Raw genomic sequence first — 72,089 nt, forward strand, 5'->3', positions numbered from 1 at the left:
TGAATTAATTTGTTTTAAGTCTGTCACAATGCTGAAAACGGCTAAAATAGGCCAAAAATGCTGAATCCACAATTAAAAATAATCCTATTTAAACAGCTTTAATATCTATTGAGTGCTAATACGCCATCCAGCAGTTAAGATAGGGCCAGTTAGTCAGGAAAATGCATATTATATAAATATAGTCCAGAAAAAAAGGACAAACAAGTCCAAAGTCTTGGATAAAAGAAGGACAACGCAGTGGCCACGCAGAGGACACCGAAGGCTGAAAAAGGATTTCACAATGTTGAGCAGTGTAGTTTTATGCAGATTAAACACAAAAGAAAAAAAACACACAAGGCAATTGCTTTGAATATGCTGTGAAGTTTATTGCACATTCTTGTTTGGTCTAGCAAACGAGCCTTTTCCCACTTTTTCGACCAAACAAGTCAGGAAAATGGAAATGTCCAGGTCAGCTGATCTCAGGTCAGATGCTCACATGCCCATATGATGAATGAGATGTGAAGCACTGAGAAGTCAACATTGATCTTTTAATCTGTGATATAATCCGTGTTTTCATGTCAATCGCATGAATCTAAATCACTGCAGGGCCAATGGGGAAGGCGTGACTTCATGAGAGGTGTTTGGAATTTGTTTTGGGGCCGTGACGGAATTTTGTTTTTCCCCAAGGGAACAGTCCCTTTAAGGTATTGAGGCTTTGTAACTATGTCTGTCCTTCAATCCTCTAAATGAAGACAAAAACCCTTCCAGGTAAGTTTTTTTTTCTTCCCCCTTCCCTTCTTCATTTTCTCGTGACAATACCTGCATCATGCGTCAAATCTTCATTTTTGGCAAATCACAAATAAATTAAAACACAAACATTCATAGAAGACAATATGACATTTGAGGACGGGTATGAAGAAAAGCACATACAGTACAGAAACACCTCGCCATCCTTGTTAAAAGAACAAGAGAAACATTTGCATTTTTGTTTATCTCCAGTTTTTCTGACTTTTCTTGAAAAAAAAAATACAGTAGGCAGCTACCAATCACAGTTGACATGCAAATATAATACAACATAACCAGCTCAGTTAGTGTCTGTTAACTACCATTCTAAATCTATCACAAAAATGATTGGCTTGAAACCAGCAAACACTCAGTTTGGAGATATTTTGTGGTATAATATGAAGTCAATTTACAGTAATTCCGCACTTGCGAGCCAAGAGAGGACTATACAATCAACCCTGAAATGGAACTAGTTTACATGACCCACACTTTTCCCACACATACACGCATGTACTCACATTCTCACCTCTCCGTCTGCCTCTCGTCTCCTAAAAACAACACAGCAGGGGTATGCAACATGGGCCGAAATGCCAGTGGTTGGAGGAGGGGGGCCGAGCGGGAGATTTGACATCCTCCATCCTTTTGCTCTCAACCGCCCGTCTCTCTAATGACGCTTGGCGGAAATGTCAGCCCAATTAGCAGCTTTGCCTGACATTTAACTGGCACGTAGCAGATGTAACGCACGCGGAAGCCGAGCTGACAGGACGGACACATTTCAAATAGCTGACTGGCATGAGCACTTCCACGTCACCGAAGCGGTTCTGCACAGATTGAGGTCTGGTGCATTCTTCAATAACTTTACGTTTCAAATATTGTTGACGTCGGAATACCGATCAGCTTGCTGAAAATTCTCTGTACATTCTCACTGTTGAGTGATTAAGACTCTTGAGCAGTGTTGGGCACGTTACTTTAAAAAAATAATTAGTTATAGTTACTCACTACTTCTTCCAAAAAGTGAGTTAGTAACTGAATTACTCTATAGTAAAAGTAAGTAGTTACCAGGGAAAGTAACTATTTCCGTTACTTTAAAAAGAAGTTGTTGTATGTCAAAGAATTTGAAATTTTCTGAGCAGTATTCGAGTTAGTTGAATAGAGAAGAACAGACTGGTAGTTTTGTTATAGAACCTTGTAATATTTATTGAACCTCGCCAGCAACAGATTTATCCTACATTTGAAGTGCAAAAAAATTTTTGCCCCGGAACATAAATTACACTTTACATGCACGTTCTTTCCTTTAGTTTCGACCAACTTGAAATAGTGTTTATTAGGGTTGTTCCGATCATGTTTTTTGCTCCCGATCCGATCCCGATCGTTTAAGTTTGAGTATCTGCCGATCCCGACATTTCCCGATCCGATTGCTTTTTTTGCTCCCGATTCAATTCCAATCATTCCCGATAATTTTTCCCGATCATATACATTTTGGCAATGCATTAAGAAAAAAAATGAATAAAACTCGGACGAATATATACATTCAACATACAGTACATAAGTACTGTATTTGTTTATTATGACAATAAATCCTCAAGATGGCATTTACATTATTAACATTCTTTCTGTGAGAGGGATCCACAGATAGAAAGACTTGTGACTTTGTATATTGTGACTAAATATTGCTATTGAGCTTTCAGTAAATGATACTGCAGCCATTCAACCCAAATGCACGATGGGAAGCGGAACCATGACTGTGCGTAGTGCTACCAATTGCTGTATCTTCTCTGCGTTGGGAAATAACATAAGGTGTTAAGAAAAAGATCAATTACTACCTTGCTTCCCCACATTACTTCCCATGATATTACCAATCGTAGGGAGAAGGATTGTAAGGCTTTAGCCTATTTAAAAAAAGGCTCCAAAGGCAGCCAAAATTCACTCTACTCATTTTACGCTGCCTTTTTGTCTCTCTAAATGGGTAAAGCGGCGCCATTACAGATTAAGCGCGACAATGCGTGAGTGGGTCCTACAACGCATGCATTAATTGCGTTAAATATTTAACGTGATACATTTTTAAAAATTAATTACCCCGTTATCGGGATAAATTTGATAACCCTACCTTAAGCCTAAATTAGAGACTCTGGATGAGTGTAACATATTATGTCTGTAACGTTAAATACAATTAGAAAACGATTTAATTAAAATATATATATATATTAAAAAAATGCATGGCCGATATTTTTTTGCCGATTCCGATACTTTGAAAATGACGTGATCGGATCGGGACATCTCTAGTGTTTATATCTCCACCTCGTAAAGGACAAATTTTCCTCTGAATGCTCTGCCATCATATCCCCCTGCATCTGTTTTGCGTGTGTGTGTTTGTCGCACGCGCTGTTCCGCTTTGTGTGTGAAAACACCGGCTCTGACTTACGTGCGCTCTTAGGCTCGAGCGTTTACATCACAGAATGGGGGATCACGTGAGATTTGACAACAACGCAGCCATATTGGAAGCAGGTCTGGCTCGCGGGACATTAAACTTTAACTTGCCAGTTCGATAAAGAGACAAACTCGTTACTAAGGCGAAGAACAGATATGTGATCAAACTTAAGGATGTGAACAATGTTGACCCTTACGAGCAAGCCGAAGACAAATGGAGTAAAGATGTCGACAGGCTTCCACAATTACGCGAAATGGACATTCTGCTGTATTTATTGTTTGGTGTATGTTACTAAACTCATCAGTGATTCCGAAATTACAAATCGCTACAAAGCTACGAAACAGTTTTGCTGCGGATGGGTGCAGGACCTGCACATTATGACCATATCAAACGGCAACTCCATCGTTCTTGCAAAGGTAGGCTATGTGTGTTTACTATTTTCATTGCCATGAACCTGAACGCACCCCAAGTCTTGGATGACAAATAAACAGAGCAGAGTAGACTCGCTACGGCTGGTAGTTTCTTCAATTTATTCAAAGTAAGTAACGCCACGCTTTTGACCGTCAGTAACGGTAACGTTGGAAAAAATAATTAGTTAGATTACCCCGTTACTGAAAAAATAACGCCGTTATAGAACGGCGTTATTCCCAACACTGCTCTTGAGTGCGTTTAACTCATTCACTGCCACTGGCAGCTAATGAGTTTAATTGCCACATTCCATCTGCCCTGTCATACCCCAGTCTTTCCTGTCCTCCATCTTTGACGACTATCTCCATCAATGTCAGCCATGTTGCTTGTTGATTAAACACAACTGGACTGGTCACCATTAATCTAAGTGAACGTTTGGAGGCCACCATTTACTCACTGTCACGGAGTAGGGGACTAAAGGGTGATTTATGCTTCTGCGTAGCTGTGACGAGACCTACGCGGTTAACGCAGACCCTATTAACGACCCTACACCATAGCCTGACGTGCACCTCCCAAAAATCCTGACTACGCGTCACGTCACCGCTCAGAACGTCGTTTCCGGTTTAGCAACAACACCGTTTCCAAACATTTGAAAACGTCTTCTGTGTCGCCTACGCGTCAACATTTGTATTAACAACTTTTGTTGTTCAATATTGATTAGCTGCAGCAGCAAATACACACGTTCAATCTCCGTTGCCATTGCTGTCAATGACCGGCGTATAAACTAAAGGAATTCGACAAGAATACCCCAAAACCGTACAAAGACAAAGCCACACCCCTCTAGTGGCATGGCGGTGAATGGCGTACCGCAAGCAACATGTCACTTCTGCTCATTAATATTCACGACGTTAGCTACTGTTCCTAATGGAGGACACGCCACCGCTTGTCCACAATGGGAAATGAATGAAATCGTGTACGAAGGAGATGTTTACAATGCTAAACCTACCAATTCTCTCCGAAAATGATGTCCCTGGTGCCAAGTTCACTTGCAAAGATGTGGAAGTACATAAAAATGTTCAGTTAAAGTGGTGGCTTGAGTGTCGAGGGCTGAAAAAGACGAAAAAAACGAGCCGTCCTTAGCATAGCCTTAGCTTTTTTATCGAAACCTTTTTCTTACGGGACTAACAATTACATTCTCCTGTTCAACAAGTTATCCTTTACCACCAGCCCTGTCTTTCCTATATATTATATCCTCTGGTTAGCCTACGTCTCTGACAGTTCTTGGGGGTAATTTATATTTTGTGTAGCGATCGCAAATGCTACTCAGTGACAGCCAACGAACACTTTTAATTTTTCATGGATAACAAATCTTAATTCTACAATTTATTGACACTTCCCCTTTACTAAAGTTGTTTTTTTCTTTTACAACAGAAAAGGCAACAGTGGCAGTCAGATAGCCCACGATTTTAATTCTTTTTAGGTCATTCATTCTCAGACAGAAGAAGCACGGCACAACGTCACGCTAAAAAATAAGTTAAAAATATAAACATGGTTTACCTCTTTGTCCTCTGAACCCAACCCAACAAAACGTTTACTGCATATGAAATGTGAATGGATTCACCGAGCTAGTGTTAAAAGTCTGCGCAAGTTGATTCATTCTTCACATTTTTTTCCTCCCGAGTTTTTGGTTTCAGAAAATGTATGAAGAAAACATCCTTCATATGTCGTAATGTCAAGAGTCGTTTTTTTACAAGTTCCAAAAAAAGCAATGTGTGATCGGGATGTTTGTTTTTGAACGATTACCGGAGAAAAGTAGCAGAATTAACATTGTTTTTTATGCGAGGGCGGGTCTATAATGTCCAACTTCTGCTTTACTTCCGCTTTACGATGTGACGTCACGGTCTAAAAATAGCATGGAGCAACCCGTTCCATTGACGCAGAAGCATAAATCAGCCTTAGTCCACACTGCCTACACTGAGGTCAGGCGAGTGCACCAATAGTGCTGTCCTTCACTTTTCACATCCTGCCCTTTCTAAAATTTTTATCTTACAGAAAATTAAGAAAAATCAAAGCTGCAAAGCAGATGCCAACTCCGTATTTTCCTCAATTTTCCCCTCCAGGGGTTCCAATGATGCTTGCAAGTCAATGTTTTTATTCCTGTGCATCCATTAGGTTGCCAAAACAGGCTTCTTCCATCTTGAAACCCGCTGACATTTCCAAGAAGTGACCCCGCTGCGCTCTCCCGTTCTTTCGGTTTGCCCTCTCCCCGAAAACCCCTTGATGTCTCTCTCCGGGCAATCATGTGGTACTCTGGAGCGTACATTCATCGAAATGGCGAGCGCCCATCAGCATTTTAAGCCATGCAGGTACAGTAGATGTGTGTGCAGGTGTGTTCATAGCACAGATTTCCTGCTGGACTTTGGTTGTTTTTACACAAATCACACACAAACACACATATATTCCCTTAAAATGTTACTCTTAGTGTTTCACAGTTCCTATTTTTGTTTTAAAGGGCTGTGCCCCTTCTAAATCATGAGGTTCTCAGTCCTCAAAAGCGCACATCCAGATGATTGACTATCATTCTATGTATCATACAAAGTCACAGCCTAATGCAACATGTGACTTTTTTTCCTCCATTGGAAATCAATATCATCTACGCAACAGTGAGCTCTAAATTTAGCCACGAGAGACAAGAGACATTGGGCGAACTAGCATGGAGAGAGAGAGAGAGCACATCTCCATGTACATTACAATCTTCACGTTGCATCCAAGTATGGGCAACCGCAGTCGACAAGAAAAAGGGAAGGAAATGAAAGGAGCATAGAAGGCTGCGCGCTGCCCATCTATTAAACATTTACAGCTTCATTTATATGCAAATGAGCCCACAGCCACACGCAGACGACGAAGAGTAATGCCGGAAGGAAGGGGAAGGGAGCGAGGAGGGCAAAGAGAGCGCGACAAGAGAGGATGAGTCCGCTTCATTCAATTGGAAAAGTCCACACTGTCTCCAACTGCGTGTGCATGAGAAAAAAAAAACAAAAGAAAAGCAAAAAATGTGTTCCCAAATGTACTATACACACACCTCCCTCTCAGGCCTTTCCCAAAAGGAAAGAAATTCCCTGGGTGAGAGTGAGGGCAAGTCACTTCTGAGAAAATTGATGACGATGATGATCACTTGTCTGCGTATTAAAAACTACGCCACCGCTCCAATTAACACGCATACACGCACACACGAAGAAAGCTACAGCAAAAGGTGAGTGTGACAGATTGTTGAGTTAGCGCGGTGTGTCATTTTGCGTGTCGAGGTCAGGGGTCAGCGCTCAGCCGTCCGACACGGGCGGGGACACCCAGCCGTATTTCTCGTGGGTCTTCACCAAAGACTTGAAGGTGGCCTCGGCTTCTTTACGGCTGAAGGCCTTCTTGGACTTGCCTGCTTTCCGACATATGCGGCCCTGCATGGGAGAAAGGGAAAGACAGGAAATTAAAAATTGTTTCTGAAAAGAAAAATGCAGTTATAAGAACTATTCACACAATCATTGGCAACAATTATTGAAACACTGTAGAGGGGAAACGAATCCTCGAGTAACTCCAGTTTAAAAACTGATCCGAGTAATTTTATTCACCTCGAGTAATCGTTTAATTTTGACAGCTCTAAGCATCACGTTTTGCCCGGAATACTTTTAATGCGGGGCAACGCGCTGATGTCACGTGCGTAGAGGAAGAAGCAATTAAAAAAAAAAAAAAAAAAAACACTGCAGCCGACAGCCGCTACAAACGACGCAGACGTTGCTAAAATCTAGCCCACATGATGCTATGGTGGTAGCAAGTAGCGTCTGATGTGTCTCATACAGATCACATGTATGTTGAACTAGATGCGAAATGACAGAGTCAGCGGCGTTAGTAAACAGCCGCCATCTTAAAACAGTAGACTTCTAATCGCTAATAAATAAGAATAACGTTACTATCACTCGCTCACGTAACGTTAACCCTGCGGAGGGCTAGGTTTCTATTAATTATGACCACTGTCAATGCGTGGCTAACGTGTCTTACATACAGGCTTTATTTAATCTGTGAAAACATGGCGCTGTAGAGTGATGAGGGTGTAAAATAAAAACTTAATAATGCTGTCAATTTTAGCTCAGTAGTCATTGCTGGATAAAACACCATGTAGCACTGGTCCCTAATGTGCTCCAATACAGCAGGTATCATACATTTATTTTAAAAACTGCAAAAACTCAAAATCCTATCAGGACTTACAGTTCAGACTAATTTAAAACTTAACTAGAACTTAAAATAGCTTGACACAAATAGAAATTCAATTGAAACACGTGGGAAAAACACCTAACTTTTAAGTGATGTGTGTTATCAAGTGTAATGACATTTTTAAGTATAAATATATACACTCACCCGCCACTTTATTAGGTACACCTGTCCAACTGCTCGTTAACACTTAATTTCTAATCAGCCAATCACATGGCGGCAACTCAGTGCATTTAGGCATGTAGACATGGTTTAAGACAATCTCCTGCAGTTCAAACCAAGCATCAGTATGGGGAAGAAAGGTGATTTGAGTGACTTTGAACGTGGCATGGTCTTTGGTGCCAGAAGGGCTGGTCTGAGTATTTCAGAAACTGCTGATCTACTGGAATTTTCACACGAAACCATCTCTAGGGTTTACACAGAATGGTCCGAAAAAGAAAAAATATCCAGTGAGCGGCAGTTCTGTGGGCGGAAATGCCTTGTTGTTGCCAGAGGTCAGAGGAGAATGGCCAGACTGGTTTGAGCTGATAGAAAGGCAACAGTGACTCAAATAACCACCCGTTACAACCAAGGTAGGCAGAAGAGCATCTCTGAATGCACAGTACGTTGAACTTTGAGGCAGATGGGCTACAGCAGCAGAAGACCACGCCGGGTGCCACTCCTTTCAGCTAAGAACAGGAAACTGAGGCTACAATTTGCACAAGCTCATCGAAATTGGACAATAGAAGATTAGAAAAACGTTGCCTTGTCTGATGAGTCTCGATTTTTGCTGCGACATTCGGATGGTAGGATCAGAATTTGGCGTCAACAACATGAAAGCATGGATCCATCCTGCCTTGTATCAACGGTTCAGGCTGGTGGTGGTGGTGTATTGGTGTGGGGAATATTTTCTTGGCAATCTTTGGGCCCCTTGGTACCAATTGAGCATCGGTGAAACGCCACAGCCCACCTGAGTATTGTTGCTGACCATGTCCATCCCTTTATGACCACAATGTACCCAACTTCTGATGGCTACTTTCAGCAGGATAATGCGCCATGTCATAAAGCTTGAATCATCTCAGACTGGTTTCTTGAACATGACAATGAGTTCACCGTACTCAAATGGCCTCCACAGTCACCAGATCTCAATCCAATAGAGCATCTTTGGGATATGGTGGAATGGGAGATTCGCATCATGGATGTGCAGCCGACAAATCTGCACCAACTGTGTGATGCCATCATGTCAATATGGACCAAACTCTCTGAGGAATACTTCCAGCACCTTGTTGAATCTATGCCACGAAATGAACTATGCTGTTCATTTTAGGGCATTTACAGGTCATTTCGTGTTGAGTTTGAGTCACTGCCTATTCATTTGGGTGATTCCCAGGTCACGTCCTGTTCTGTAACTCAAACAGGAAGTGACCCATAAAATACCCCCAAATCAACAGGAAGTAACTGAAAATCAACAGGTAAATGATCTTAAATGGCCCAAAATTACCTCATTGCCTGGCATTAGCTGCCACTGACGGCCATAGACGTTCAATCCGTTTGAAGTGGTTGTATCTCCATACCGTCAGATCATCGTTATCGTGAGCTTTGTATCGCAAATCGTATCGTATCGTGAGGTACCAAGAGGTTCCCACTCCTACTAAAATGACTGAAAAACAGACGTCTTTGAACAGATTTTTTAACGGGGAAAAGGGAACCTGACGAGCCAGAAAATGAGCCTACAACCTCGAAGAAAACAAAATATGCTACCTCTCAATCACTAAAGATCCACGAACTGCGAGTGGATTCGTGACCCGTATATGAATAAATCGAGTGATTCGAGCATGTCTGTGCAACAGGAATATCAGATCGCAAATCACGACGACCGTAAACGTACAGTACATTTGAGACAACAACTCTACTGAGGTTCTGGATTAAAGTCATTTCGGAACATCCTGACATCGTTAGGAGAGCACTCAATACTGTGCTACAATTTCCAACATCGTATCTTTGTGTAGTGGGATTCTCTCACTCTCCCATTTCGGGACCATCTCGTCTCAACGAAACAAGTTCAAGCCTCCCACTGATTCAACAGGTGAGTTGTATTTTCCCTGCACTTAACACGACGGGGCTAAAAACAAATGTTATTTTATGTTTGCTATATTTTTCTGCCGCACACTGCCGGTGTTCTGACAAATGTGCCATGCGCGTAACGTTAAAAATGACCGCGAATGCAGCGATTCCAAAGTGCACATTACAAACTTTCTTTAAAGAAAGGAATATTAACTTACGTTTGCCATGTTAGCTGCACACAACAACTGCACGCAGCTCTCTCACTTAACGACTTCGCCGTGTCGTTAAGCATTAATTTACGCCATTTTCGTGTTGCACATGTGTATGTTTATGATGTAAATAGTTTTTAGCACCGTTGCATAACATTGAGAGTCCAACTGAATTTATAAGAGGGCTTTGTTTACCGCCACAAAAGCTTTGGGAGCAAAATTTTATAAGGGTGCAAAATTTGACAGAACACCGGTCCGTGAAAAAAAGGTAGGGGACCCCTGCTCTCTCTGATGGAAGGAGAGAAACTGTTTGCTCAGTAGAAGGTTGACTCTCACTAGGTATGAGGAAGTACAACAGACCTACGGGTGGCGTGCACTGTGTTGACATAAAAAAAAAAAAACACTATTTGTGTCACATTTTACGCCATGAAAATAGTATGTAAGGCCAAGATGTGATAGAATGTGAATGAAACATGAAAACAAAAATAGAAACTGTGTCAAATGAATCGAGTTTCCCGTAATTTTCGGACTACAAGTCGCATTTTTTTCATAGTTTGGCTGGGGGTGCGACTTATCGTCCCAAAATAAGGTAATTTCATTTTCCAACATCAAAAGCCAAAATTATTTGTTGTAAATTACGACTGTTTATTGGACTTGTGAGAAGATTCATGTTTTTTTTTAACATAATGACTTTGTGTACAAATTTGGCAATCATTTTGTGCAAGGTGTTTGATTAAATTTGATATCATTTGAGATGTAAACATGACAGATACTGCACGGTCAAGGTTAATGCAACAAAGCAGGTTTAATGTTGAACAATGTAGGATATATTCTTTCACATTTGAATGAAAAATTCTAAGATATGCGCATTGGGCCAGTCTTGGTTTAGTTGTCTGATGATGCTTGAGGCATAAATATAAGAATATAAATTTTGACCTGTGTAAGCCATCGAAATGAGAAGAAATTTGAAAGGAAATTCACTTAGGTTTTAGCTTGTTAGCTTAGATACATCGATTCTGAAGGTGGAAAAAAGTCTGGGTTTGTTTTCATGCACGTGTGAAACTCATAGGGTTCGGTACCTTTAGCAAGGTTAAGAACCACTGCTTTAAAGGGAACCTCGGACTAAAAGACTTGTAGGCTCTAATAAGCCACAAGTGTTCTCATATACTAAAATGTATTAATAGAAACAACAATAAATATTGCCATTGATTTAAAAATCTATAATATTTAGCACATGTTTTGACCTAGGGAGGGCGCCATGTTTTAAGCGCACAATGGATGCTCAAGATGATGACGTAGTTTGTCGCTCACTAGACGAACACTACCAGTCTTCTGCAATTCCTTCTACATGGCGAGACGTCCAACACATGCACACATCGGTTAAAAGCAGCGAGTACTAACTATTTGTGTTTTTATTAAGTCTTTGATTACCTTTTCATTGCCTCAAAATGCATTTTGCACCCTTATTTGATATGGTAATTACTACGTTTAAGCATAAACAGAGATTAGGATGGCCGAAAATGTCATTGCATATAATTGACTTTCAATGTATGAATTTAAAATTAAGACTTTGCCAGTAAAATGTTGTCTATGAATGTTGCAAAGCAATAAAAAAAAACAAAAATGAATGAAATGAACAAAAAAATATTTTTATAATAGGTCAAAATTATTTGTCAAACAGATCCTGTGACTAGCACCTTAGAGACGGGTCATTTGGTTTGCTTAGCCCCCCCCAAAAACTGAGGCCAGAAGAGGCGACAACAACTACTGAGGGAGAACCAAGGATTGAAGATGAAGACCATGAAACGCTGGAGAGCACCGCCAAAATGGTGAGCGGGGTTTCAATTTGCTCCACTAAAGACGTTAACCCTCAAAAATGAAACAAAAAAAAGGCTAATTTTCAATGTAATATTATAAATTTCCTGGCTAGAATATTAAGACAAAAAGGATGCGGCGTGTACATCTCCACTAGGTAAGCCTGTATGAACGAGCATGGGCTAAGCTACTATCCATATATCTTGGACTAAGTTAATTTTATCGCTGACACTGCGTTTTGGGGTCATCAACATTTTTGCCCCTCCCTGTCACAAAAGTCAAACTCCCCCTATGCGTTTAAGTATTTTCTTAAGACATCTTTAGTATGTTCTTTCTGTATGCATCTAAACAAAACAAGCTGAAAGCGCACGATAGTAGTTTGGGTGTCTAATTCGCCTCTTGTAGGACGTTTCGCCGTTGTAGCACATTTTGGCAGAACACCGTTTTGTCATACTCTCGTCTCATCTCATCCAGTCTTTCCTGTTCATTTTGCCTTTGTTGCTCGTTTTGTGAAATATCGACAGTGCTGTCATGCTCATTAATGTTTGTCTCGGGTTCAAATTGAAAGGGTTGAACTGATGACATGTTTATGTCGCTAGAGTCATACTCTGGAAGGCAGGCAGCCCTGCGACGTCAACAACAATGGCGGCCTACAAGTTAAACTAATTTCACAAATTGTATAAAAACGAAAACATCAAGAAGGGTTTTAATATGAAATTATTTTACCTCAAATAACATTTATCTTTTAAGAATTCTTTCTGTCTGGATCTTTTTAAAATTAATCGGATCAATGGAGTAAAATAATCACACAGTAAATATCTGAACTATTCCTTTTTTCCATTCAGTGTGAGTCAACAAAGGCACTCAGGAAAGAGATACAAGTAGAGAAAGCAATACAATGCAATGATATAAAAGACAATAATGCTTTGGTAAATCAAATACAATAGCTAATCATTTTTGCTTGACCTTGTCTGCATGCTGTAGTCTTTATAGCCACTGAAAACATTTTCAATGACACAATGTTCTTTAAACGGTTAAGTTGCATTGAATAAAAATTTCATGCACACAAAACAGTTGTGATGGACAAAAGCGGTGCATTGACTTTTTGTGTGGGAGGACAAATGTATCATCGTATGTCGCAGATGGAGCGAGTCACTTGATTGTGTGTGGATTATTTTATTTAAAAAAAAAGCTATCATCATCATAATCACCACGGAGTGTTGGCTAGACTGCACGATCGCTGTAAATCTGCCCACTGGTCATTCGGCTCGCATGATCGATGGCTGTGTTGTGTGTTTTCTACCTCTCAGTTTGTTTTATAACACTGCACCATTTCCCGCAGTCGCTTTATTGGCTGGGGGCTTTCTGCTCCAACTAATGAAACTGAAAATGTTTCTATGGCCAGCCTTTCTGCATGCGGCACTGCAGTTCAGATAAATACTGAGATAATATTGCTGACATTATTTTTATACTTGTGCACTTTGTGCCTTAATCCTCCTCTAGTATTGTGATTTACATTAGAAATAAACAGCATGAATGAGCCTTTATGGCATTAGTTTATAGCATGAATGCTTATTGCATTTTCCTGGGAGCAGTTCGTAAAGAAATGCTGTGGTTTAGGTGCTGTGCATATTCGTGATGAGAGAAAATGATGTTATATATGCTTAATAAGAAATCAGGGTTGGAAAATTCCATTCTAGCATGGCAATGAACAAGAAATGCGTGAATGAGGAGAATTCTTTGTTAGTCCGTCACAGCAAAATTGAAACTGCTGTTTAACATACTTTTTTGCAATCATTTTGTAACAACACCAGGAAACTGGGAAATGTGATTGCAAGAAGTTGTTGATGTAGGGATGCAACTATCGATTATTTTTCAGTACCGATTAATCGATGAACTAGTTAGTTCGAATGATCAACTAGTCGGATAAGGAACATTAAAATACCTGAGCTGAGCCTCAAACGGTATAAAAAAGATAAATAAATGAGGATCTAAGAACAAAAGAACAACTGACTAGCTTGCAAAGCAAAAGACCACTAGCTTGAATGCTATAAAATGCTAACGTTTGTAAAAAAAAAAATTTTTTTTACAATGCTCTTAACAAATGGTTCAAACTAGGGCTGTCAAAATTATCGCGTTAGCGGGCGGCAATTAATTTTTTAAATAATCACGTTAAAATATTTGACGCAATTAACGCACATGCCCCGCTCAAACAGATTAAAATGACAGAACAGTGCAATGTCCACTTGTTACTTGTGTTTTTTGGAGTTTTGTCGCCCTCTTCTGGCGCTTGGGTGCGACTGATTTTATGGGCACCCATGAGCATTGGGTAATTATTGACATCCACAATGGCGGGCTACTAGTTTATTTTTTGATTGAAAATTTTACAAATTTTATTAAAACGAAAAGATTAAGAGGGGTTTTAATATAAAATTACTATAACTTGTACTAAAATTTATCTTTTAAGAACTACAAGGCTATCCATGGATCGCTTTAACAGAATGTTAATAATGTTAATGCCATCTTGTTGATTTGTTATAATAAACAAATACAGTACTTATGTACCGTATGTTGAATGTAAGTATCCATCTTGTGTCTTATCTTTCCATTCCAACAATAATTTACAGAAAAATATGGCATATTTTATAGATGGTTTGAATTGCGATTAATTCCGATTAATTTTTAAGCTGCAATTAACTCGATTAAAAATTTTAATCGTTTGACAGCCCTAGTTCAAACACATATTTCCACAAAAAACGGCTAAATATACCAATAAAAAAAATTACAAAATGGATTTAAAAAATTAGCTCAAACAAAAACTTAGCCTATGTTGGTCATAACAGGGAGCAGCTGGATTCAGCCATGTGAAATGAGTTATGTCAAATTCACTTTTGCCCGTAGAGGGCAGCGTATCCACCCAAATCAATAAAACTAAATGCAAACACTTTCAAAACAAACCATTACAACGCCACTTTAATTAAACGAATATTCGAATTTGAATATTTTCACTAATCGAATTTCTCAATTAATCGTTGCAGCACCAGTTTGATGCATTTTTTATGACAACAAATTTGCTCAAATGACCTTTATTTACATACTATTAGAGGTAATATTTGTTCTATTTGACAGTTGTAAGGTCAAGGCTCTCAGGTTCTCCCACTCCAAACCCATCCTGTCGTAGCGAAATAAATCTTGCTTGGGTAACATCTTCGTATGGGCAAATAATAAAGAATGAAAATTAAAATCCATAGATTCCAAATTTACACCATATACTGGACTGTCTCAGGAAATTAGAATACACAATATTCTAATTTCCTGAGACAGTCAGGAAATTAGAATATTGTGTATCCTGTATATATACACAGGACTGTCTCAAAAAATTAGAATATTGTGTATTCTAATTTCCTGAGACAGTCCAGTATAATAGAGGAGTTCCAAAAAATGCATCGCGATTCGACACGTGACGATTCGATTACGATTCATTAAGGCTCATAAATGATTTTCCCTCATAACTTTATGACAGCCGCTCGTAGCAGAACGAAATTCAAGACACGTCTGCCGCCCGGACACCTTTAACGGATGCACGCACGTTATAATGGATGATGTCTGTAACTGAGTGAGAGATTTACTCTTTTTCAAAAGACTGGAAAATAAATTTGTGTATGAGACAGTCAGGCACAAAAGCGCGCTGGGTCGCGTTTCTGTTACGCACGTTATTTTTTAGAGCAAGAGGGGGAGATAGTTCGTTGCTCCTCGTCTTTCAGATGTCCAGCTGTAGTTTCAAGTCATGTCAATCAAAAAATGTCCTGAGTGTGTTGCTAAGACCCGTGTGCGTCTACAAGAGGTGAGTACACGGACTCTCTTGTACTTTTTTTGTGTTTGAGGTGTTAATAGTTAGCTCCGAGCGCTAAGCTAATTAGATAATTCGCTAACGTACATTTCATATGCAGATCGTGTAAAACCATGATTAAGTACAGCGGTAACACTTCAAACAAGCGAAATAGTACAGAAATCTGTGAAAACAAAGTACATTTGTTAAAAGAAGGCTTATTTGTGAAGACACTTTGTTTCCAGAAAATGTGGAATTCATTCCACCTGCGTAAATGTTATTGTATTGTTGAGTGATATAAGTACTCCCTTTAAAACAGGTAATGTTTTTGCACTTTCTTGTAAAAATAAATAAATAAAAAAGCAGCTTAAGAGCAGGTTTTTGTTGTATGGGCATGTTTCCATCGTTCCTGTTGAATCATTAGGATATTTAAAATAAATAATGGACAAACATTTGTTTGTCTACTATATCAATTAGTAGGGGTGTAATGGTACACAAAATTCTCGGTTTGGTACGTACCTCGGTTTTGAGGTCACAGTTCGGTTCATTTTTGGTACAGTAAGAAAACAAAATGCAAAATATAACGTGCTAGTTGTTTATTACACACCTTTGTGCTTTCAACAATAGGAACATTAGCCTATACAAAGCTAGAATTCTGCTCAAAAAATAGCGGGTATTTAAAGATAATCCAACAACAATTTCCCTTTCAGACCCCACGTATTGGTCAGCTTTCTTTCTGAAAGAAAGAAGAAAAAATAAGTCCTGTGCTAAAGAGAAAAGCAATCCCAATAACAAAGATTTTAACATGTATTTTACTAATGAAATGCCTCAATGAATCATTTTTTCTCCTTATGAATGGTTTTCAAAAGCTTTATTGGTGGATTTTCTCAAGTTAAAGCGCCACACAGAAATGAATAAATTTGATTGTGTAAGCAGGATCTGTGTATTATTCTTATTATTTAATTACAGGGTTAATTACATTTCAATTTATTTTATTTAAATGGGCTATTATTTATTTTATTATGTGTTTATATTTTACAAATGTGATGTAGTATTCATTTATATTGTATATTTTATGTTGTATAACTTTAGTTCCTATGTGAATATTAGTTCCTACTTGTTTTGTTGTGGTAGGAGGGTTTTGTATTGAACACGGGGGCGTGTTGGTTATTATTATAGCAGAGAAGACGACAGTAAATCAACATAGACAGGTCAACTGTGCCCCGATCTACCACTCAAGAGATCTGATGGACTCAAAAGTAGGTTACGATTCCATATTAGTTTGAAAGTCGAATGGATCCACCATATTTTTACATGAGTGACTTCCGGTCTGCCCGATCCTAGCTACCGGTAGTAGTATTGACGCAGGAGGGTCGCGTCTCGCGTCAAATAATAAACTCTGCCGTTCTTTTCCCATGTGTTGTGTTGAGCCGCTTCTGGGACGCGTCTAACACCCGGCCGCACTGCGACTGGTGTGCATGGGCTGATTGACTTTAACGCCCGCGTTTCACCGCGTTCTCGCGGCGGCCACTTTGTCGCGCCGTTGATGTTTCTGGGTTATACTGTCCTACCGTGTTGGTCCTCATTATAGTAGAGAAGACGGAGTAAATATAATCTACACAAAGAAACTGTAACCCGACCGACTCAGAGATGTCAGAAACTCTTTCAGTACGCTTCTGTTCTGAACCGATTACCACGTACCGAAACAGTTCAATACAAATACATGTACCGTTACACCCTTATTAATTAGTAATGTACGATGCATCGATAATCGTGACAATCGTGATAATCGTTCAAGAATTGGATCGTAGCCCCCTGAATCGTAATCGAATCGAATCGTAGGGTGCCTAAGATGGCCAACCCCAAGTATATAAGGTGCAAGCCCAGTTACACTTTTAACCCCCCGTATAAAGACGACACACTGTGCCTTCCAATTTTTGTCCTCCTTCTTCAAATGATTGAGAAATCAATCCCTTTCAACCAATGCCCATTGTGAACTCCAACTGATATTCTTTGCACTCAACACTTTGTGAGAGGACAATGACGTGCACTAATGGGGCTGTTATGTCACAATGTTGCAGACGTGCTTGCTCGCTCGCCACCGGACACAGAGGACGGGTTCACGTCATCTGATTTGCCATGCATATCTTCCACACCACATACGGTTGCTCTCGCCACCTCAAAATGGCGCCCATCGCCTTACTGATGTACCTCATTATTGCCGACTATTGTTCAAGACTTTGCTGCCATGGCGATGCAATGGCAAGGAACATAACTCACTTTTATTGAAAGTTTTTTTTCTTCAAAACGAGGCACCCCCGTCTGTCATTGCTGCGTTTTCTTATTTGTGAGCATGTGGGAGGGCTAGTGAATCTGTCGACCTTACATAAAGTCTGTGACCCGAGCCTGAAACATGTAAATTGAGTATTCATTAGCCACATCATGCTCTCAAGCACCAACAAGGGGGAAGAAAAAAAGCTAGCTAGTATCGTTAGATGCAATGAAAGTGAAAATATCCGCTTGAGGGAGAAAATTAGAGTGAGAGCATGAGCGCCCGGGGCCGAGGCAGTCCCATGTCAGTGTCTATTTGCGCAAAGCGCTCCCTTGCAGAGGGGACACACTTGTGCAGAGTGACTGGAGGCTAATTGTATGAATGGGAATCAGTCAATGGACGGAACAGGACAGGCATGGCGAGGCCCTGTCGCATGTTGGGAATCGGCATTGGGGGACCGGAGGCGGCGTGTTGCATAACACAAACATGTGCTTCAAGAGGGCAGGGTAGACAAACAAGAGATCAATAATGGCCTTATCAGACCACTGATAGTTGGGGTCATTAGAGGATAAAATCATGTTGTGAAAAAACAAGTTTGCTCCTAACTTTCAGTGGTCTGTCATGACCAGGAATAAAAATTTGCATCCAGATAGTACTGAACGCACTTACCGTAATTTTTGCACAAAAGGCACCCCTGAATATAAGCCGCCACCTACCAAATTTGACACTAAAACGGCATTTGTTCATAGATAAGCCGCACTGGACTATAAGCCGCAGCTGCCCTTACTGTATCATGGCATATTCACGCAAGATATTAACTGGTAACACTTTATTTGACAGTGGCATCATACGACTAGCATAAGACCAAATGAAACAAATGAACCATCATGAACCAATCAAATGCTTTGAACCAGTTGGCTGCTAAGCTTCATTGCTTCCAGAAGCTTCATTTGGACATCACAGTCAACCTCTGCTGCCACCTGCTGTCAACACTGTTGTTGTTCAACATGCCTCCTAGCATTCACTGCGGCGCTACAGATGGAAATAACGATAAAATTCATGTTCTGTGCTTTTTATTTCTTCAGTAACTGTTACAGTTGTTTCATTAATTGCTAGTTATGGTATTTGGTAACACTGTATTTGACAGTGGAGCCATAAGACTGTCATTATACAATCATAATTATGACATGACACTGTTATGAGCATTAATGAATACTTAGAAAAGATGTCACTTAGTGTTATCTGGCAAATTATCTCACTTTTGAATGGATGTAAAAGAGCAGTTAGTGAGATAATTTGTCGGCTGAGGCTTAATGACATCTGTCATAAGCATTCAGTAATGCCCATGATAGTGCCATGTCAAAATTATGACAGACGTTTGACAGTTTTATGACCCCGCTGTCAAATAAAGTGTTACATGCAGTGAGACAAATAAGTATTTAGTCAACCACCAATTGTGCAAGTTCTCCTACTTGAAAAGATTAGAGAGGCCTGTAATTATCAACATGGTTAAACCTCAACCATGAGAGACAGAATGTGTGTGTGTGGGGGGGGGGGGCAGAAAATCACATTGTTTGATTTGTAAAGAACTTGTTTCCAAATTAGAGTGGAACATAAGTGTTTGGTCACCTACAAACAAGCAAGATTTCTGGCTGTCAAAGAGGTCTAACTTCTTCTAATGAGGTCTAACGAGGTTCCACTCGTTACCTGTATTAATGGCACCTGTTTTAACTCATTATCTGTATAAAAGACACCTGTCCATAACCTCAGTCAGTCACACTCCAAACTCCACTATGGCCAAGACCAAAGAGCTGTCGAGGGACACCAGAGACAAACTTGTAGACCTGCACCAGGCTGGGAAAACTGAATCTGCAATAGGTACAACACTTGGTGTAAAGAAATCAACTGTGGGAGCAATTATTAGAAAATGGAAGACATACAAGAGAACTGATAATCTCCCTCGATCTGGGGCTCCATGCAAGATCTCACGCCGTGGCGTCAAAATGATAACAAGAATGGTGAGCAAAAATCCCAGAACCACACGGGGGGACCTAGTAAATTACCTACAGAGAGCTGGGACCACAGTAACAAAGGCTACTATCAGTAACACAATGCGTCGCAGGGGGACTCAAATCCTGCACTGCCAGACGTGTCCCCCTGCTGAAGCCAGTACACGTCCAGGCCCGTCTGCGGTTCGCTAGAGAGCATTTGGATGATCCAGAAGAAGACTGGGAGAATGTCTAATAGTCAGATGAAACCAAATTAGAACTTTTTGTTAGAAACACAGGTTCTCGTGTTTGGAGGAAAAAGTATACTGAATTGCATCCGAAGAACACCATACCCACTGTGAAGCACGGGGGTGGAAACATCATGCTTTGGGGCTGTTTTTCTGCAAAGGGACCAGGACGACTGATCTGTGTAAAGAAAAGAATGAATGGGCCCATGTATCGAGAGATTTTGAGTGAACATCTCCTTCCATCAGCAAGGGCATTGAAGATGAGACATGGCTGGGTCTTTCAGCATGACAATGATCCTAAACACACAGCCAGGGCAACAAAGGAATGGCTTCGTAAGAAGCATTTCAAGGTCCTGGAGTGGCCTAGCCAGTCTCCAGATCTCAACCCCATAGAAAATCTGTGGAGGGAGTTGAAAGTCCGTGTTGCCCAACGACAGCCCCAAAACATCACTGCTCTAGTGGAGATCTGCATGGAGGAATGGGCCAAAATACCAGCAACAGTGTGTGAAAAGCTTGTGAAGAGTTACAGAAAACGTTTGGCCTGCGTTATTGCCAACAAAGGGTACAAAACAAAGTATTTAGATGAACTTTTGGTATCGACCAAATACTTATTTTCCACTATGATTTGCAAATAAATTATTTAAAAATCAAACAATGGGATTTTCAGTTTTTTTTTCCACATTTTGTCTCTCATGGTTGAGGTTTAACCATGTTGACAATTACATGCCTCTCAAATATTTCAAGTAGGAGAACTTGCACAACTGGTGGTTGACTAAATACTTATTTGCCCCACTGTATTAACCCAAATAAATCAACAAATAAGCTGCACTGGACTATAAAATGCAGGCTTCAAAATGAAGGAAAAAAAGGAGCGGTTTATAGTCTGAAAATTGTGGTATATGCCACTGTTATCATTAACTAGACGTTTCATCAAAGTACTGATGATGTCATAATGCCCGAGTGGGATGTCAAGGGTTAAAAAAAAAAAAAATAAATAAAAAAAGACAAGAAAATATTTGATCATGTTGCAATATGGAAAATGGCCACTAGATACGAGACGTTACAAGGCAGGCCTATCTCAAAAGGTCAAAGAATCTTCTTTGGGAGGAAAACTTTGCAGCGAAAATGTGTGATTTGAGATAAGCACTGACAGACTGGTCCAAATCAGGCCTGAGTTGCTGAGTGGAGTTTGCATGTCCACCCGTGCTTGCGTGGGTAGTTTGGATTCCCCACCACATTCCAAAAACATGCCTGTTAAGGTCATTGAAGACCAATTTGCCCACTGGTGTGAATATGAGTGTGAATGCTTGTCTCTCGCGATGTGCCTGGCGTAAAGTCAACCAGGATAGGCTTGATCTATAGAAAAGAGATGAATGGGCTGTTGTACAAAAATGATAGTTTTTTTCTTCTTACGACACCTTTCATGACACATTTCTCTTTGTGAAAAAAAAAAAGAATGTGTGAGCTGGTTATATGGATGGATAAATAGAATGCCTGTGTATTATTTCAATTTAAGTTTTGCTAAAATATTACAGCATGTTATGGATCTGAACTTTAGAAACAAACTTGTTTAGTCCAGGGTGCACATTGACTCAAAATGAGACTCAAATTTATGGCCTCAAGTACAGAAAACATCAAATCAGCAAATTGTTTTATTTGACTAACATAATTATCTCATTTTACTTGTGTTTATTTTGTAGGAGCTGGAAGGGATTCATGACATTTCACTAGGTAATTAGGAACATTTGAATAAAAAAACGTATTAGATATAAAAGTAATTTGAGTTAAGATCTAGGTCACGAATAACTCATTTCAAAGCAACACAAAAATTCACCCCTGCTGTTGTGTAGACATTGCACAACTTAATTCTGCTGCTGCCAACATTTTATAATAAACCATGTACGCTATTTGTCTGTCTTCCAAGAGCGGCATAACCAGAGAAAAGGATGAGAAAGAAAAGATTCAAACCTATGACCTACATACTGAATACGCTCGCCGTGTGTGTTGACTTTCATCTCGGCAGATATAACACCACCCACCCTAAAAATAGAGCTTCTTGATGAGAAACATCAACACACGAGTCAAAAAAGGCCATCCGCCAAGGATGCATAAATACATTCTGTGTATTTAGGATTTACATGGCTCCCAGCATGTGAGAAATGATCTGCTTGGGAAAATGCAGCACATGCAAACACTGTAAGTGAAGACACGAAGGTCCACGTTAATCAATACTGCTTCCATTAGATACAAGGAGACACTGCAGCACAAATTAGTGAGGGGTGCAGTCGTATATCTGCCACACGCACGAGCTATCTCATCTCAAATATAGATGGTTCATGAACTGAAAAAAAAAGCGCAACATTGTGGGGGTTATGTGGAGGACATTCTGGTGTCCATTAAGTGTAGTCTCATTGAGCAATATCAAACAGATTCTGACTGATTTTGAATTTCAACAATATCAGCCATCTCTAGATTATATCATGGAGTGCATTTGAGGTTGCAGCCATCTCCATCGGAAGCAAAGGGATGCCACACAACACAGAGTGGGCTGGGATTTGACGGGATTACATAATCTAGTTGATCTAAATCACACAGGTCTGGAATTGTGGCACCCCCGCTGCCTGCATTTCCATCCCCTGGTGGTCTCATTATTATTATTACTTCGTAAATGTGCAAGGGGGGAAAGGACACATATTGCGAGCCTGCGTGACTTTCATTGGGCGGCTCTGCGGGTCTTTGTTGCCACAGGATGCTGACTGATGAAAAGCAATCAAACAAGGACTGCAGAGAGGCATTGAAGAGGGAGGGAGCGTGAATTGAAATGGTTGCCATAAAGAAACATCCATCATTTACTGTATATATGGTGCTTCTCCTCATTAGAGTCGTGGGAGAGCTGAATCCCATCCCATCTGATTTAGGGGGAAAAACAATTGGTCCATATCTGCTATCAGACAGTGACTAAGAGTTACACTCACATTCAAATCCATGTTTTATTTTAACAATCCTATTTTTGAAAAGTGTGTGGAAAGCGCAGAGAAAACCCACACAGGCACATGTAGAATGTGCAAAGTCCACACAAATGATGGGTTAAGATTTGGACACAGAACCTCCTGCTACCCTTTCCCTCTCAGCTTCATCATTTTGTCAGATATTTATTCCATGCTGCCGTCCATTGTCCCAGTGTCTTGGAGCTGAAAATCAACTAATATGACTTTTAGACATACTAATAGAAAAAACAATTAGACTGTTGGGAAGAATCCTTGCGTCGCCTAAACCACTACAGTTCTTCTCAGGAAAAAAGACAACAACTACTGTTTGCGTTCCCAAACACGGCTTTGTTCGTGTAAATATACAATTTACTGAGATCATACAGAGTTGTAAACTCTTACATAAGACCAAAAGAACCCGAAAATCATATTCAACTGCCCGCGACTCTCCCATGTAACACTTATTTCCATGGCTCACAAATCTCCTCCAGCAACATTACAGAAACTAATTTGAAAAAAAGTAAGCCTAAACAAATGTATCCAAACCTCACTAATTTCTCTCGTTATTTTTTAAAAACTATCCACTCTGTATAAGAAGCAGTTTCAATATGAGGACTTTTACCACACAGACATTTTGACCATTTAAGACTGTTGAGTTATATTGACAATTCAAATTGACCCTGAAATTAAACATATTTGGACATACAGGGGTACTGCCCGACAAAGACGATAATGATAGTGGAGCTTTGAAATGCACCCTTCATTTGTTAACATTTCATCTGATCTCCACATGAAATGCAAAATAAAGAGTTCAAATATTGTAAACTGTTTAGATTAGCTGATATTGTCCTTCCACTGCAAGGAAATCATTGTGAATGATTGATAGTGGCAGTAGATTGCCATGTTTTTTGTTGCCATTTTACATACCTCAAATTTACCACTAAGGGGTTGCTCCTATAGTATAAAAAAAGGTTTATTAGAGTGTTGTTCATATAGAAACCCATGTAAGCCTGGGAAGTTCCACAGATTAAAACAATCGGTGAGGCATACTGATTGTGCTGCTCCCTGTTCTGCTCTATCCAACACTATTTCCCAGCAGAGCCGAGAACGAAAAGTGGTATTTGCCATGTGGCAAAATGGGATTTTTTTTGCCATGTGGCATTTTTTTGCTATGCGGCAAATTTGATTTTGCCATGTGGCAAAAAGGATTTGGCCATGTGTCTTTTTTGCCATGTGTCAAAATGGATTTTGTTTTGTGGCATTTTGTTTGACATGTGATGAAATAGATTTTGCCATGTGGCATTTTTTTTGCAATGTGGCAAAATGGGTTCTGCAATGTGGCATCTTCCTACTATGCGGTATTTTTTTTTTCCATGTACCAAAATTGATTTTGCTATGTGGCTTTTTTTTTGCCATGTGGCATTTTTTTGCCATGTGGCATTTTTCTGCCATGCGGTTTTTGGTATGTAGCAAAATGGATTTATGTTTGTGGCACATTTTTTTTGGGCATGTGGCCAAAATGGATTTTGGTTTGTGGCATTTTTTTGGCCAAATGGCAAAAAAAAAAAAAAAAAAAAAATGCCACAGGACAAAATCTATTTTTGACACATGGCCAAAAACATGCCACGTGGCAAAAAAAAAAAAAAAAAAAGACACATGGTAAAATTGATTTTGATTTGTGGCATTTGTTTTTTGGCCATGTGGCCAAAATGGATTTTGGTTTGTGGAATTTTTTTTTTGGCCATATGGCAAAAAAAATGCCACATGGCAAAATCTATTTTGCCACATGACAAAAAAATGCCATATGGCAAGTTTTGCCACATGGCAAAAACAAATTCCTCAAACCAAAATCCATTTTGCCATATACCAAAAAAAATGCCACGTGGCAAAATCCATTTTGTCACATGGTAAAAAATGCCACATGGGAAAATCAATTTTGGTACATGGCAAAAAAATGCCACATGGTAAAAAAAAAAAAAAAAAAAAAAAAGCCAGCTGCTCTCTCCTATTTCATCATAATGAAAAAATGCATGATGCAGTCACACCAATATGAAAACTAAGAATTAAATTCTAATACAGACGTGGGAACCCTGTAACAACTGCACCCAGTTTTCCCAGTTAACAGAGACATTTGACATCTATAGCCGTCATTGGCAATAAACCAAGTTTCATATAAGGTCAGCATGGAAATTGCTCAGATATACTGATATAGCGGTGAAATAATATTTGCGCCCTTATATTCCTTGTTTGCAGCGGTACAAACTGTCAGGACGGCGACGTCGTCTCACCTGTCCTTTTACGAGGCTGGCCGCAAACTGCCTCATGACCGCTTCCACCGTGTAGGCGCTGGACCATCCGCGGGGAGTCAGCAGCTCCATGCAAATTGCGCCTCCGTCCAACACGTAGCCGTTCTCCAAGCGGGGCGTCAGCACCCGCATGAAGGGCGGCGAGAAGGGAAAGTTGTCGGGGAAGGTGACGTTGAGCAGGATGAAGTCGGTGCTCGTCTCCTTCATGTCCTGCCACAGCGCCGAGTCCTTGTCCACCTGGTGCAGCTTGACGTTCCAGTCGAACAGGTTGTCCTCCACCAGCTCTACTGTGATGAAGTTGTCTCCTAACCTCCGTATCTCCTGAAGCTCCTTCATCAGCCTGCGCGTCCGCACTTGGGTGCAGTGATGCCGGTGAGGGGCGAGCGGAGGTAGGGAGGAGGCCCCGGTGCTTTTATTCCCGCCTCCTCCGCTTTGCTGCTGCTGTTTCTCCTTGGCATCCTTGCCTGGCTTCTCCTTGTCCTTGCCGTGCTGGTCCAGCTTCCTGGCCTTAATCTCCGGGGTGCTAAGGATATTGGTTTCGTTGGCCGTCTGACAGTGTTTGTTGTTTTTCTGGTTGCCTTTGGTGCCCTTTAAAGAGCCCTGGTGGTGTTTGGGGTCCTCTGTGTCTCGGTCGTGCAGGCGGATCAGACCGATTTTCCGCAGTAGAGTGGCCATAATTTACTTTACCGAGCTGGTTTGGAAATCGCCGCCGATCCCCCCCTGCAGAGGGTCGAGATTGCACCCTTTCCGAGTTCACCTTGCTTGCACCACTTTCACTGCAACCTTCTGGGGTGATTACAGCCCACGATCCTGCGCCTTTCCTCTCAGTGCATCATCCCAGCACGGCGTGACTACATATAGAAATCGGGACACAAATAAAAAGCATCTTCAAAAGACAACAATTTCAAACACGTTTTGTCTGGAATTTAACCCAATTCCTTCCCCTCCCCAAAACGATCGTAGCCGCAGTCCCGATGATGTGTTACAAGATGAATTTACAAAGAAACACTGCACGTCATGGCATAGAAATCAGCAAATGAGTACCAAAATGGTCCCAAAAGCATTCAATGACACGTATAATATTATCATAATAAAAAAGATGAGAACATCTAACACCTGCATCGTGTAGACGAGTGTCCCCCTTTTACGTTATCTCCCCAGTAAACCAAACCTAAGCATAAAGTCGCTTACCCAATGCGTAAAATCCGCAGTATCTTCCGCTGGTAAATGCCACGACACGTAAAAAAGACAATCCAGAAGATCCACAAAAGCTGCTACCGCGATGAGCTGCAGGAGTTATTAGTGCGTGTCTTTGTGCGTCTTCTTATGTGCGAATGTGTGCAGCTGCAGCAGGACTCGTAATGCAGTGGAGGACGAGTAAGCAGAAGCACTTATGCGCTCAGCCCACATGCCCTCACCCTGAAAGACGCATTTCAAAGTAAAACTCGTCACGGGCTGTGACGATATATTTTGCATCGAATACATTTCACGCCAATTATAATGCGCCAAATCACATGAAATGTGCATAACCCGTGCATTTGTAGAATGTAGGTATTTCATCCACGAGAGAAACAACGCTCATTTGGAAAAGAATCGCATTTCTTCAACATGCCTGATATTGTAATTTGAAACGACAAAGAATATAAAAGTCATGATTCGTTGTGTATTAATACACTTTATTACGTTTAATGCAACGTTGTGACGTAGTGGGGAACGAAGCCTTTATTGCGAAGGGAGCGTCGTCATTTCCATTTCAGAAATTGCTAGTAGATATGTTCTCGTGATACAATGTGTATCTTCTCTACAAAAACACCATTATTTTATTATTATTTACTATTTTATTAATCTCAGGTTAGATACTGTTTTTGATACTGAGTTATTTTATTTCCGGCAACACGACGTTTGAAGCAGAAAACGACACTCAGTCATTGGTGGTCACCATGACAACAAGAGAGATCCTCGCCCGGATTGGCTGGTTCGTTGCCGTAAAGCATAACTGTGCTATAGCTACGTTAACCTCCGTGGCTAGCGCTAAAGCAGCAAGTGTTTTGACACACGCCAACATTTGAAGCCATTTTTTCTCTATAGGACAACATTGAGATGGCGGATAAAAATGAAAACCTCGAGGAGCATCTCGAGAAGTTTGTGGAAAATATTCGGCAGCTCGGAATTATAGTCAGCGACTTCCAGTCCACCAGTCAAGCGGGACTCAACCAAAAACTGTGAGTCTGGTTTTATTTGATGCCTTGTAAACATTCAAGTTACTTGGAATAAACTGTATGGATTACTTTTTTTTTTTTTTTTTTAACAGAAATTTAATGATAACTGGACTGCAAGACATCGAGAAGTGCCGTCAACAGTTGAATGAAATCAATGTGCCATTGGAAGTCTTTGAGTAAGTTTTGATTATAGTATTATTGTGCTTTTACATGTGCCTATAACCCATATCTTCTATTTTTCAGATATATTGACCAAGGCCGAAATCCTCAGTTATACACTAAAGAGTGTTTGGAGAGAGCGCTGGCCCGCAATGAGCAAGTTAAAGGAAAAATTGATACCCTGACGGTAAAGAGTAACTTAGTGGATGTCTTAAAAGGATCCACGGATAGAAAGACATGTAGTTCTTATATCTATTTTGATATTAAAACCCCTCTTAATGTTTTCGTTTTAATAAAATTTGTAAAATTATAATAACTAGTAGGTCGCCATAGTTGTTGACGTCGCAGGGCGGTGACATCACATGGACACGCTGCCAGACTTCCACAGTGTAACTCTTTAACTACATAATTATGTCGTTGGTTCTGCCCTTCCAATTTGAACCCCGGCGGAATATTAATAATCACATCAATAAAAATGGTGACCTACTCGATAATTTTTTGGATTAAAATTTTGCAAATTTTATTAAAACGAAAACATTAAGAGGGGTTTTATTATCAAATTATTATAACTCGTACTAACATTTATCTTTTAAGAATTACATGTCTTCTATCCGTGGATCCCTTTAGAACAATTGGATACTCATAACTTATATTGTCACTTGTGCTATTGCAGAAATTCAAGAGTCTTCTCATCTCTGAGCTCAGCAAAGTCTTCCCGGAGGAGATGTCCAAATATAAGGCGATACATGGGGACGACGCTCCTTCTTAGCGACTACATGCACTTGCACCCTGACCTGTCAACCTGTGACCATGACTTTTAAGCCTTGCATCGGTCGAACCAAGGAGGACTGAGCCGACACTGTTCTTTCTCCTTTAAAAGTTCATTTATATGGAATGTGTCTACTGGACAAACATGTCCTTTTCACATGGACACCACATTATCAGCAGGGTATATGTAATGCTCAATTGTGTTCTGAAGCTTCTCCTGACTCTCCATGAAGCGGTGGTACTTATTTATATCTTTTTGTAACAATTCATACAGTGAAAACACTTGTATGCGGCATATTTGCTCAGGCTGTGTTAATTGTGATGGCAGGTTTTTTGTTCAGGCCTGCTCGAAAACATGGCTCTTAATTTGTATGCTGTTTGTATTAAAGGTTTTATAGGTAAAACTGATTGTTGGACTGGTTAACTTTTCATTACAAGACGGAAACAGCTGTGTGATATTTAATCTTTTTGCAATTCTAACACAAGATAACATAAAAATTGCAATGTGGAGTAAAATATATATGGCGGAAAACACTCAGGTGACTTGAAGTTCCGCTCTGAGACCCCCAATTTGGCCAACTTTCAAAATTGTCCGATATGCATGTGTGATAAATCATTGGACGGCTTAAAATCTCAATTTTCTGGGGGAAGAAAAATTTTGAACAGGAGGGCTTTCAAAAAAGTTTTTAAAACAGCAAAACCCTATCTGGAGGTGAGAGCACGCAAGAGCAGAATTACAGACGCCACGACTTTAACGAGATATTATTGCGTACTTACCTTGTTTCGATCAAAAAACTCCATGTAGCATGTATCACCTAGTGTCAAGACACAGCTGTGAATGACCACAGGCGGATTTCGGGGGGATTTTATGGGTGAAACGTGATAATATTACAAGGGTCGCGATGCAGAAATCGCAGACATCAAGGAGTGGTCGAGATTTTCATATATTTACCCTTTTAAACGTTTTTTTTTTTTCAATTTTTTTTGTTTGGATCGATTATCATCTAACATTGGAAAAAATGCAATTAAGCGATAGTTATGAGGTAGATATCCGTGACTTTTGCAAACGCCATTTTTATCATTGTGACATAATTTGTTAAAAGTTTAAAATATGTGAATGAATAATTTTTTTAAAGTAGTTTTTTTTTTTTTTAAAACGAAATATGAGACATCAATTAATGATTCTAAGCCAAAATCGACAGACATTTTGAATAATAAATATAAATAATTACCTTCATTTTATGGCTGGGTTAAAACAAAAGCGGTTGCGCGACGTCTGTAAACGGGGGTTTCCAGGGTAAAACGGATAAATTAATAGTTCGGGGGGCTTAATGCGCCATGAATCTGCTATGTCAGCATATAGACATATTGTTCTATCAAACATAACAGTTGTTTTGGCTTAAAATACAGCAGTTTCTTTTAATGAGCAGTGCAAGAGCAGAAACTGCTTTTTTAGTCTTGTCTGTGTTTTACGCCATATACAAGAAAAGGCACTCAAAGAATCAGTAAAAAATAACTAAATACAAATAATTTGGGCTTTAAGATAGGGAATAGAATGGGCGAATTCCTCATTTAGCCCCCAAAAAATCATGTCTGTTGAGGATGTGAAAAAAAGGTATTGCTATAATTTAGCACTAAATTGTTTTCATTCAATGCACATTTTTCAGCACTTAAAAAAAAACATTTGTATGATACCTCTCCCTTATTTACACTGACCTGTGGTGGCATGTAGGGCACAGCAGAAACACCATCGAACCCCCTTGGGGGCTTATCCAGAGTGTCTCCTGTCACGTGAAGACAGTGAAGCTCACGCTGATTCTGGCTCACTTGACTGGCTTGTGTGTGTATTGTGAATCACCACCCTCATGCTGACAATCTAGCAATAAATGGAGAGCACTCATTCAGCACTATTATCAACACGTTTTTACCCTGCAAAAAGCACTTTACATTAAGCTCAAATTAACCCATTTATGCACACATTAAGGGTGTGCCATCTGAGGCACCCCAGGATTCGATTATGATTCAGGGTGCTACGATTCGATTATTGAATGATTATACCAGTATTAATGATGATCATGATTGGCACGACTTTCTCCACTACCTTTCAGGATTATTTTCTTATTTTGTGCCTACTTCATACTTTTAAGCAAGGTTTATTTGTCAGTATTCTTTGATTAAAGTAACCAAAAAAATTAATGTTCATTACTTTTTATTTAAAATCAGCTAACGATCCAACAGGAACGACGGAAACATGCCCATACAACACAAAGTTGTCCTCAAGATGCTTTTTCTCACAAGAAGGTGCAAAAACATCAACTGTTTCAAAAGCAGGACTTACTTAATTCTCTATTAACAATTAAATACAAATTACTCCGGTGGATTGAATGCCACATTTTCTGGAAAACATTAAACATAAATGCCTTGAGAAATAAGAATTCTTTTAAACAAAATACAGTGGTACCTCTACATACAAAGTTAATTTGTTCCAGGACCTTGTTTGTAAGTCGAAATGGTCGTATGTCGAGCGGGATTTTCCCATGAGAAAACATTACAATTCCATTAATTCGTTCCACAGCCTGAAAACCTACACTAAATTCTTAATAAATACTGATGTTACTATTGCAAATATCAATTACAAAGAGCAAAACAAACAATGAATAAAAATCGTAATAATAATCATATAATAATACTAATAATAATAATACCTGTACTAATGTAACAAACTGGGTTCTAATGTGGCGAATGTGTTTGCTTGGTGTACCTGAACGCATTGCTTGGCTGACATGATAGAGTGAGCTGTTTTACTTTCACTTTGTTTACCTGCTGCGGGGGACACCAGGCGTGTTGTGTTGCACAAGTTAGTGGAATAAATGATTAGAAACCTGACGAAGCTGGCGATTTCTTTGGCGATGTTACCACAATAATAATTGCCACCTTAACTTATAAAGACTGGCGAACGGAGGAGGACCGTCATAGACCGTCAACGGCTGTATTGTTGAGTGAGCCATATCACAGATGTGCACCCCACGCTCATATTTTTCTATCATATCTATCTTCATGTCAATGGTAAAATTAAGCATCACCTTTTTCCTTTTTTTTCACCACCTGCACTAACATTGTTGGAACCCATGTTGATTTCTCTCTCAAGAAAATCTGCCATTCGTCCATCCTGCGGCAAAACAAAGAAACTGCGGTGCTGTCATAGATCGTCCTATTTAGAGCATGTCGTCGGATGTAGAAACAGATGGCGAGTCAAATTTTACGTCGGATGTCGAAAAGATCGTGTGTCAAAGCGATCGTATATCGAGGTACTACTGCACGTTGATTTCACAGCTTTCTGTACTATTACCAAATGAAAAAAAAAACAAACACTTTCGTTCCGCGATCAGCGATAGTGTTCCTGTCATTACGTTATTCTGCAAGATAATCGTTTTTGCTCATTTATGAATCATAATCGAATCGCACATGCCGAATCTCGATGAATCTAAAAATCGATGTATTTGTACGCCGCAAACATTCATACACGAACGATGTTGCTGCCATGCAAATCTCAGCGGGGCAAATTAGGGTTCTTGCAAAAAGACACTTCAACAGTAACTAGAAATTGAACACTTGTCCATTAGTCCCAGGACGACAGAAGCTATTAAGGGGCCGTTTACATGGTAACTCTCCGAGAAGACGAAAAATTTCATGTTTGCATTTATACGGCTCCGTCGTCATTCGAACAATGTCACAATTCCGCATGAAAACAATGAAGTATTCATGCCAAGCCCTAGGGGGCAGTGCAGATTTACAAGGCGGCAGCGAATGATGCACTTTGACCTCCTCAGCCTGGAAGACAACATGTCCTCCCACTCCAAGAAATGGCATTTTCTTTTGTACAAAAAGGCACAAAAATGGAAACATTCAACATATTTGAATTAAAAACATTATAGAAACAGTAAATTAAAGCCGACGTTCCGCCATATTTGCTGTTTTTAATGTACCGCTGCGCACGCCCAATGTGACGTGTATGAGTGCGGACGATATCAGCACGGTCCCGCGCCGCGGGAGCTTTTAATATGCATGCGGAGCAAGCCCCCCTCAAGCCCCCAAAATCGAATTCTTCCACTTTGGAGGCAGGATTCCAAGGTTTGTGTTTTTGCCTTCCGTCATCGCCAACACCATACGAATGCGAGGCCACTCCGCAACGCAGTCATTGCGTCTTTGTGTTGCAGAGTCGCCATGTAAACTGCCCCTAACTGCGCCCTAAAATTGTGTGTGTGTTTGGTTTTTTTTCATGTCAACGTGTGAATTATCATGCAATATTTCTGTAATCTCATACCAGTTACGATGATGTCGTCCTGATTTCCATCTGTTCCCATCAGCAACCATTAATCAGGCATGCCATCAATCGATTGCTCATTTGCCCTTTGACTCTGTGACTCCACCTGGTGATGACAGAAATCCGGTCAAGGGCAGTTTTTTTCAATCCAATAATGAGTCAAGTGTGTGTTAATAGAAATTGAATTAACGTCTGTTTAATCCTCTTATGTCTGTCTGCATACAAACTGTGGCATTTGTTTCACTCTGTGTGTGTGAGTTTACATGTATTGTCATGCGTTACATATCCTTCCACAAAGGGTAAAGCCTATATAATGTTACAGTTGTCCAATATTGTCCAGAGTCGACTGAATTAATGCTTTATGAAGTTGAAACACCCATGAAGAGATATTACCTGAACGATTGACTGCATGAACAATTGGTTTTTAATAGTTTTTTTCTTTTATTAAACAAACAGCATACTAGTGCATAGACCTTTAACTGTATATCAAGGATGTCCAATAAATGCTCCAATAGTTTCCTTGCTTTGTGCATTTCAGCTCACATAGGCCTCCTCTACCCTTGGATTGCTGCCCAGGATACAAAAGCAGGGCAAGCTGCCTTTGATGCAATTAGCATAATGTCTTTTTGATGCTAATGCTAAGTGTTCAGTAGCCAGAAGCCCAGGCAATTTGTTTGCACGGTTGCTGGCCGCCCCTCTCCCCATCTCCTTGCATTGTGACCAGCGCCTGTCTGGCCTCAGTTCCGTGACTGTCACTCAACTTCTCCATGAGGGTCAGGAGGCGGACTCCGAGCTTCCTTCTGTTGCGTTGGTCTCCATGGCAAAAACTTTCCTTTCTTTCCCTACGACACACACTTTCTCCCTCCTGATTCCCAGAAGTCCTGATCTTGACTCGGTCGGTCTCTGTAACATCTGTTTTCTGACTGACAGACATACAGTGCGGCCCAAAAAGTATTTAGTCATCCACCAATTGTGCCAATTGTTCTCCCACTTACAAAGATGAGAGAGCCCTGTAATTATCATCATAGGAATACCTTAACTATGAGAGACAGAATGAGAAAAAAAAAATCCAGAAAATCACTTTGTCCGATTTTTAAAGAATTTATCCGCAAATTATGGTGGAAAATAAATATTTGGTCGCCTACAAACAAGCAAGATTTCTGGCTCTCAAAGAGCTGTAACTTCTTTAAGAGGCTCATCAGTCCTCCACTCTTCCTGTATTAATAGCACATATTTGAACTAATTCTCAGTATAAAAGACACCTGTCCATAACCTCAAACAGTCACACTCCAAACACCACTGTGGCCAAGACCACAGAGCTGTCAAAGGACCCACCAGAAAAAAATTGTAGACCTGAATCTCGCTGGGAAGACTTCTGCAATAGGTAAGCAGTTTGGTGTGAAGAAATCAACTGTGGGAGAAATTAAAATGGAACTGATAATCTCTCTTGATCTGGGGCTCCCCGCAAGATCTCACCCTGTGAGGTCATAATTATCACAAGAACCGTGTGCAAAAATCCCAGAACCACACGGGGGGACCTCGTGAATGACCTGGGGAGAGCAAGGATCAAAGTAACAACAGCTACTACTGTATCAATAACACACTCCGCCACCAGGGACGAAAATCCTGCAGTGCCAGATGTGTCTTGCCTGGCACGACCAGACTGTTCTCCCTGTATTTTTCAAACACTGTGAGAATAGTCTGGGACCCACCTCCTTAACGGCCTCTCGAGCCAGTACGAAATCATCCGTCCAATCAGATTTGTTTATTCGCGTGACATGTTCTTAACGAGCAACGTCACTCTTCCGCGTTGGAAGTCGTCTCCACAACAGCACAGATGGCGAACAGGAGAGCCGAGAATATGTTCCAATCCACCGTAAAATCAGTTTTAAATGACCAAAAACACATCGACACAAGTAATTGACAACAGTCTGTCTCGCGCTAGCCATGTTAAATAAACTTCTCTGTTCTCCGCTCGCGAGAGTTGTCGCTTTACCAAAGTCATGTCTGCCCGTCGCTGATTAGTCCACTCCACTGTCTGTTTTCTGTGGCTTGCTCCGCCCTGGAAATTTGATCCGCTCATTGGTCGCCAGACTCTATAGCTGGAACAGCGGTGAGTCTGGTGTACCAGGCTAAGATGTGTCCCCCTGCTTAAGCCAGTACACGTTCAGGCCCGTCTAAAAATTACTTGAGAGCATTTGGATGATTCAGAAGAGGACTGGGACAATGTCATATCGTCAGATGTAACACAACTTCTTGTGTTTGAAGGAGAAAGAATGCTGCACTGCATCCAAAGAACACCATACCAACTGTGAAGCATGGGGGTTGAAACATCATGCCTTACGGCATTTTTCTGCATAGGGACCAGGACACCTGATTCGTGTAAAGGAAATAATGAATGGGGCCATGTATTGTGAGATTTTGAGCGAAAACCTCCTTCCATCAGCAAGGGCATTGAAGATGAAACGTGGCTGAGTCTGTCAACATGACAATGATCCCAAACACATTGCCTGCGAAACAAAGAGTAGCTTTGTAAGAAGCATTTTAAGGTCCTGGAGTGGCCTTGGCGGTCTCCAGATCTCAACCCCATACAAAATCTTTAGAGGGATTTGAAAGTCCATGTTACGCAACGACAGCTCCAAAACCTCACTGCTCTTGAGGAGATCTGCATGGAGGAATGGGCCAAAATACCTGCAACAGTGAGTGAAAACCTTTGAAGACCTACAGAAAACGTTTTGACCTCGGTCATTGCCAGTAAAGGGAATATACATAAGTAGGGTTGTTCCGATCATGTTTGTTTTGCTCCCGATCCGATCCCGATCGTTTTAGTTTGAGTAACTGCCGATCCTGATATTTACCGATCCGATTGCTTTTTTTTGCTCCCGATTCAATTCCAATCATTCCCGATAATTTTTTCCCAATCATATACATTTTGGCAATGTATTAAGAAAAAAATGAATAAAACTCGGACGAATATATACATTCAACATACAGTACATAAGTACTGTATTTGTTTATTATGACAATAAATCCTCAAGATGGCATTTACATTATTAACATTCTTTCTGTGAGAGGGATCCACGAATAGAAAGACTTGTAATTCTTTAAGGACAGATGTGACTTTGTATATTGTGACTAAATATTGTCATCTAGTGGATTTTTTGGAGCTTTCAGTAAATGATAATTCAGGCATTTAACTTCTGCCCAAATGCATGATGGGAAGTGCACCCATGACTGTGCGTAGTGCTACCAATTGATATATCTTCTCTGCGTTGGAGACTAACTTAAGATGCTAAGACAAAAATCAATTGCTACCTTGCTTCCCCACATTGCTTCCTAAGATAGTTCTAATCGCGGGGAGAGGGTTTGTAAGGCTTTAGCCTATTAAAAAAAGGCTCCAAAGACTGCCAGAATTCACTCTACTCGTTATATGCTGCCTTTTATCTCTCTATATGGGTAAACCAGCGCCATTACAGATTAAGCGCGACAATGCGAGGGTGGGTCATGTAGCGCATGCATTGATTGGGTTAAATATTTTATAGTGATACATTTTTAACAAAACTAATTACCTCTGCTATCGGGATAAATTTGATAACCCTACCTTAAGCCTAAACTAAAGACTCTGGATGAGTGTAACATATTATGTTTGTAACGTTAAATACAATTAGAAAACGATTTAATAAAAAAAAAAAAAAAAAAAAAAAATTAAAAAAGGCATGTCCGATATTTTTTGCCGATTCCGATACTTTGAAAATGACGTGATCGGACCCGATCGATCGGGATGCCGATCGATCGAAGGTATACAACTCCAACTCTTACTTGCCTGTTTACTACCGGAATCCATAAAAAACTATCGTATAAATTTCAACTTTCATTGTGTGGGGGTAAGCATGGCCAGGTGGCTTCACACAGTAAATGGACAATACAAAATGACATCACACCACATGGACTCATTATAGGACTGTTGGTATTACTCTCCAATTGTCCAAAATGGATGATTAAGATTCACTGCGTCAGAATTTTTTCAATTGGATGTTCGAGTCGTAACGCAACGGTTTACTGCACCCCAATCAAAAATGTCATCGTCCTGTCATTATTTGTCATTCTATGTAAATCAGTTCAATCTCCCTGGAGAGCTATCCTTGGAAAAAAAAACACATTAATGTCATGTCTTTAAAAATTCATCTGTCTGTAATCAACCCTCACACTCAAAAAGGTTTGCGTGGGACCTTCCTGCGTCATATTTTGAATCATCGAGCTACAAGCCCAACGTCAACAATCGGCACTTAGGGCGGCAGAACAGATTGTGTGTGTCGGTGTGCGTGAGGGTGCCGATAATAGGATGATAAAGGCGCTAAATGAAAACCATAAATCAGAGCGATGATGTCTACCGCCTGATGTTACTCGCACCTGCCCCCGCTAAGGACCCGTCAGCAGTGGCTATCGAATTACGGTGGTTTAAAAAGCCCCACAGATGGGCCCTAATAGATCGAAAATAATAGTTTGACATGCTTTTGTTGTGCATGCATACAACCACACTCATCCCTCATTAGTGCATCAGCAGCCTGACTAATTTGCAGAGAAAAACAAACAGAAAGCGAAGCAGACAGAAATGAATAAAGGATAGGCCAGAGGAGCAAAGGGAGTTCTCATAATTTCCCTTTGGTTTAATTAAGTCTGCATATCCTTTGCCTCATGCCGTGCGATGTTAAGGAGTGAAATTGTGTGCCCAGAGTGTGACATTTACAAAAAAAGCCCAGCCACTAATGTCATCTCACTGTCAAGTTAAAACCTCGCTGCACATTCGTCAATCCAAGGAGATCCAACAAGGCAATTAGATAGCATATTAAAGGTACGATTCTATATGACGGATTTGGTTTAAAATGTACATGGGAAAGCCATCAGTGGATCTTCTCACAGTCAATATTCATTGTAATATTGGTGTTTGCCAGAGGCTCTGATAGTGCTCCAGGCACTTTAAAGTGGGGGGCTGGGAAAATAGCATTACCTCGTTGTACTCAAGGTATACTGTATGTACTCATTCACTGCCAGCCCCTAATGCAGAGTTCCCCAGATTCTCAGCAGTTTGTGAACATTTGAGCATTTATTTCATTCATTAAATATATATATTTTTTATGATATGCGATTGATTAAAGGGCTGTATTGTTCGGACGACTGAATGAGGCTCTGTCAATTTTATGGGCGATGCCCCACGTGGTCAAATCAAGTGTTCATTTGTTTCCTGAATATTTTAGCCTATTGTCAGCTGCTACCTATCTACTGCCCCAATTTTCACCCTAGAGGTCTTATCTCAGTGGACACATATATAAACACGCTCCATAAAACTCTCTCACTCCCCCAACAGAGGTCAACCCATAAATGCCAGGCCAACCCTCCCCCTCCGTTCTTTTTCTTTTGCACCCCTAAAGTGCAGCTCGTACACCATTTTATAGAGTGCGGCAAAAAATAAAAATAAATAAATAAATAAATGAGCTGTGTATGAAAGAGTGTGCTGCTACAAAAACACAGTATCTCCAGAGGACTCGAGGAAAAAGTGCTGAAAAGTATCATATCAATGTGCATGTCCGGCAGACACAAAAACAATTCAAGGTAAAAAATGAAATTAAAACCAATTCCGGCCTTAATAACACTGGAAGTCCCGGGTTTTTTTGGGCTATAAAGAAAGCCCAGAAAGGCGTCAAATGACACCAAACTGACTACTTGTCTTTCTCAAGCAATAGATCACTCAAACAAGTAATCCAGCAAACAACCCCCCGCACACTCCTGTGGAGTCACTGCCTAGGTGTGAAGGGGGGGGTTTCACTCTGGATAGCTGCAATTAGCTTCTTGAATATAAGGGGCAGTTTACATGGCGACTCTGCGACACGAAGACGCAATGACTGTGTTGCTGAGTGGCCTCGCGTTGGTATGGTGTCGGCGAAGACGGAAGGCAAAGACGCAAACCTTGGAATCCTGCCTCCAAAGTGGAAGAATTCGATTGCGGGGGGTTGAGGGGGGCTTGCTCCGCATGCATATCAAAAGCTCCCACGGTGCGGGACCACGCCGATAATGTCAGCACTCGCACACGTCACATTGGGCGTGCGCAGCAGTGCTACTAAACATTAAAAACAACAAATATGGCGGAACGTCGGCTTTAATTTACTGATTTTATAATATTTTTAATTTAAATAGGTTGAATGTTTCCATTTTTGTGCCTTTTTGAACAAAAGAAAATGCCATTGCTTGGAGTCGGTGGGCATGTTGTCTTCCGGGCTGAGGAGGTCAAAATCCATCATTCGCTGTTGACTTATAAATCTGCACTGCCCCCTAGGGCCTGGCATGAATACTACATCGTTTTCATGCGAAATTGCGACATTGTTCGAATGGAGACGGAACCATATAAATGCAAACATGAAATTTTTCGTCTTCTCGGAGAGTCACTATGTAAACGGTAAGCTTGAGAACGATAAACCGATACGACCGGATATCCGGTTTTACAGGTGAAAGATACATCTGTATCGATATTAAAGTTACCATTCGACAGTAATTATCCATTAAATATTCAATGAACCGATAGTAGAGATAGAATTCGGCTATCGCGAGCACAAGAATCGGCTTCTAATGCCTAGTTCAATCCATTGCTTAATATGATAATAATTTAGCTTTTGCCTCACATGCTGCGCTTGTGTCATTCACCACTCAGCGCACTTAGATTGTGACCGCCGACGTGGATGCCTCAACTTCCCATTCATTTCGGCAGAACTGCTAGTAGTCGCCGTCATTACCCGATCGTCACGGGCGTGTCATAACAACGCGAGAGCTAACAAAACCACTGTAACGCACGCTCCGTAGCGTTTTCTTCACAACCCAAAACGAAACTAGTAGTGACAACGAAGCAACATGCTAAAACAATGGACAGTTTGCGCACGACGCCAGCGACGTGCAGCGATTGATTTTCAACGCACCAAGGAAAACAAAAGTCGGACTTTGAAGTGACGAAGGCAGCCAGATCTGTTCACATGGGACAGAGCTAGTGTGAAGCGGTCCAGAGATCGTGAGTTTTTAACCCTGAAAAATAACCCACTACAATGGTGGAAAGGGCAGCACAATCTGCTGGAGATATTGTTTCCACGAAACGCAGCCTACTTAAACATGAACATGTGGATCAGTTGATCTTCCTCAAGAAAAATCTGCCCTTCAAAAGAGATATAGACAGTGATGACGAGGAATAAAAAAATGTGGAAGCACAGGCATAAGTGAATGACTTTGCTGTGTATAAGGTTAAAGTAATGATTATAGACCTGTCTGTCTAAAATGCCATGTTTTTATTCCCCCAGTTATACCAGTGGTAAAGCATAATTTATTATTTATTTCTGATAACACTAACAGGTTTAATTATTTTTTTCAAGAGCTGCTGCATATAATATTTTTTGCTTGTAAGATGTTTACGTTTGCACTTAAATTACTTACCTATTGTGTTCAAAACACCAGGAAATACAGTAATTAAATTACTGCACTTTATGGTTGTCTGTCACTGGAGTTTTAATGTATTATCAATCCCATCCAACAAAATGATGGTCATATAGTAAGCCTTATTTTTTTTCTCCTAAAAAGATAAAAGATAACATTGGTATGAAATTTTGTTGTTTAATTTGGCTATTAAAAAATGTGGTCTTTTTTATACTTTTAAAATACTGTTTGAACACACACAACAAATGTTTACTATCGTATCGTTTTCACTCTGTATTGAACCGTATCGTTCTTAAACTGTATCGAATCGTATCGAATCGCTCGGCCTAAAAATAGTTTTTTAATCGAATCATATCAATCAATCGTATCTGGATACATATCGGATCGGGTTCATGCAAGAGATTCCCAACCCTAGTAAACGGCCCCTAAGAGAGACGGGTGGACTTTTTGGTGGGTCTTGCAAAGGAATTGGCTCACTCTCATTTGGGTGCAAAGAGCGCGCAGAAATAAAAATTGCTTTGGAAACAACCTCCAACAGCTAGCCCCGGGAAAAGGGCGAAGTGTCACATGTCACCACATAAAAATGCTTTGTGTTGTTTATTACACCGTCCCTTGTACTGTAGGCTAACTGCTGCTTTTGGAATATGTAAAAAGGTTGTCCGCCCAATTGCCTGCCTGAGCGGTCCAGTGTCCGACAAAGCCAAGGCAGCCCTGCCTTGCCAACACTCAAGATGCTAATTGGAGCAATCCAACCCTGTGGTTTTGCGAGTGTGAATTGGAATGACTAATGAAGACCTCAATGCTCACAAAGGATATGCAGATTAGGGTCAGATGACCCTTCTCTGGATACTAAAGGGATTTGTATCAACTGTTCCACCCTTGGTAGTTCTAGTGTTTTATTTTAATTCCAGAAAAGGATTTAAACAACCACAAAAGCCCTATCATGACCCAATTTTTGCAATGTTTCAGACAAACCAAATAGAGCAATTATGGGGTCAGGATCAATTGGTGTTTTGAATACTTGTGAGTTCCATTTAAATATTGAAAACCAGAAATCTTGAATCCTCGGGCAGAGCCAAAATTGATGTGCTACTGTGCTATCCATTATCTTACATCTTTCACATAAAGGTGATGTTTGTGGGAATATTTTGTTTAACCTCACCTTTGAATAATGTAGCCTAAGAACTACTTTATACTTAAGTATCTGTAGCCTGGAGTTAACAGAACATTTTTGAATGTCACTCAGCGCTCTCTGCCATATATCCTCCCTGATTGTAATATTGAGATCCTCTTCCCATTTTTCTTTAATCAAAGATGTGGAACGAGTATATTAACTCAATTTTTTTTTTGTTTAAACTAAAGAAGAGATTAAATGTTTAGATTCTGGGGGCCCCATTATGATTTTAAACAAATCGTTTTTCAATGGGAGACAGTTAAATGTTGGGATATTTCGTCTGACATAATCCTCACTTGTAAAAATTTTAAAAAATGACCTTTAGGTAAATCATATTTTTTATTTGTAATTGTTCAAATGAGCAGAATTTGTTGTCAATATACACATTTTTAATCAACTCTATACACATCTGACTCCATTCCCTAAAAACCGCATCCGTAAATGAGGGAAAGCATGATTACGCCACACTGGAGCATGTACAGCCGTACTAGGGAGATTGCAAAATTTTCGTATCTGTAACCAGATTTTCTGAGCGTGCAGCGTAATAAAATGGCCCCCCTTTCTGAGATGACAATGATCTAGGCGAGGAAAAAAGGGTTGCCTGGAGAGATGTTTTTGGGACTAAACTATGTTCTATTGTCAACCAAGAGGGAAATCACTCAAACTACTTTTCTGCTGTACAATCTGTCTTCTACACTATGCAGTCTGAATACTTTTGCTCCCTGTGGTTTAGAAATCCTCACTGATCCATTTTGGGGTTACATCAATGGATGCAGAATGTAGTCATCACGGAGGATGATGAATGCAAAACATAATGGGCTTTGGTGTGTATTTGCAGGGGAGTGCTTGGGAACAAAACGGGGTGTAGCAGGCAGCAGAAATGAGGATTCCTGTGTGTTGAGTTTGACCGACCACTGTATAATAAACCACGTAAGGCATATTGGATGTGGCTTGTGCTGATGTCCCCCATGGCGGCATATGTGGCGCTGCATGGTAATGATAAAAGCTCATTAATCACCGTCAAAGATGAAATGCATGTACTGTATATACGCGTTTTTTTGTGTGATGTCGGGCTGCCAGGTGGTTTTGCATCAATGCCTTTTCTTTTCGGTCTGATTCCACTTGCTTACGTACAGTATGCATGAATGGCTTTTTTCATGCGCTGTATACTAAAGATGCAGATAAATGTGCACATGCTTTAGGCCATGGGTGTTCATTGTTTTTTGCCCCAAGATCTACTTTTAAAGGAGACAACCTCCTACGATGTGGAGGTCTTGCATAACCGCATATGTTGCTCACACAACATAATTAACAATGTACATGAAAAAAAAAAAAAAAAAAAAAAAAAAAAAAGACGTAATATGAGACCCCTGATTTAGGCATTGTTCATCAAAGGGGAGTAAGATAAATTACCAGGTATAGTGGGGCAAATAAGTATTTTGTCAACCACTAATTGTGCAAGTTCTCCCACTTAAAAAAAATATTATAGAGACCTGTAATTGTCAACATGGGTAAACCTCAACCATCATCTCAATACTTTGTTATGTACCCTTTGTTGGCAATAACGGAGGCCAAACGTTTTCTGTAACTCTTCACAAGCTTTTCACACACTGTTGCTGGTATTTTGGCCCATTCCTCCATGCAGAGCTCCTCTAGAGCAGTGATGTTTTGGGGCTGTCGTTGGGCAACACGGACTTTCAACTCCCTCCTCACCCCGTGGCATCAAAATGATAACATGAACGGTGAGCAAAAATCCCAGAACCACACGGGGGGCCCTAGTGAATGACCTACAGAGAGCTGGGACCACAGTAACAAAGGCTACTATCAGTAACACAATGCGCCGCCAGGGACTCAAATCCTGCACTGCCAGACGTGTCCCCCAGCTGAAGAAAGTACACGTCCAGGCCCGTCTGCGGTTCGCTAGAGAGCATTTGGATGATCCAGAAGAGGACTGGAAGAATGTGTTATGGTCAGATGAAACCAAAAAATAACTTTTTGGTAGAAACACAGGTTCTTGTGTTTGAAGGAAAAAGAATACTGAATTGCACCATACCCACTGTGAAGCATGGGGGTGGAAAAATCATGCTTTTGGGCTGTTTTTCTGAAAAGGGACCAGGACGACTAATCTGTGTAAAGGAAAGAATGAATGGGGCCATGTATCGAGAGATTTTGAGTGAAAATCTCCTTCCATCAGCAAGGGCATTGAAGATGAGACGTGGCTGGGTCTTTCAGCATGACAATGATCCCAAACACACAGCCAGGGCAACACAGGAGTGACTTCGTAAGAAGTATTTCAAGGTCCTGGAGTGGCCTAGCCAGTCTCCAGATCTCAACCCCATAGAAAATCTGTGGAGGGACTTGAAAGTCCGTGTTGCCCAACGACAGCCTCAAAACATCACTGCTCTAGAGGAGATTTGCATGGAGGAATGGGTCAAAATACCAGCAACAGTGTGTGAAAAGCTTGTGAAGAGTTACAGAAAACGTTTGGCCTCCGTTATTGCCAACAAAGGGTACACAACAAAGTATTGAGATGAACTTTTAGTATTGACCAAATACTTTTTTCCCACCACGATTTGCAAATAAATTCTTTAAAAATCAAACAATGTGATTTTCTGAGTTTTTTTCCACATTCAGTCTCTCATGGTTGAGGTTTACCCATGTTGACAATTACAGGCCTATCTAATATTTTCAAGAGGGAGAACTTGCACAATTAGTGGTTGACTAAATACTTATTTGCCCCACTGTAACTGTACAAGGTGAAACTCAGAAACGAAATACAGTGGTACCTCTACTTACAAAATTAATTGGTTCTAGAAATAGTTTTGTAACTGGAAAATTCTGTAAGTAGGGACGCATTTTCCATGTAAATGCCCTAATCTATTCCAAGCCCCCCAAAATTTAGACGTTAAAACTTTTACAATGCATAAAAATGCATCGAAACATGTATACAACTACATGTTACAATTAGATTATTGCACAAAAAACATGTAATCAGAGTTGTTCTTAATTAAAAAAAAAAACAGGAGTAAAGAATAAAAGTTAATTCACTCATGTAAAGCTGTCGGAAGACGAGGGGCGAATGAAAAGGACGCTGGGATATACACATACAGTAGAGTTCCCTCTTAGCCAAGTGGATGCCATTTATGCTAGGCCATAGCCAATGGCAGAGCAGCTGTAAGTATGTTATGTTCAGGAAACTCTGAGAGCTGCGAGTTCCAGCCATACTGTATTTTTTGCCTTTCATATCCTGAAATTTGTTTAATAACAATAGGCAATATTTTCCCATTGAGGCGTCTTAACCTGAAAATTCTGTACGTAGAGACGTTCGGAAGAAGAGGCACCACTGTATGTAAAGAGATGCTGAGGAGTTACACAGCATTAAAAAGTGGAATAAAAAAGAAATTTAACACAGACACGCACTTACAGACACACACTCACGTGTTCACGCACACATACTTGAGCAGTGAATGGACAAATGTAACATTGAATCATTCTTTCGTTCCATCACCCACACTCTCCCTTTGTGCGCCCTACACAACTTGGGTGTCTTCAACTGCGTGAACACAGTTTGTTCCATCCAAAGCCGTAGTGTAGGTGGATCAAAACTGTGTTTGCCCACAGCTTACCTAATGACTTGGAGGAGGTCTTCGTGACTGAACCTATGATATTTGTCTCTGCTATGGATGTTGGATGATTTACAGAGAAGAATATTGTATGTATATTAAAAATACAGAAAATGCTATTACAGTGGTAGCTCTACATACGAAGTTAATTCGTTCCAGGACCTTGTTTGTAAGTCGAAATGGTCCTATGTCGATCAGGGATACATGATAATTCCATTTATTCGTTCCACAGCCCGAAACTTACACTAAATCCTTAATAAATACTGTTTGTACGATTACAAATTGCAATTACACATAGCAAAACAAAGATAAAAAAAATTAAAAGTGCACCGATCCAGCACTAAAATAGTTGTATCAATGAGTACCAACCATTAGGCCGCCAATACCATTTACCAGTCCAGTATTATAACACTTCACCGCAGCCTTCTTTCTCCTGACGCTCACTACACTTTTTTGCTGTGTGATCACATGTGATCACTTTGCATGCCAAGCAGCTATCGTTATTGACCTGTTCCAGACCAATGAGAGCGGACCAATAGCCGCTCTTAACCAATGCCGGGGCAGCTTTTTCATATGGACGAAAAACAAAGAAACCAGGAGAGGAAAATGTCGGCTGTCTGGAAATATTTTAGCATAGAAAGATCTCCGTCGAGTACAATGACTGCATGCAAGATTTGCAGCCCTAAAGTTTTGAGAGGTGGAGTTAAATCGGCCAGTTTCAATACCTCGAACCTGATAAAACATTTGAAGACAAAACATGTGAATGAACATAAAGAGTTTGAGGCTGCAACAGCAGGACTGCTATCCACAAGAAGGGGGCTGGACCAGAGCAACAATCCCTGGTTGGGTCACTTTGTCTACTTTAGTTGTATTGTTTTTTTACTGAAAGAAATGCCGTGGTGATTTGAGACCTGTTTCAAAAGTAGGGTTGCCAGCTTTCAGAAATGGCAATAAAGGATGCTGCCCTCACGCCCAAAGCTGTACACGAAATGAAAAAAAAAGGACATCCCCAAAACACCTAAAATGCATAGAAATGTATCTATTTATATATATTCTGTATCGGTTCAGTACAGAACGCAACTTTTAATTCCCAATTCGGAACGATTCCTTATTTTAGAGGACAAGTGGCAAGCCTATTCAAAAGCACTGCAGAAGTAAGCAAAGTAAGCTAAGCTAAGTGGCTAAGTGTGTGTGTGTCAGAGAGAGAGACTCACTCGTTCGCTGTTTGCATTTGTGCGTAGCTATAGATGGAGTTGAGTTATGCTGAGGCTGGTGCACAAAGAGGGAGGCTAATAGAGAGACAGGATACAGTGGTCATTTATTATTACTTATAATTTCATGAAAGTTGCTCTGTTTGGCCTTTGAGAGCCAAAACTCAGGGTTTAAAAAAGTTTATTCAGTTCATTCATTGTAGTTTTACTTTCTTACTGTTGGGCTAGTAATATACATGTTTTAATTTTATGAAATTAGCACCATTTTGGCCTTTGAGAGCCATAGGTTTATTTAACTTTTGTCACACATACCAGGTATGCAGTGAAAAATTCTACTGGATTCACTTTGTATTAGTCTTTTTCCTGTTTCACAATGGTAAGCAGCAGCACGACAAAGCCACGATAGCAATGATTTCACATCGAAGTATGTAGCTCTTCATCTATATGTGTGTATATAGACCCTACCCACGTGACGTCACAACTCCGGCCTCCTGACTGGTGCCGCCCAATTGTCCGTCAACACATCGTGTTTACCTGTTACGGCTACGTACATTCCTCCTATTTACGGCGTGTTTTTCTGCTCGTTAACATTAATAATCAAAATGGTGAAGGCGTGTGTGGCGGTCAGTTGCAATAACAGAGAAGATAGACGGAGAGACTTGAAGTTCTACCGGATTCCGAGAGACCAGGAGAGGAGAGCGAGATGGGCTGCTGCAATTCGACGAGAAAACTGGGCTCCAAACGATTACCACAGATTATGTAGTAGTCATTTTATATCTGGTAAGATGCATTTAATATATATTTAGAGGGTTTTGGGCTGACAACCACAATTAAGATCATTGCTAGGCTAATCGCCGACAACATACACGTATGTATGTAGTGAGAGTGCTATCGCTAAACCATATAAACATTAAAAGCCCTAGCTCCATTGACAAATGACATGAAATACATTAGACTTGACAGTGGATGTTAGCAAGAACAAAAGATTTTGAATTGAAAATTTCGTAACTCACCCTTCCAAGCACAAGATAGATTCCTGCTGAATTTTCGCGGACGAGAACCTGTTTCACCCAACCAGCAACGAAGTATTTATAAGCCTCCAAGCTCTTAAAGTTTTTCAAACTTTCGTGAGAATAGGCTGATTTTGTGTGGACAAGATAGTTGTACATATCAGGGTAGCTAGCAGATGTCAGGCAAATACGGCGGAGACAGCGGGTCGAAAAACATCGATTTAGGCATCAAATATGGATCTGGCGAATGGATAAACTGAAGCTTTTCCACATAACGCCTTTTATGCAACGCATCAAGTAAGTTTACGGCATCGGAAAGCACCGGGTCTTCCATGAAATGCATTATAAATTGCTCGATCAATTGAGACCATTGATAATACAGACACAAAATGACGGACAAGGGGGCGGAACAATACAGCGAGCACGTGATTTTGTGACGTCGGTGGGTAGGGTCTATATATATATATATATACATATACAGTATATATATAAATGTGTATTATATAATATTAATAATAATTCCTGTAATAATGTAACAAATTGGGTTCTAATGTGGCGGACGTGGTTTGCGTGCTGTACCTGAATGCACCACGTAGCTGACGTGACAGAGAGAGAAAGGTGCGGTAGAGATTTTACTTTCTCTTTTAATGTTTTGCTGTTGGCATCAACTGTGGCTGACAGTTGGCAAGTTGTGTTGCACAAGTTCTGAAATAAATGATTAAAAACCTGTACAGCCGTATTGTCGGGCCAGTTCACGGATGTGCACAGCACGCTCATATTTGTCTATCATTTCCACTCTCATTTCAATGGTAAGCGTTGGCTTTTTCCTTTTTTCACCACCTGCACTAACCTTCTTGGAACCCGTGTTGATTTCTGTTACAAGAAAATCCACCGTACGTCCGTTTCGCGGCAAAGCAAAGAAACTGCGGCGCTGTCATAAATCATTGAATTTCAAACATGTCGTCGGATGTAGATGGCGGAAAACACTCAGGTGACTTAAGTTCTGCTCTGAAATTTGGCCAAATTTCAAAATTGTCCAATATGCATGTGTGATGCATCATTGGAAAGCTTAAAATCTCAATTTTCTGGGGGAAGAATTTTTTTGGACAGGAAGGCATTTAAAAAAAAAAAAAAAAAAAAAAAAAAAGTTTTTTAAACAGTAAAACCCTAATCTGGAGGTGAGAGCACGCGAGAGCAGAATTACAGGCGCCATGTCGCATGTAACACTAAGTGTCAATACACAGCTGTGAATGGCCACAGCTGGATTTTTTGGGGATTGTATGGGTGAAACATGGTGATATAACAAGGGTCGCGATGCAGAAATCGCAGACATCAAGGAGTGGTCGAGATTTTCTTTTTCATATTTACCCTTTTAAACATTTTTTTTTCAATTTTTCTTTGTTTGGATCGATTATTATCATCTAACATATCAGGGAAAATGCGACAGTAACAAAAAAATACAATTTAGCGATAGTTATGAGGTAGATATTCGTGACTTTTTTACAGACGCCATTTTTTTCATTGTGAAGTAGTTTGTTTAAAAGTTTAAAATATGCGAGTGAATAATTTTTTAAAGTCGTTTTTTTTTTTTTTTTTTTTACAAAATATTAGACATCAATTAATGATTGTAAGCTAAAAATGACAGACATTTTGAATTATAAATATAATTACTTACCTTCTTTCTATGGCTGGGTTGAAATAAAAGCGGTTGCGCAATGTCTGTAAATGGGTGTTTTCAGGGTAAAATGGACAAATTAAAAATAGTTCGGGAGCTTAATGCACCGTGAATCTGCTATGGCAGCATATAGACATATCATATCAAACACAACAGTTGTTTTGGCTTAAAATACAGCAGTTTCTTTAAAAGAGGAGTGCAAGAGCAGAAACTGCTTTTTCAGTCTTGATTGTGTTTTCCGCCAGAAACAAATGGCGAGTCAAATTTTATGTCGGCTGTCGAAAAGCGTGTCAAAGCGATTGAGGTACCACACATTCATGTGGTTTAAGGGGGGCCAGGAGGCATGGCCCCTTCTGGTGGCCGAAAAGTGTCGTTGCATGTAATTGGACTTCCCGATATGTGATTTTAAAATTAAGCGTTTTCTGGTAAAATATTGTCGATAAAAGTTATAAAGCAATAAAATAAACATCAAAATTGAACAAAAAAATGTTTTTTTATAATAGGCCAAAATTATTTGTCAAAGACATCATGTGAATAGCACCTTAGACGGTTATTTGCTTTGGTTAGCCAAAACCACCTGAGGACCGAAGAGGCAAGATGGATATACGGAATTTTTTTCAAACCTAAGCTTTTAAAAGCGATAACTAATGAGCAAGAACCAAGGATTGAAAATGTGGACCATGAAACACCAGAAAGCACCACCAAAGTGGTGAGCGGAGTTTCCACTAAAGACGCTAATTGTGCAACAGACCCACCATCGGCGGGGGTACCATATTCAATGGATGACGAGCTTGTCGAAAATTATAGCTGTCCTAAGCAGCCTGATTTAAAAAATGATGGGAAACAAAAAACGCTCATTTTCAACTTATTATTATAAATATTCTTGTAAGTTAATTTTATTGCTTTTATTGTGTTTTGGGGTCATCAACATCACCCCATCCCCGCCCCAACAGTCAAACTGCGCCTATGGCACCACTGTATATCAATAAACGTACTCAGTTTTGATTTATTGTCACTGCCAAAGAGATATTGAATCAACATCAACATGAGAGAGCCAATATACTAGAAGAAAGTGAAATTTCGACTTTTGCAAATCCTTTTGCTTTGAGAAGACATCATTGAATGAATAATGCCGTAGAAGAACTACTGTCGTGTCAATAACGACAAATGTTCTTCTGCATGAATAGGCTAAAAACTGGGACTCAGGAAGTTCAAAAAGTCTTCCAAGAATAGTGCACGATATGAAGTTAGACAGACAGTGTGGGATGTTATAGCTGCAGAAGGATTAAGTCTCTATTAAATATTCAAATGAGATGTCATATTGGTTTAAATTAGCGTCCCTCTGTCTTATATGTGATGTGAAAGCACATTTCCCCCTCTGATTTCAAACATTTCTATAAAGCATCCTGGTTAAGGCCAACTTGATCAGGCATCCCTCGAATACTGTTTCCATGTAGTCACTGTAGCCAAACAATTACCAGTTGTAGACAGGACTCACAGAATGAGCAGCTTAACTGCCTGTGACCATCACTGCAACACAGGCTTAGAAGTTATGTAACAGTACGTCAAGTGGACTTTTGAACCGGGTTACAGCTGCGATGGCTCAACTCATGGAAGTGGATCTTTTTATATGTGCATTTTTTTTTTTTTTCTTCCAAAGATTAGTCTGATGTTCGGCCTGTTGACAAGTTTTGTTTTGGATTTAATAGCAGTGCTGTCCTCAATCAACCCCTTATGTGGGGATTCGCTGAAATCATTGAACGTGCAAAGTTACCGAGACGAGGTCATGGAATATTTAGAATTTTTTCCATGTAGGCAAGGCTATTTTCACCTATTCGAGCTGAAGAATGCACTCAAGTCAGCTTCCTGAATAAAAGATGTTTTATTGTTTTTTTGTTAGTTTGAAATATTTAAATGGGCAAACCGCAGCATTCCTCTCGCTTTTAAATGTATGGCTACACTGTGTGGGATTTTAACATGTCTCCCTGAGGCTTTAAAAAAAATGGATTAGTGAGAATGAGAAAAGCGGTGAAAGTTGACATAGACACCTGCTCAAAGTCAGAATACAATGCCAAAACAATCTTGACTCGAGACTGAAGAGAAGCTCCAGTTGTAGCCTGGAGGCAGAAAAGAATTTCTGGGTGTGTTTATTTGAGCGTTTGTGCACTTTGGAGTTTCACCTAAAATGCCTTGCTAACATGATGCATACATGTCATAAATATTCATATAGAAACATAAACAACTACAAGTAAATTAATGCTGCAAACAACAATGAATACGCCCTTCCAATACAGTTTTAACAAAAAAATCCTAGAAATGCTCATCAAACTTCGACACAATTAGATGATGAGGGGAAAAAAAAGGAATTTACAGTGAAGAAAATAAGTATTTGATCACCCTGCTATTTTGTAAGTTCTCTCACTTAGAAATCACTGAGAAGTGAAATTTTCATCGTAGGTGCACGTCCACTGTGAGAGAGATAATCCATAAAGAAAAATCCAAAACTCACAATGCATGATTTTTCAAATAATTTATTTGTGTGATACTGCTGCAAATGAGTATTTGAACTAGGGCTGTCAAACGATTAAAAATTTTAATCGAGTTAATCGTAATTAATCGCAATGAAAACCATCTCTCAAATATGCCATATTTTTCCGTAAATTATTGTTTGAATGAAAAGATAACACATAAGACGGATATACAGTGGGGCAAATAAGTAATTAGTCAACCACTAATTGTGCAAGTTCTCCCACTTGAAAATATTAGTGAGGCCTGTAATAGTCAACATGGTTAAACATCAACCATGAGAGACAGAATGTGGAGGAAAAAAAAACAGAAAACCGCATTGTTTGATATTTAAAGAATTTATTTGCAAATCATGGTGGAAAATAAGTATTTGGTCAATACCAAAAGTTCATCTCACTACTTGTTATATACCCTTTGTTGGCAATAACGGAGGCCAAACGTTTTCTGTAACTCTTCACAAGCTTTTCACACACTGTTGCTGGTATTTTGGCCCATTCCTCCATGCAGATCTCCTCTAGAGCAGTGATGTTTTGGGGCTGTCGTTGGGCAACACGGAGGACCTAGTGAATGACCCACAGAGAGCTGGGACCACAGTAACAAAGGCTACTATCAGTAACACAATGAGCCGCCAGGGACTCAAATCCTGCACTGCCAGACGTGTCCCCCTGCTGAAGAAAGTACACACCAAGGCCCGTCTGCGATTCACAGAGAGAGTATTTGGATGATCCAGAAGAGGACTGGGAGAATGTGTTATAGTCAGATGAAACCAAAATAGAACTTTTTGTTTGTTCTCTTGTTTGGAGGAAAAAGAAAATTGAATTGCACCATACCCACTGTGAAGCATGGGGTTGGAAACATCATGCTTTGGGGCTGTTTTTCTAAAAAAGGACCAGGACAACTGATCTGTGTAAAGGAAAGAATGAATGGGGCCATGTATCGATAGATTTTGAGTGAAAATCTTCCATCAGCAAGGGCATTGAAGATGAGACATGGCTGCGTCTTTCAGCATGACAATGATCCCAAACACACAGCCAGGGCAACAAAGGAGTGGCTTCGTAAGAAGCATTTCAAGGTCCTGGAGTGGCCTAGCCAGTCTCCAGGTCTCAACCGCATAGAAAATCTGCGGAAGGTGTTGAAAGTCCGTGTTGCCCAACGACTGCCCCAAAACATCACTGCTCTAGAGAAGATCTGCATGGAGGAATGGGCCAAAATACCAGCAACAGTGTGTGAAAAGCTTGTGAAGAGTTACAGAAAACGTTTGGCCTCCGTTATTGCCAACAAAGGGTATATAACAAGGTAGTGAGATGAACTTTTGGTATTGACGAAATACTTATTTTCCACCATGATTTGCAAATAATTTAAAAAAAAATTAAACAATGTGATTTTCTGGGTTTTTTTTCTCCACATTCTGTCTCTCATGGTTGAGGTTTAAACATGTTGACAATTACAGACCTCTCTAATATTTTCAAGTAGGAGAACTTGCACAATTAGTGTTTGACTAAATACTTATTTGCCCCACTGTATACATTCAACATACTGTACATAAATGCTGTATTTGTTTATTATAACAATAAATCCACAAGATGGCATTAACATTATTAACATTCTTTCTGTTAAAGGGATCCACAAGAAAGACTTGTAGTTCTTAAAAGATAAATGTTAGAACAAGTTATACTAATTTTATATTAAAACCCCTCTTAATGTTTTAGTTTTAATAACATTTGTAAAATTTTTAATAAAAAAAATAAACTAGATGTATTAAATACACCACAAGGTGTCAATGGCGAGTTTTAAATTAACATAGAATTTGGGCCAAATAGTGTGTTTTGTCCGTCGACTGACGCCATAGTTTCCTGTTTTACTGCGGGTTCATTGTACCTTACTTCATGTGCTGGCTTCACAACGTACTTGACCGCTGATAGTTTGTATATTGTGAATAAAAATTGCCATTCAGTGTATTTGTTGAACTAAACGAAATGTTTAAATAGAGTTAGACCAAAGTTTCAGTAAGTTTTATGTGTATTTTGCGTAGCTATTTTGATTGGGAATGCCAGTTCTCTTTGCTCTGTTGTTTAACTGTGTGAGAATAGGGCCTCATTAATACAGATTGAAGCGATTTTCTTTCTGTGAACATTTTTTGAGAGACATTTTTGTTGTGCTTTCACTAAATGATACTTATGTTTGTTGTGAAGGAGTTGCCAAAGCTTATGCCAATAAACGGCGCGGTCCAATGAACGCCTGTGTCCACTCCCCTTTTGTAATATTCTGATATAGAATTATCCGAGGCACCTTGAAGTGCACGCGGCGCCAGTGTTGTTTACTCACATGATGCAGGAGTGAGTTAGAATTACGGCCTGCTGAGAGCCTTAAGCTGTGTTAATTTTGAAGCTGAATGTGCCAATAAAGAAACAAAGTGCCTGCACATCGCGTGTGTTATACCTATGTTAAGAAAAAGCACAAAACAAGACACCTTTCTCTGCCTCTTAGCTCTCAAGTGCGTCATTGTCATCTGTTTGAGGCAATGCATGAGCGGGTCATTCCAAGCATGCGTTAAATGCGTTAAATATTTTAACATGATTAATTAAAAATTAATTACCGCCCGTTAACGCGTTAAATTTGACAGCCCTAATTTGAACACCTGTCTATCAGCTACAATTCTGACCCTGAAAGACCTGTTAGTCCGCCTATTAAAAGTCGACCCTCACTTCATGTATTATCCTGAATCAGATGCACCTGTTTGAGGTCGACAGCAGCATAAAGACACCTGTCCACCCCATACAATCAGTTAGACTCAAACTTGTAACATGGTCAAGACCAAAGCGCTGTCCAAAGACATCAGAGACAAAATTGTTCACCTCCACAAGTCTGGAAAGGGTTACGGAGCAATTGCCAAGCAGCTTGGTGACAAAAGATCCACTGTTGGAGCAATAATTAGAAAATAGAAGAATCTAAACATGATGGTCAATCTCAATCGGAGTAGAGCCCCATGTAAAATATCACCTCGTGGGGTCTCAATGATCTTAAAAAAAGGTGAGGAATCAGCCTAGAACTACACGACAGGAGTTGGTCAATGACCTAAAACGAGCTGGGACCACTGTTTCCAAGGTTACTAACAGAAGGTTCCCATGCTTAAACCAGCACATGTGAAGGCCCGTCTTAAGTTTGCCTATGACCATTGGGATGATACAGAGGAGTCATTGGAGCAGTTTTTGTGGTCAGATGAGAGTAAAATAGAACCTTTTGGTCATAATTTCACTACGTGTGTTTGGAGGAAGAAGAATGATGAGTACTATCCCAAGAACACCATCCCTACTGTGAAACATGGGGTTGGTCGCATCATGCTTTGGGGTGTTTTTCTGTGCACGGGACAGGACGAGTGCACTGAATTAAAGAAGGGGTGACTGGTGCCCTGTATTGTGAGATTTTAGGGAACAACCTCCTTCCTTCAGTCAGAGCATTGAAGATGGGTCATGCCTGGGTCTTTCAACATGACAATGACCCAAAGCACACAGCCAGGGAAACCAAGGAGTGGCTCCGCAAGATGCATAACAAGGTTCTAGCATGGCCTAGCCGGTCTCCAGACCTAAACTCAATAGAAAACATTTGAAGGGAGCTCAAACTCTTTGTTTCTCTATGTTCCCAGCCCAGAAACCTGACTGGTGGGTGGGCCAAGATCCCTCCTGCATTGTGTAAAAACCTAGTGAAAAACTACAGGAAAGTTATGCTAGTTAGGAACTACAGGTTTGACCTTTGTATTTGCAAACAAAGGTTACTGTACCAAATATTAACATTCGTTTTCCCAGGTATTTAAATACTTACAGCTGTATCACAAAAAAAAAAAACATACATTGTGATTTCTGGATTTTTCTTTTTAGATTATCCCCCTCACAGTGGACATCCACCTCCGATTAAAATTTCAGACCCCTCCATGATTTTTAAGTGGGAGAACTTCACATCACTGCAAGTGGGGATCATATGGACCCTTGTCGGAAAGATAATTGCCCTAAAGGGCTGTTTTAAACCAATTTGTTTAAATTTTGGATAGTGGTCCTAGAAACCTTCTTGTGCATCCTGTTTTGATAGACGTGTCTTCCCAATTTCCTGTTGTTCAGTAAAATCCTTTGGGGTTATTCTAATTTCCCAGTGGGCATTACTGAATGGGTTTTGGGATCTTGTGCTCCGAAACTACATACTCTCCCACTAGGATAAAGCATTTGAGGAATTAGTATGTATGTCTATGCCCACCAAAACAGCATGGATTAAAGCAATCAGCCATTCATTCATTCATTCATTCATTCATTCATTTTCTCTACAGAGTTTTGGTAAAAAGAAGAATATTCCCTGGACAGCATGCCAGGTGGTCAAACAGCAGTTACAGAGAGAGAGAATCCATGTCATCAGTTAGACTAGGCACATGGAGTAAAAGTCAAACTGTTTTGCAAAAAGAAAGCAATGGACAATGTTGTAATTCTCTTGTGGGAGCATGGACTTAAACAGCATCTAGTTTAGAAGTTACAGCGTAATCCCTTCTCAAAAAGCTAGCGGCTTTGCATTTTTTCTTCCCTATCCCCATTGATTCTCCCATTAACCCGTTTTCTCCCTCTGCGTGTCTTCACACAATGAAGTGGAAAAACAGCAGGGAACATTTTTCGTTTCCTCTGATAAGCATGTTTTCCAGCTAATCTGTTCGGCACTGATAGACACTATGTTAATTTGAGCGTATTTCATATGCTGTAGGCTACGTTCTTTATGTTTCAGCAGTGGTTGAACAGCAATTTTTTAGGTGGTGTCGTTGATTCGTTGATGACAACATTTGCCGATTGGAAGTCAAGACGACAAAACCTGTGATTAGCTATTGACAATGCCAAGTCGAATATTCGATTAATCAGTTCAAACCATATATGCAACATATGTTTACCCAGATAGCAAAATATATCTGGAGCGGACATGCGCCAGATGTACTGCAAATTTCGGCCCAAATTCGTAAAACTTTTTGAACAATAGCCCAAACTCAGTAGGGAGTCACTTGCGGGATCAGCAACCAGTTTTGTGCCAGAACTGGTCCAAAGTAGCAGACACTACATTAATGTATGGCCCACATGTGGCACACACATTACCCATTCCGGGCCAGATTTGTATCAAAACCGTTTTTTTTTTTTTTTGTTGTTGTTTTTTTTGGGGGTCCATTTTGTTTAATGTATCATACCGTAATGTGTTTATATATTGCAAATTAAAATTTTCTATTAAAAGTAGGGCTGTCAAACGATTAAAAATTTTAATCGAGTTAATCACAGCTTAAAAATTAATTATTCGTAATTAATCGCAATTCAAACCATCTATAAAATATGCCGTATTTTTCTGTAAATTATTGTGGGAATGGAAAGATAAGACACAAGACGGATATATACATTCAACATACTGTACATAAGTACTGTATTTGTTTATTCTAACAATAAATCAAGAATATGGCATTAACATTAACATTCTGTTAAAGTGATCCATGTAGAGAAAGACTTGTAGTCCTTAAAAAATAAATGTTAGTACAAGTTATAGAAATTTTATATTAAAACCCCTCTTAATGTTTTCGTTTTAATAAAATTTGTAAAATTTTCAATCAAAAAATAAACTAGTAGCTCGCCACTGTTGATGTCAATAATTACACATTGCTCATGGTGCTGAAACCCATTAAATCAGTCGCACCCAAACGCTAGCAGAGGGCGACAAAACACCGAAAAACACAACAAGTGGACATGACACTGTGCTGTTATTTTGTTTGAGCGGGGCATGTGCGTTAATTGCGTCAAATATTTTAACGTGATTAATTTTAAAAAATTAATTACCGCCCGTTAACGCGATAATTTTGACAGCCCTAATTAAAAGCAATAATAAAAACATTTCTTTTTCAATTCATTTATTACTGCTAACATAGTAATGCGCTATAACAATACAACATTGTTTTGTCACAAAATATTTTAACTGGAACAAGCAACTCCACATTAAAGATGACCCATTTTTAGACTGTAAAGATCTTATTGTATTTGTTAATGTTCCGCGGTAACGGGGACCTAAGCGCAGAGGCAGGCAAACTGGCAGTGGTAACAAGAGATCATTGACGATAGTGGCAGATAGTGTCCGAAGAATCCGGTGGGCAGTTTGGTGAAAGAACAGTTGAACAGGCAGGCAGGTGTTCTGGCAGGCAAGCAGTAAAGGATCTAGGAAAAAAACAAAACAAAAATGAGTTCAGTATCAAGATTACAAGATTCTTAGTTAGCTGAAAGTCATGTTGTCAAGTCAGTTGTTGATCTGGCGATGATGTGAGGCCAAGGACCGGTTTAAGTAAGTTGATGCTGATAATCAGCAGCACCTGGTCCTAGGCTCACCCATCTGTGCAATCAAGGCAGTGACACAAATACACAAACACAAGGACGAGGGGCTCAGTTTGAGTAATAGTATTCAAACATTGAAACATTTACAGCAACACAGAAAATGCTTTCTCCCTCTATACTGTATGTTGTTATGCAACAAATTTAGAATTACTTAACTTGCAGACATGGCAGATCACTTCAATACACCAGCCATTTTATTAACGCTTGGTTGAATAACTTGTTTAGCAGTCAAAAAGTGACTTCAAAACGCAATTCTAACTCTGAATAAAGCACTTACCATAAAAATTTCCGGACGGCGAGATGACGTGTCCTGAATCCTGCATGTTCTTCTGTTTAGTTTCGCAGCGGATGCGCGCCTTCATGGTGTGCGTTGATGTGACATCACACGTCGACCGTTAAATTTCAGATTTTTAGCACGTCCAGTCTGCACGGTCCGCCCCGGACCAGTGCGTCACCTATAATTCTAACTGTCAGATTGATGATCCGGGCCGCATCTGGCGCACTGACGTTCACCGGGTGTGACTGCTATGTGAATCTGGTGAGCTGAGGCTGGACTCAACTGCTGTTAGGGTATGATCATCAATATCCGTATGCAAGTGCATGCATTTTCTGAAAATATGGACTAGTGCATATTCACACAGAGGCTCCTTTTTTTCTTTTAGAAGTCCATGATCTGTTTTTTTTTTCCCTCTTTCTTGAAGTTTCTCAGGGGATCTGCAGTCTTTAGCCCCTTGAAAAGAGCCTGAGACAAAAGAACATGTTGCTATGACGAAGTGTAGGCGTCAATGTAAAGACTTGCCAAGAGTTCAGCAGCTATATTTAGACTCAAACGTCACTCTCTCCCATTCACACCATTGCATTTACCTGATGGGAACAGGGCGGAATCAAAATGGATTAGAAGGGGTTGCCATGAGTGTATGCTTTAGGAAATGGGCTTTGGGCAAACTGAAAGTCACGAGGAATTACGCCAACTGTGCCTCAGATTCCTTCTGGTGTGATGAGAATTAGGCTAATCTAAATTTAATTAAACCAAGCCCACATTACCTCGTTTTAGCATGAGTTGCACCAGCACTTTTGGTGCGGATACAAGCCAAGGAGCTTAGCTATGTGTAGTTGTTGTTGTTGTGCAAATGAGTTCCTCAGCCAAAAGATGCACAACTCTCCAGAGAAGAATACTGAATGCGCACACGCCCATTCCAGCATCTCATATTCATTCCCAGGCACATTTGCAGCTCTGTATCTCTATTGCGTCATTTGACTATTCATTTCTCCCTCATTTTGTCTTTCGCAAAGTGTACCTAGGGAGTTTAACCAATGATTTCTTGCTTCTTTTCCTCTCAGGCTACTGATGCAACTTCCTATTTGTGTGACACAAATGAGATTTGGCTGGAAAGGATGCTGTTGCAAGGGAGAGACTTCCCAATCAATATGATATACGTGTACGAGAACGTAATATGTTAGATAGTTAGGACTAATGATTTTCTGTTGTATATTGTACTCTGTTGTCTTTAAACAGGAGAACCTAATATTGAAGCCTCTAAAATAAAGGGAAAGTAAAGTGGCAATGAGTTTAAAGGTTTTGTAAAGGCAAAATTTTAGTATTTTTATTACTTCAAAGTCAATCTGAAAATGTAACCCCTATTTTTTTGTGTTCCTAATCGAATTTGAGAATTGGGGGCTAGTTAGGTTATGTCGCTGTTACCTACCAAGAACTGTCAGATGTAAAACCAAATAAAAGGTCTACAAAGAGCCACCTGGTTGCATCTGATGTGGAAACTATAAAGTAGCACTCTGGAGTGAAACCTTGACTCCCGTAAGGCTTTTGAATTCTACAAAAAAATATAGATGGAAAAATAATGGACCGCCTGCTGGGTTTTACTTGGGGAGGTCGTGACTGGACTCACTGGGTTTGTGAGTGAGAGTTTGTCAGTGCTGGAGTGTTGGCGTAAAAACCCAAATCCCATTTGCAATGACTCACTGCCACAAGGCCCCACACCATTGGGAATTTGCTCTGTAATGTAATGGAGGTAAAAGGAATTAGTGGCTAGGGAAGAAATAGTATATGGCGGAAAACACAGACAAGACTGAAAAAGCAGTTTCTGCTCTTGCACTCCTCTTTAAAAGAAACTGCTGTATTTTAAGCCAAAACAACTGTTGTGTTTGATAGAACAATATGTCTATATGTTGCCATAGCAGATTTATGGCGCATTAAGCCCCTGAACTATTTTTAATTTGGCCCGTTTTACCCTGGAAACCCCTGTTTACAGACGTCGTTTGTTTCAACCCAGCCATGAAAACATGGTTAGCAGTTATATTTATTATTCAAAATGTGTGTCATTTTTAGCTTAGAATCATTAATTGATGTCTAATATTTTGTTTAAAAAAAAAAAAAAGATTTATTTTATAAAATTATTCACTCGCATATTTTAAACTTTTAAACAAATTACGTCACAGTGAAAAATATGGCGTCTGTAAAAAAAGTCACAGATATCTACCTCCTAACTATTGCGAAATTGTATTTTTTTTGTTACTGTCGCATTTTCCCAGATATTTTAGATAATAAATAATGGATCCAAACAAAGAAAAAAAAAAAAGTTTAAAAGGGTAAATATTTACCCTTTTAAACGTTTTTTTTTTTTTTTTTCCCCAATTTTTCTTTGTTTGGATCGATTATTTATCATCTAAAATCCTGTGGAAAATGCAACTGTAACAAAAAAAATACAATCAAGCGATAGTTATGAGGTAGATATCCGTGACTTTTTTATAGACGCAAATTTTTTCATTTTGGCATAATTTGTTTAAGAGTTTAAAATATGCGAGTAAATAATTTTTTTAAAGTCATTTTTTCAAAACGAAATATTAGACATCAATTAATGATTCTAAGCTAAAAATGGCAGACATTTCGGATAATAAATACCATTACTAATCTTCTTTTTATGCCTGGGTTGAAACAAAAGCTGTTGTGCAACATCTGTAAACGGGGGTTTCCAGGGTAAAACGGACAAATTGAAAATAGTTCGGGGACTTAATGCGCCATGAATCTGCTATGGCAGCATATAGACATATTGTTCTATCAAACACAACAGTTCTTTTGGCAGCAGTTTATTTTAAAGAGTGGTGCAAGAGCAGAAATTGTGCAAGTTCTCCTACTTGAAAAGATTAGAGAGGCCTGTAATTGTCAACATGGGTAAACTTCAACCATGAGAGACAGAATGTGGAAAAAAAAAACAGAAAATCACAATGTTTGATTTTTAAAGAATTTATTTTCAAATTGGAGTGGAAAATAAGTATTTGGTCACCTACAAACAAGCAAGATTTCTGGCTGTCAAAGAGGTCTAACTTCTTCTAACGAGGTCTAACGAGGCTCCAATCGTTACCTGTATTAATGGCACCTGTTTTAACTCATTATCAGTATAAAAGGCACCTGTCCACAACTTCAGTCAGTCACACTCCAAACTCCACTATAGCCAAGACCAAAGAGCTGTCAAAGGACACCAGAGACAAAATTGTAGACCTGCACCAGGCTGGGAAGACTGAATCTGCAATAGGTAAAATGCTGTGTGTAAAGAAATCAACTGCGGGAGCAATTATTAGAAAATAGAAGACATACAAAACCACTGATAATCTCCCTCGATCTGGGACTCCATGCAAGATCTCACCCCATGGAATCTAAATGATAACAAGAACGGTGAGCAAAAATCCCAGAACCACATGGGGGGACCTAGTGAATGATCTACAGAGAGCTGGCACCACAGTAACAAAGGTTACTATCAGTAACACAACGTGCCGCCAGGGACTACAATTCCTGCACTGCCAGACGTGTCCCCCTGCTGAAGAAAGTACACGTCCAGGCTTGTTTGCAGTTCGTTAGAGAACATTTGGATTATCCAGAAGATGACTGGGAGAATGTGTTATGGTCAGATGAAACGAAAATAGAACTTTTTGGTAGAAACACAGGTTCTCGTGTTTGGAGGCGAAAGAATACTGAATTGCATCCGAAGAACACCATACCCACTGGGAAGCATGGGGGTGGAAACATGCTTTGGGGCTGTTTTTCTGCAAAGGGACCAGGACGACTGATCTGTGTAAAGGAAAGAATGAATGGGGCCATGTATTGAGAGATTTTGAGTGAAAATCTTCTTCCATCAGTAAGGGCATTGAAGATGAGAAGTGGCTGGGTCTTTCAGCATGACAATGATCCCAAACACACAGCCAGGGCAACAAAGGAATGGCTTCGTAAGAAGCATTTCAAGGTCCTGGAGTGGTGGCCTAGCCAGTCTCCAGATCTCAACCCCATAGAAAATCTGTGGAGGGAGTTGAAAGTCCGTGTTGCCCAACGACAGCCCCAAAACATCACTGCTCTAGAGGAGATCTGCATGGAGGAATGGGCCAAAATACCAGCAACAGTGTGTGAAAAGCTTGTGAAGAGTTACAGAAAACGTGTGGCCTCCGTTATTGCCAACAAAAGGTACATAACAAAGCATTGAGATGAACTTTTGATATTGACCAAATACTTATTTTCCACCATGATTTGCAAATAAATTCTTTAAAAATCAAACAATGTGATTTTCAGGGTTTTTTTCTCCACATTCTGTCTCTCATGGTTGAGGTTTACCCACGTTGACAATTACAGGCCTCTCTAATCTTTTAATCTTTCAAGTGGGAGAACTTGCACAATTAGTGGTTGACTAAATACTTATTTCCCCAACTGTATGTATGTATGTATGTATATAAATAATTATAGTTGGTGTCAGCAGTGGTGCAATCAACCCGCAGCCCCCAGGTAATGTGACATTGGGGAGCCATTTACGTGTTGATTGGTGGGCGTGTGCACACATGCCTGCTCTACTGCTTGATAATCATCCCATGTTAACTTCACACTCCATCTGCACAATATACGTCATTGTAGTATAATAAGCACGTAGTATATGTGCGCTGTACTCGATGTGTTTGTGCGTGTGCGTGAGTTCACCATGTTACGCATGTCATCCGCTCTATTTGAGTCACTGTGTGAGATCGCACCCCCCACATGCGTCTCCTTAATCTTATGTAAGCACCTATGTGCTACTGTAGGCAGAGACAGGAATAGGCCTAATAAGGGGCTTAAATACACTATTACACACACGCCCTGGCACACACATTTTGAATAGAGCTAAGCTTCTTTTTCTTGTCACAAAATCATCAATAGAGTGTGGAAGGTTTACCGCAATCTTGTCGCGTCCACGTAATCCAAATGAATTCACTTATTGAAGCCGTTAAAAAAAGGCTTGATCGGTTTAAGTAGGTTTTCAAACAATTCAATAGCACGGTTCATTCTGGAGAATAAGGGGCAGTTGCCAGACAGCAAATTGCGGGATGACCTGTCTCCGCTAGCGAGGACAGCTCTTATGTAAGGTACATTAGGCAGCAGCGTGAGCTGCTTTGGTGACTCGGCTGTTTGGGGGAAAAGGGGAACGTGAGTCAGCAGAAACACAGTGGAATGGGATGATTATTTTAAGATTACATCCTCACTTCTCCTCTCAGACATTCTTCCACATTAATCTAGCTACTGAATTTCCAGTTATATTGGATTCTTTGTCTATAAATTCAAGGACAAGCTATTGAGGCACACCTCACTTCGTTCATTAGTAGAGATGTCGCCGATCGATCAGGTCCGATCACTTCATTTTCAAAGTATCGGACATGCCTTTTTTTAATATATATATATTTTTTATTAAATCGTTTTCTAATTGTATTTAATGTTACAGACATAACATGTTACACTCATCCAGAGTCTTTAGTTTAGGCTTAAGGTAGGGTTATCAAATTTATCCCGTTAATGGCGGTAATTATTTTTAAAAAAAAGTATCACAAATATTTAACGCAATTAACGCATGCGCTGTAAAACCCACTCACGCATTGTCGCGTACAATCTGTAATGGCGCCGTTTTACCTATATATAGAGCTAAAAGGCAGCGTAAAATGAGTAGAGTGAATTTTGGCAGCCTTTGGAGCATTTTTTTAATTGGCTAATGCCTTACAATCCCTACGATTAGAAATATCGTGGGAAGCAATGTGGGGAAGAAAGGTAGTAATTGATCTTTTTCTTAACACCCTATGTTATTTCCCAACGCAGAGAAGATATATCAATTGGTACCACTACGCACAATCATGGGTGCACTTCCCATCATGCATTTGGGCACAACAGTTAAATGGCTACAGTATCATTTACTGAAAGCTCAACAAATACACTAGATGGCAATATTTAGTCACAATATACATAGTCACATTTATCCTTTAAGAATTACTAGTCTTTCTATCCGTGGATCCCTCTCACAGAAAGAATGTTAACAATGTAAATGCCATCTTGAGGATTTATTGTCATAATAAACAAATACAGTACTTCTGTACTGTATGTTGAATGTATATATTCGTCAGAGTTTTATTCATTTTTTTCTTAATGCATTGCCAAAATGTATATGATCGGGAAAAATTATCGGGAATGATTGGAATTGAATCGGGAGCACAAAAAAAAGCAATCGGATCGGGAAATATCGGCATCGGCAGATAGTCAAACTAAAACGATCGGGATCTGATCGGGAGCAAAAAAACATGATCGGAACAACCCTAATCATTAGTCAATTAATACTGCAAAATATTTTTGAAAATCCAAAATTATGAATTTTGTGGGAGTAGTTAGTGGAGGTTTTTATGTCGACTTTTGAGTTTGGCGTGGAATCGCTTGAGAACATATTGCTGGAAATGTGCAATTTCCACCTACATTAGCAGAGGATCATTGACTTAAACATCAAAATCAAAATGCACAATCCTGAGTGCACAGGAACAATCTCTGCTGAGGTATGCAGGAAAAAGAAAGGTGAAGATGTTGTAGTCAAATGGAGGGGGAGTGGGTTGAGAACTTGCCCAACACTATAAAATTACCATGCGACACATATCTTAAATTAGCATACATCAGATCAAACAGCCAGACTCTTGAGTGATTATGCAGCCAGACGCGTGTTCGCTTTCAACCTTGTTTCACTCCTAATTACCATATCATTATCATAGCACTGGTACTTGCTGCTATGTTGGCAATTTTGTCGACACTGCACTCAAGCGGTTTTCCTTATGTCCGGCCTTCCATCCAATGAATTACCAAAAATTATTCAACTCAAACCCTGTATGGTGCATGACATATATTAAGGATGTGGCTAAGAATCCGTCCTAGGAAAAAAGACTGTCTCAATAAAAGGACAAAGAGAACAAGGAAATGATAGTATCATTCCCCTGAGATTATTAACATTTGATCGGCTGTCATACTGACAGGCACCATGAAGGAATATATATAGTTGCTTATGACGGGCATAGTAAGGGGCGGTAATGCTGGAGGAATACTGTCACGAATAGTCATTAACTCATCATAAGTTTATATGAGGACCTGTCATCCACACCAATTCCACAAGTGACAAACATAAATGATGCAAGTGTTGGTGAGGAAGGGAAGAAAGACATCACAAGAATGGAAGAATGCCGAGTAGTAGAGGACAAAACAGATTATATAGCCTTGAGGTGATCAGCACACCATTGAATGGATTAAATGACTCATTGGGTGAGCAGATTTGCACTCACATGCTTCTTCATTGAGTACCCCTTAACATGTGAAAAGAAAGATATTTTATAGAAACAAATGAGACTGCAACAGTAATGAAATGTTTTGTTGACTAACAGTAAAACAAGATGAATGTTTTGTGACCTTTAGTAACACATGATAAACTTCATCGACATGTGCGCCGCTTGAAATGTGCGGATTACCAGTTTCATGGTATACCGTGGTATGAAAACATCACAGTTTCAAAACCGTCAAAAAGGTTCCCTCATACCGTCTCTCCGGTATTAGCTGTTTTTTAGGTCCCAAAAATGCAGGGAGAAATCCCTCGCTTGCAGCTGTAAGGCTCAAGCCTTCCCCACCAGTTGTTGCTCAGTGTCAGTGAGTTAGCTGCAGTGTTAGGCACGTTAAAAAAGTAACTAGTTATAGTTACTCACTACTTCTTCCAAAATGTAACTGAGTTAGTAACTGAATTACTCTATAGTAAAAGTAACTAGTTACTTGGGATGGGAATCGAAATCCGATTCCAATTCGGAACCGGTTCCGAGTGTTTCGAGGCCTCGACATCACAATGAAAAAGCCTTAACGATCCCTTTAACGATCCCTAAAGACGCATATTGCGTCGTGACGTGTCTTGTTGTCCAGACGCATCAAACTAGCATGGCGCCAAGAACCACTCGCTCCAAAGTTTGGCTACACTTCACCAGGAAAAAGGGTGAAAATGAAAGGTTACGATAGTTTAGCACGAGCGTTGCCGCCGTAAACATAACAATGACATAGGTTCGAACGCTCGAAAGTGTGTCTTCACTTCACGAGGAAAAATTACAACAAAGCGACTTGCAGTCATTGCGAGATGGAAATAACTGCATCGGGAGGGAATAGACTGCACTGTCCTCACCGAGACGCTAAGGCTCAGTCCTGGCTATACAGCTAGCTAAACTCCCAAATGACGATGCAGAAGACGTTGGTATAATTTGCTGACTTTATTCAACCATCACTTGAAACTAAAAATAGAAATGAAACAAATCAATTTCGTCCCCAATAACAAACAGGTTCGCATCAACGTAAATCAGTGATGATTAGCTGCTAACACATTCATAACAAACAGTTAGCATGCGTTCGCTAGCATTAGCACATTGTTCAAACCACTACACAACTGGATTTAAGTGTCCGATCGCGAGTGGAAACACACAACAACAACACAGAAGATGATACATACAGGCGTTGGCTCTGTGGATATTTTACAAACATTAACAAAGAACGTAGGCTCGTGGCAGTGTTTCCCTTTCTCACTAACTCGCTCACTGGCTTGGATGCGGCATTTCTTCTTCTTCGCGCTCTTCTTCGTGTGAGGAAGCGCAAGGGCGCCACCACTTGAGCGTGAAAGCGCCATAAAAACTAAAAGGCATGCATTTCAATATACTGGTAAATAAAACCAGGGGTCCCCAAACTACGGCCCGCAGCTCCATATTTAGTCCGGCCCCCTGAACAGTTCCAGAGAGCATTTTGAATTTTTTTGGTTTTTTTTCTCCCTCAGTAGTGTTATTTATTTCCTGGCCTTTTTCAGTGAATAACTCAGAGAGGGTTATTTGGTTATTATCTATTTAATTAATAGTGCTATTATTATTTATTATTATTATATTATATTATTATTTTTATTTTATTTACCTTTGTTCCGAGAAGAATCCACAGAGGGTTATTTGATTGTGGCTTTCTGAAAAACAGTAATTTTTTTACATTTCGCACTCCTGCAATCGTCACACTTTTTCTGTTACAAACTGACCCCGGCCTCTCATCAGAGAAGGGAAAAGTTATTTGGCCCTCACAGGAAAAAGTTTGGGGACATTGCCAAAGGCAGAACAACGACCTATATGCCAAAATATACCAATATTTTTTATTTCTGTTAGAAAAATGTTTCAGTAAAATGTTACACATTCTTGTGAATTTGCCACTTATTTCCACAGTTAACATTGAGGCTTTGGGCCTCTTTTGACCTCGTTGTGAGTTTGTAAGGTTGTGACTTCTGATTAAACAAACTTGATGCCAATCAAAATGTTTGTTCTTCTTTTTCCCGAAATTAGAATCGATAAGAGAATCGATAAAGAATCGAATCGTTAAGCAATATCGATAATGGAATCGGAATCGTAAAAATCGTATCAATTCCCATCCCTACTAGTTACTAGGGAAAGTAACTATTTCCATTACTTTAAAAAGAAGTTGTTGTATGTCAAAGAATTTGAAATTTTCTGAGCAGTATTCGAGTCAGTTGAATAGAGAACAGACAGGTAGTTGTGATTTATCCTCCACTTGAAGTGCAACAAAAATAAACGTATTTGAATTGCTTACCACAGACATAAATTACACTTTACATGCACGTTCCTTCCTTTAATTTCGACCAACTTGAAATAGTGCTTATATCTCCACTTCGTAAAGGACAAATTTTCCTCTGAATGCTCTGCCATCATATCCCTCTGCATCTGTTTTGCGTGTGTGTGTTTGCCGCACGCGCTTTTCCGGTTTGTGTGTGAAAACACCGGCTCTGAAGTACGTGCGCTATTAGGCTCGAGCGTTTACGTCACAGAATGGGGGATCACGTGAGATTTGACAACAACACAGCCATAATGGCCATCGCGGGACATTAAACTTTAACTTGCCAGTTCGATCAACAAACTCGTTACTTAGGCGAAGAACAGATATGTGATCAAACTTAAGGATGTGAACAATGTTGACCCTTACGAGCAAGCCGAAGACAAATGGAATAAAGATGTCAACGGGCTTGTTCAATTACGCGAAATGGACATTCTGCTGTATTTATTGTTTGGTGTATGTTACTAAACTCATCAGCGATTCCGAAATTACAAATCGCTACAAAGCTACGAACAGTTTTGCTGCCGATGGGTGCAGGACCTGCACATTATGACCGTATCAAACGGCAACTCCATCGTTCTTGCAAAGGTAAGTTATGTGCGTTAACTATTTTCATTGCCATGAACCTGAACGCACCCCAAGTCTTGGATGACAAATAAACAGAGCAGAGTAGACTCGCTAGGGCTGGTAGTTTCTTCAATTTATTCAAAGTAAGGAATGCACCGCTTTTGACCGTCAGTAACGGTAACAGCGTTGTAACGCCGGAAAAAATAACTAGTTAGATTACCCCATTGCTGAAAAATGACAGTGATATCAGCTCAGCGATACACCATGGCTAGAGGAGGTCAAACTCCTGAACTTTTTCCCCCATTGAAGAAAAGGAAACCACTGGCATGGGAATACTTCGGCTACAGAAAAGTTACAGACGGCCGTGGCTTAGAGGGGGAAGGCCAAACGACATGTAAATGGTGTTGGTAAATGGTGTTATACTTATATAGCGCTTTTCCACTTTTCAAGGTGCTCAAAGCGCTTTACACTATCTCACCATCCACCTACTGGTGACGCAGCACCAGGAGCAATGTGGGGTTCAGTATCTTGCTCAAGGACACTTAGGCGAGTTTATCAGGGCGGAGAATTGAACCCACAACCTCTGGGTTGGGGGACAACTACTCTACCACTGAGCCACACCACCCCATGCTTGTATGTAAAACATGCTTGCGGAGGGTGGCTGCCGAGGAGGCAAAATAAATTTGTGTATGAGAAAAGCAGGTAACCTGCAGTCGCCCTTGAAGGAATTCGGTCCCCCGGCCAAGCCGCGGAAACAGCGACAGCCGAACCAAATGGTGTTCCGCTGGCAACACTCCCGCAAGTCGGCTGGGAGGGGCCAATCCCGTGTGTTCACTCCGGTGTTAACCCTTTTTACTGACTCCATTTTGAACGGTTTGAAGAAGGCTCACCGAAAACAGGTTGACAATTTAGTCGACAATGGTCAAAAACAAAACAGACGACAGAAAGACAATGCTGGATCCAGGGACGGCAAAACAACAGATACATCGGAATGTTACAAGGAAGTGACAATTGTTATCTAAATATTCAGTCTTTTGAAACCTCTCGCAAGGGCGGGCCGTGGGCAGGAAGAAGGGTGTGTGTGGGATTATTGTCTTTTATTGATTCGACAGGAGGATTTGGGAGTTACTGTTGTCCGGGCAACGAGGATCAGATTTTTGTGTTTCCCCCTCAGTGTCAAAGGAGGCTCTTGGAGTCTTGTCAGTTGTGTTATCAGTTGAATATTGGGCGTTCTCCGATGCTACTTGTTTTAGGACAGAATGCCCTGCTCTTTGTCCTGGAGTGCCCGGGAGAACTGATTGCGAGAGTTGGTGCGTCAATCTTGCTCATGACGCATGTTGGGCTTCTGTGATAAGATGGCGTTGTGTATCTTTTATGCCCTCTATTCTGCTTCTTTTCATTAAACTATTGTATAAGTGATATTTATTTTATATTAGGTATGTTAGAGTAATGCAAACAGTTACATGGTGTGTGCGAGAAAAGTAACTATTTCCTTCACCCTTCTATGCATTATTTTATTAAGTTATTTTATTAACTAAGTTATTTTTTAGAGCGAAAGGGGAAGAGAGATAGTTCGTTGCTCCTTGCCTTTCAGTTGTCCAGCAGTAGGTTCAAGTTGTGGTAATTGGAAAAATACCTTTGTGTTTTGCTAAGTCCCGTGTCCGTCTATCATACGTGAATACACAAACCCTCTTGTACTGTTTAGCCTTTATTGTTGTTGTTTTTGAAATGTTACTAGTTAGCGCCGATCGCTATGCTAATTACCGAATTCGCTAACATGTCGATTTGTGCTTTGTTTAGTGGTGTACAAAAGTTACTTCATATGCAGAACGTGTTAAACCAGGATTAAGTACAGCGGTAACACTACAAACATGCTAAATAGTACAGAAATCTGTTAAAACAATGCATAGTGGTTAAAAGAAGTCTTATTTCTAAAGAAACTTTGTTTCCAGAAAATGTGGTATTCCTTCCACCAGTGTAAATTTTATTATATTGCTGAGAGAAATAAGTACTGCCTTTGAAACAGCTAATGTTTTTGCACCTTCTTGTGAAAAAGAGTATCTCAAGGTCAGCTGTATGTTGTATGGGCATGTTGAGGAATAAGTACTGCCTTTAAAATGGCTAATGTTTTTGCACTTTCTTGTAAAAAACAACAAAAGCAGTTTAAGGGCAGCTTTTTGTTGTATGGCCATGTTTCCATCGCTCCTGTTGAATCATTAGGATATTTTTAAATAAAGAATGGACATAAATTTGTTTGGCTACTTTATTAATGAGCAATGTACGATGCATCGATAATCGTGATAACCGTGATCATCGTCAATACCGCGATCATCGTTGAATAATCGAATCGTAGCACCCTGAACCGTAATCAAATTGAATCGTGGGGTGTCTAAGATGGCACACCCCTAGAGTGTAGCGGTGGTAAAACATGTTTTTTTCCTCTCTGGCAACTGTCTGTGTTGAGAAAGAGAGTGTGTGTATATTCCAAACATGACACGAGTCATACACATGTGCTATATGGAAAATCATTCAATTATTTTTGTTCTGATGGTAACAATGTTGAACTGTGGCTTTAGGCTCACCTAAAGGACTGCATGTATTTTAATTTTATTTAGAATATTTCAGTTCATTTTTAAAAAAGTTTATTTTAACTTAACTTTATACTTATTTTCCAATTTGCTAATATTTTTTGAAATAATAATAATTTAAAAATCCTGTTCAATGGAAATTCAATTTTTTAACCCAGATAACTCAAAGTAACACATTTTTGAGCTGTAATTGCAATACCATGATACCGTGAAATTTTGGCTTAATGTTATCATACCGTCAGAATCTCATACCGGAATCTCATGCCTAAAACTTCAGAAATTTTTACACTAAAATTAATGCTTTTCAAGTTGCTGTTATACTGTGGTAAAGCATATTGGCACAAAATACTTCTCAGCAATAACAAACCACTCAGTCTGACAAAGAGGAAAATGAATGCCGCTCTCCACCAAATTACAATAGAACACCCAGAAAGTGGTCGCAAACAAAAGCATCTAATGCACTCCTTAGTGGTGAATTGGTGATGCAATGTGAATACTGACTCATTCATTAGTCACATTTGCTGCACATGCACTTGGCATAAGCAAGCAGAGAGCCAATTAGTTCGGTCTAAATGCTTTTACAGTATTTTTGAAGGAAGAGGAACATCAAATCCTTATTTATACTTGATTTGTTTTGTGATTTCTAACAAAGAGGAAATAAATGTCTTTTTTTTGTCTGAGACATTGGTGCATAAACAAAACCATCCATCACTTCATTTTCTATAGAGCTCAATAAGTTGCCAAAGTTAATTAAAACACTGTATATAGTTTACAGTTAACTGTGTGTAGTTCAACATTAAAAATGGTAGTATCTTATTTTTATTTAAAAAAAAAAAAAAAAAAAGTTACCAAGGTCGCTAGCTGGCGAGTACTACCTAACGA

General features: G+C 39.9%; 2 protein-coding genes across 2 annotated transcripts; one reads left to right on the plus strand and one right to left on the minus strand.

Moving 5' to 3' along the window:
• Positions 1-311: 311 nt before the first annotated feature.
• ube2ql1 (ubiquitin conjugating enzyme E2 QL1) lies at positions 312-26,933 on the minus strand. Its single transcript, XM_057827942.1, has 3 exons — positions 26,747-26,933; positions 25,538-26,406; positions 312-7,050 (listed from the first exon to the last, which is right to left on the minus strand). The coding sequence occupies exons 2-3, from the start codon at positions 26,228-26,230 to the stop codon at positions 6,919-6,921; spliced, it is 825 nt and encodes a 274-aa protein (XP_057683925.1). The 5' UTR covers positions 26,231-26,406; positions 26,747-26,933; the 3' UTR covers positions 312-6,918.
• Positions 26,934-27,547: 614 nt separating this feature from the next.
• On the plus strand, positions 27,548-29,060 carry med10 (mediator complex subunit 10). Its single transcript, XM_057827943.1, has 4 exons — positions 27,548-27,777; positions 27,867-27,950; positions 28,018-28,120; positions 28,607-29,060. Exons 1-4 carry the CDS (start codon positions 27,656-27,658, stop codon positions 28,700-28,702), a joined length of 405 nt encoding a protein of 134 aa, XP_057683926.1. The 5' UTR covers positions 27,548-27,655; the 3' UTR covers positions 28,703-29,060.
• The last annotated feature ends 43,029 nt before the right edge of the window (positions 29,061-72,089 follow it).

This window comes from Corythoichthys intestinalis, chromosome 22, assembly GCF_030265065.1.
Source record: "Corythoichthys intestinalis isolate RoL2023-P3 chromosome 22, ASM3026506v1, whole genome shotgun sequence".
Taxonomy (NCBI): domain Eukaryota; kingdom Metazoa; phylum Chordata; class Actinopteri; order Syngnathiformes; family Syngnathidae; genus Corythoichthys; species Corythoichthys intestinalis.

Coding starts and splice junctions, on each gene's coding strand:
- ube2ql1 (XM_057827942.1), bottom strand. CDS start 26,230: ATGGCCACTCTACTGCGGAAAATCGGTCTGATCCGCCTGCACGACCGA. Junction 7,051..25,537: donor CCAGCCTCGTAAAAGGACAG/GTGAGACGACGT, acceptor TCTCCCATGCAG/GGCCGCATATGTCGGAAAGC.
- med10 (XM_057827943.1), top strand. CDS start 27,656: ATGGCGGATAAAAATGAAAACCTCGAGGAGCATCTCGAGAAGTTTGTG. Junction 27,778..27,866: donor GCGGGACTCAACCAAAAACT/GTGAGTCTGGTT, acceptor TTTTTTTAACAG/AAATTTAATGATAACTGGAC. Junction 28,121..28,606: donor GAAAAATTGATACCCTGACG/GTAAAGAGTAAC, acceptor GTGCTATTGCAG/AAATTCAAGAGTCTTCTCAT.